The 72089-nt window shown below is 35.3% G+C and overlaps 3 protein-coding genes and 3 long non-coding RNA genes across 9 annotated transcripts; 4 read left to right on the top strand and 2 right to left on the bottom strand.

The window, feature by feature from the left end:
* Positions 1 to 22453: 22453 nt before the first annotated feature.
* Positions 22454 to 25324, top strand: LOC144559117 (B-box zinc finger protein 22-like). 2 transcript variants are annotated; one of them, XM_078308068.1, is made up of 4 exons: positions 22454 to 22861; positions 23143 to 23709; positions 24218 to 24520; positions 25088 to 25324. In XM_078308068.1, the coding sequence occupies exons 1-3, from the start codon at positions 22649 to 22651 to the stop codon at positions 24473 to 24475; spliced, it is 1038 nt and encodes a 345-aa protein (XP_078164194.1). In that variant the 5' UTR covers positions 22454 to 22648; the 3' UTR covers positions 24476 to 24520; positions 25088 to 25324. The 2 variants fall into 2 exon arrangements, with proteins under 2 accessions (XP_078164194.1, XP_078164193.1); XM_078308067.1 differs by having other exon boundaries at positions 22515 to 22861; positions 24218 to 25324.
* A 16456-nt stretch (positions 25325 to 41780) lies between these two features.
* Positions 41781 to 44718, bottom strand: LOC144559782 (nuclear pore complex protein NUP35-like). Its single transcript, XM_078308903.1, has 3 exons — positions 44125 to 44718; positions 43530 to 43641; positions 41781 to 42414 (listed from the first exon to the last, which is right to left on the bottom strand). The coding sequence occupies exons 1-3, from the start codon at positions 44634 to 44636 to the stop codon at positions 42091 to 42093; spliced, it is 948 nt and encodes a 315-aa protein (XP_078165029.1). The 5' UTR covers positions 44637 to 44718; the 3' UTR covers positions 41781 to 42090.
* Positions 44719 to 51861: 7143 nt separating this feature from the next.
* Positions 51862 to 53845, top strand: LOC144559888 (uncharacterized). Its single transcript, XR_013513282.1, has 2 exons — positions 51862 to 52008; positions 52387 to 53845. It is a non-coding gene; the product is annotated as an uncharacterized LOC144559888 (long non-coding RNA).
* A 2543-nt stretch (positions 53846 to 56388) lies between these two features.
* On the top strand, positions 56389 to 58085 carry LOC144559773 (uncharacterized). Its single transcript, XR_013513241.1, has 3 exons — positions 56389 to 56538; positions 56834 to 57396; positions 57808 to 58085. It is a non-coding gene; the product is annotated as an uncharacterized LOC144559773 (long non-coding RNA).
* A 1502-nt stretch (positions 58086 to 59587) lies between these two features.
* On the top strand, positions 59588 to 64368 carry LOC144559517 (Thioredoxin superfamily protein). Of its 3 annotated transcripts, none has more exons than XR_013513161.1 (11): positions 59588 to 59840; positions 59916 to 59960; positions 60535 to 60591; positions 61022 to 61091; positions 61363 to 61404; positions 61608 to 61681; positions 61798 to 61868; positions 62510 to 62595; positions 63032 to 63130; positions 63580 to 63638; positions 64004 to 64368. XR_013513161.1 is itself a non-coding variant. In XM_078308567.1 (11 exons), coding segments are annotated over exons 1-11 (786 nt in total). In that variant the 5' UTR covers positions 59588 to 59663; the 3' UTR covers positions 64005 to 64368. The 3 variants fall into 3 exon arrangements, 2 of the variants coding, with proteins under 2 accessions (XP_078164693.1, XP_078164694.1); XM_078308567.1 differs by having other exon boundaries at positions 63027 to 63130; XM_078308568.1 differs by lacking the exon at positions 61363 to 61404 and having other exon boundaries at positions 63027 to 63130.
* Positions 64369 to 65899: 1531 nt separating this feature from the next.
* Positions 65900 to 67331, bottom strand: LOC144559734 (uncharacterized). The gene is made up of 3 exons (XR_013513219.1): positions 66807 to 67331; positions 66447 to 66556; positions 65900 to 66257 (listed from the first exon to the last, which is right to left on the bottom strand). It is a non-coding gene; the product is annotated as an uncharacterized LOC144559734 (long non-coding RNA).
* Between the last annotated feature and the right edge of the window lie 4758 nt (positions 67332 to 72089).

The following is a 72089-nucleotide window of genomic DNA, read 5'->3' as shown; positions in this document are numbered from 1 at the left end:
AATATGTCATTAAGGGTCACTTTCGTGAATTAATAACGTGTCTAAGTAATTCGGACTTCACGGTTAGGTCCTTCACCCTAGCTACTTAGACCATAAGCTCTTGTTAGTCTCTCCTCTCCTCAAATATTGATACTTCACGATTAAGTCCTTCATACCAATACCCGATTCGATTTGAGATGTCCTAATTAAGGTTTGCCTTCACGGTTAGGTTCTTCACCAAATTCCTAACCTTAATTTCTATAGTTCTGGTTTAGATCACAAATTGGTTACAATCCTAATCTAAACCTAGGGTATTTGCATTCATAAATGGTACTCTCCTATCGTCCTAACTTCTTTGGATCCTTTGACAAAGAGATACCAAAGCGGGACTACAGCGATTTCAAGTACTAATTATGTAATTAACACAAATGATAAATCACAGAAATTAACATCAAATCCCAATAAAACAATCATAACAAAGACAAATAACCGAATAAGATACAATTAAACAAGTTCATGCATTGACCTAAACCCCTAGAGAGAGGACTACTCCCTCATGGAGAGATCCATTACAAAAATTGGCAAAGTAAGAAGAAATGAAATAAAGGAAGTAATTACACCCTTTGACAAATTAAAAACCTCTATCTTGCCGACTTCTTGCTTAGGAAACCCTTCTTCTCCTTGCTTGAAAGCTTTCCTTTTCTCCAGAATTTATCGCTAAGTATTGTGTATAGAGAGAGAATGAAAGAGATAGGGATGTCCTCTATGGAGAGAATGAACCCCCTCTTTTATAGCCAAGGATCATGCCCAATTAAGAGCCTAGAAAGTGGAGTTAGTGGGTGCTATATCTGGATTGTTTCCCAGGATGCCTTGTCCTCATTTGGCTGTAAAACGCGTCCATGAAGTGCCAAAAATAGAAACCGTGTTGAAATCATTTAGATTTGGCTTTTCTGCGGCTCCAGTGCGGATGGCCGATCCGCACTGCGGGTGGTCTCACCCGCATTGGCTCCAAGTTTCCTTATTTAATTTCTGCGAATTAGTTGAATGCGGATGGCAGTGCGGATGGTTGACCCGCACTGCGGGTGGATTCTGCTTCTTTGAAGGTCCTGAAAATCGGCTAAGTATTGAGTGCGGCTGAGCTCATCCGCACTGCGGATGGAAGTTCATCCGCACTAGGCTCGGACTTTTTCCTGCGCTGCGCTTGGATGTTGGAAATGCGGCTAAGTACTCAGTGCGGCTGCTCTGATCCGCACTGCGGGTGACTTGGTCCGCACTGGAGGGTATTTTCGCCATTTTTCATCATTTCCTGCAACGAAAAGCCAAACAACCGCAGTAACTTGATTCTAGGTGTATTTAAATCATTTTATATTAAAAATACAAGATATTTGAGGTTGTTTTACGATAAAATCTAGATCAAATGTGTATATAATTTATGCTTATCAAAATCCCCCAAGCTTGAACTTTGCTTGTCCTCAAGCAATACTTGGAACACAATTCAATCTTTAATTTAACCCTCATATCAAATATACATTTCTTCCAAAAAAATTCTAAGAAAAATTTGTATGATCTTGACAAAAGTTAGAAACCCTAACGTAAATCTTTACAAATCTAAAATTCAACCCTTGGTTAATCATAAAATACCCCACAATTTGCTTACTCTAACTTTTATTTCCTTAAAGACTTAGAATTTGTAAACCTAGAACATCTAAACTCATTATGAAAACTTCATACTTATTTTGCGAAAATTCTTTAAAAAATCCCCCAAGCTTGGAACAAGCTTAGGCTAGAAATTCGAGGACTTTGTGTGTTGAAATTTGCAAAATTCCTATCTTCTTTTGTTGCTTTTTATCCTATGACACTATAATTCTTTATCCTTAGAACAAAACCGGTTAGTTATAAGTGGTTAACCATACCCAACCGTTTTAATTCAAAAGTGCATTTTGCATTGCTCTTGGTTTAACCCTTTCATGACACGAACTCACATGTTTAGTGCGAACCCGGTCACTTTATCGGGCAAACTAGTGGAGCAAAGTGTCAATGATTCATTGCTACAAGTACGTCATGTCGCCGTAACATAAGCAAGCGAAATCTCTTTTCTAAAAATTTTAAATTTTGAACAACTTTTCAATATTTTTGCAAAATATCATGAATACACACATCCTTAGGCATTAAATCATACCTATGGATATCCCGATCTTTCTAAATTCATTTTTTTCACAAACAAGTTGTATTTTCAAAAACAAATTTAAATCCCTAAGTTTTCATTTTCGTAAACCTTTATTTCCATAAAGTTTTTCGCCGAAGTATGAGGTTATTTCTAAGCATTCCAAGGGTATTCCTAAAAATTCATAAAAATTCGCACTAAAATTTCTAATATTTTGTCAATCACTCAAACTTATCAAAGAAATTTCTTTTTTTTTTCCAATTTTTAACACAGAAATTAAACATGATTTTATACTTTATGCATTTTCAAACAATTAAGTCCAATTATGCAAGACTCTATTTTTCATAACTACATAAAACATCTTGACAAATTTGTAATCTCAAGCAATTAAGTTCAATTTCACAAATTCTACTCAAGGTCAAGTAAAAATATAGTTATGAATCCTAAAATTCTGAAAATAAACACACAAAAATTAAACATGCATGCAGATAAGTTATTCCCATCCCCCAAGCTTAAATTAAGCATTGTCCCTAATGCATAAAAATAAACAAAAGTAAATGGGAAGAAATATGATAAACGGCCCGGGATAAAGGTGGTGGTGTGTGCGATCAATCCTCCGCATCCATGTCATCTGCGGGCTCCTCCTCCTCATCATCTTGATCCGCTTGAGCTGCCTCTTCCTCAGCCCGTTGTCTTGCCAATTCGGCCTCCATTCGTCTAGCAGCCCTTCTTTGGTATGGCGGTGTCGGTGGATCTTCTTCATAGTTAGGATTGGTGCTCATGAATCCCTTACGGGCGTAGTGGTAAGCTGCGGCGGCATGTGTCTCCACCTCATCCATACGGTGATCAAAGGCATCCATGCGGTTGTTGATGTTAAGGTTGAGGTTGGTGATGGATGTTTGCATGGATTGCATCAACTCCCACATTTGCTGCATTGTTACACCTCCTTGTGCAGCTGCATCGGGTTGGACTTGTGGTTGGGCATGGGGAATAGCCGGTGGCGCTGGTGGTAGTGGCTGTTGTGGCTCAAGGGGAGGGTCGACTATCTTCCATGTGGCATAGTCCAACGGGTCGAGGTTGGTTTGGAGAGGCAAGCGGTGCAAGATTCTTTGCACTCCCAGATTTATCCATGCCTCTTGTTCATTATCATACCGGAGAAGCCGTGCTCTTACCAACCCCTCAAGGTCCACAACTGTGTAACCCGGTACCACATCATCGCCCGTTGGTATTTGAAGTGCCCGAGCAATTTTTGTAATAATTCCCCCAATCCTTACGACACCGCCCGGTTGAATGTTGTTAGCCACTGTTTTGAAGTGTTTTGCCAAGTTGTAGGTGATGTGTGGCATATACATCATCTCTCCATTATTGCGCCTAAGCATGCTGCAAATATAGGTCATATCTCCCTCGTTGAAGACCGAAGCGGTCTCCCCTCGGGCAAAAAGAGTATGAGAAAGTACCCTTTGGAGATAACGAATCGCTGGGTGGGAGATGTTCTTAACCCGCTGATCATTGAGGACATCATGCATGGTCAGGAGGCGGAATTGGTGCTCATTCATATCGGGGAAGAACCCGAGAGTAGTTCGCATCTGATCCACATTTGCTCGGCTTAAATTAAACATCTCCAGCAACTCGGTGGTGTGTACGGAGACATAGTAACCTCCAAGGTTGAAGCTCATGGTTCTGGAGGCCCGATCGAACTCATAGGAAGAGAGGAACTCGATTGTGATGGCTCGGTATGTGTCAACCTCTTCACATAGGAAGTCCCACAATCCAAGGCGGTCGGTGAGCATGTGAACCGTGTCAGTCAGCCCCAACTGTTCAAGAGCAAACGGGCAGATCCATCGGGATGGTTCGAGAGTCCGATGGGACTCAAGCGCCATCTTCCGGAGTTGTTGGTTAGAGTTCAACTCCATGGCGGGTGGATATGAAGGGGTTGGGTTGCTTGGTTGTCCTTTGCCCTTGCCGGACCTTAAACGCTTGGATGCCCTGGTTGCCATCTTACCTGTAATATACAAATGAGAAAAGTTAAAAATTACGAAGAATTTGATGTAATTTGACGAAATTTGGGGCCAGTGCGGGTCATTTACATCCGCACTGCGGGTCATCTCACCCGCACTGGGTCTAAATTGGCAAAGTTATGGTTTTCCCGAGCCTGGTGTGGATGAAAACCCATCCGCACTGCGGGTGGTTGATCCGCATCGGGTACTTGGTCAATTTCTAGGGTTTTACATGGTTGGTGCGGGTCATTTCATCCGCACTGCGGGTGGCTGATCCGCATCGGGGTTGATTTTCACCGATTTTACCAATTTTGGACGATTTCTTTGATTTTTGGTACCATTTCACAGATCTAACTACAAATAAATGAAATTAAGGGTAAGGAGAGATCAAACCTCGTTGTAGATCACGAAAATTGCAAGTAAACCCGAAGAAATCCGAGTTTTCACGAAGAACGTCTTGAGAAAAGTGAAACTTCGGTTTGGGAGAAGAAAAAGGGAGAAGGGAGAGTGAAAAAGAGTAGAGAAGGGAGAGGAGAAGAAGAAATAGGTAGAGGGAGGAAGTTTTAGGGTTTAGAAGAGAGAAAATCTGGTTTATAGATGGAAATACGAAAGGGCGCGAAGAAAACGGGGTGGTTAAGTTTAAAGAGACGCACTGGTGCGGATGGGCCCATCCGCACTGCGGGTCCCCCATCCGCACTGACAAAATTTTTGAATTTTTCGCAAAAAGAAGAAAACTTACCTCGAGTGCGGCTCATCCCATCCGCAGTGCGGGTGCTCCATCCGCACTGGGGAAAATTTTCGCAGTTTTTCGTTGGCATGACCCTCCAATGTTAGTGAATTGCAAATTTGTAAAATTGGTAAGTAAATTAAGTAAAAAAAATAAATTGCAGAAAGTAAAGAACCTTGGGTTGCCTCCCAAGAAGCGCTCAATTTTACGTCGTGAGCTCGACATGATTCGTGCTCACTATTGAGTGTGTAGGTCGACCAAGCGAATCCTTTCTTTTTCGCCTATTGGACTTGCATGATTGAAATGTTTGAGGCGCTGTCCATTAACCTTGAATGGTCCACTTTTATCGCTCAAAATCTCAATTGCGCCATGGTTGAACACCTTTATTACCTTGTATGGTCCGGTCCATCTTGATCTCAACTTTCCCGGAAAGAGTCGGAGTCTTGAATTGTACAATAAAACAGTATCTCCCTCCTTGAATTCTCGCCTTATTATGCGTTTGTCATGCCACCTCTTCGTCTTCTCCTTATATAGCTTGGCATTTTCGTACGCATTGAGGCGTAATTCCTCCAATTCGTGTAGATTGAGGATCCTTTTCTCACCGGCGGCCCTTATGTCGAAGTTTAGGGTTTTTATCGCCCAATAAGCTTTATGCTCAAGCTCAACCGGCAAATGGCATGCTTTTCCATACACAAGTTTGAAAGGAGTCATACCTATAGGTGTTTTGAAAGCGGTCCGGTATGCCCACAGCGATTCGTCCAATTTGAGTGACCAATCCTTCCTTGATGTATTCACCACCTTTTGGAGGATGCTCTTTATCTCCCGGTTGGATACCTCCACTTGCCCGCTTGTTTGTGGATGGTACGGCGTGGCCACCTTGTGCTTGACTCCATACTTGAGTAGTAGAGCGTCAAATTGGCGGTTGATGAAATGAGATCCGCCATCACTTATCACCACTCGGGGTACTCCAAACCTAGGAAAAATAATCTTTTTAAAGAGTTTTCTTACCACGGCGGAGTCGGCGGTTGGGCTAGCTACGGCTTCTACCCATTTTGATACGTAATCCACTGCTACAAGTATGTACTTGTTGTTGCAAGAACTTGGAAAGGGACCCATAAAGTCGATCCCCCAAACATCAAATAATTCGACTTCTAGTATGGAGTTTAAGGGCATCTCATGTCTTCTAGATATGTTCCCGGTTCTTTGACATTTGTCGCACCTAAGCACATACTCCCTTGCGTCATGGAAAAGTGTGGGCCAAAAGAACCCGGCTTGAAGGACTTTGGCGGCGGTTTTGTCGGTTGAAGCATGTCCTCCATAGGCGGATGAGTGGCAACAATGAAGAATTTGTTCGGTTTCTTCTTGAGGTACGCACCTTCTATGGATACCATCCACTCCTAACTTAAACAACAACGGTTCGTCCCAAAAGTAATATTTCGCATCCGACAAGAATTTTTTTCGTTGTTGAAAAGTTAGACAGGGAGGTATTATATCACATGTAAGGTAGTTGACAAAATCCGTGTACCATGGTGCCTCGAGATTGTTGACTGCATAGAGTTGTTCATCTAGGAATGAATCGTCGATGGGCATGTCTTCCTCCTTAGATTCAATGGTGAGGCGTGATAGATGGTCTGCCACCAAATTTTCAGTCCCCTTCTTATCCTTTATTTCTAGGTCGAACTCTTGGAGTAGGAGAATCCATCGGATTAGGCGTGGTTTGGCATCCTTTTTGTTTAGAAGGTATCGGATTGCCGCATTATCGGTGTACACAACCACCTTGGATCCCACCAAATAGGGCCGGAATTTGTTAATAGCGAATATGACGGCTAAGAACTCTTTTTCCGTGGTTGTGTAGTTCATTTGTGCCTCATCTAGGACCTTGCTCGCATAATAGATCACATGTGGCTTGTTGTCGATCCTTTGCCCTAGCACGGCCCCAACGGCGAAATCGCTTGCATCACACATAATCTCGAATTGCACCTCCCAATTTGGTGGTCGAAGAATGGGGGCTGAGATTAGCGCCTTCTTGATCCTATCAAAAGCATCTACACAAGGCTTATCAAAATTAAATTCTGCATCTTTCATGGTTAGATTGGTAAGAGGTTTACAAATTTTAGAGAAATCCTTGATAAACCGTCGATAGAACCCGGCATGCCCTAGGAAACTTCTCACATCCTTCACACAAGTCGGATATGGCAGCTTCTCTATCACTTCAACCTTTGCTTTGTCGACCTCCAAGCCTTTGGAAGACACCACGTGCCCTAGAACAACCCCCGTTTGCACCATGAAGTGGCATTTCTCCCAGTTTAGTACTAGATTAACCTGTTCACAACGTTCTAAAACTTTGATTAGGTTAGATAAGCAATCATTAAAAGAGGTACCAAAAACTGAAAAGTCATCCATGAAAACCTCCACGGAATTTTCTAATAAATCCGAAAAAATAGCCATCATGGCTCTTTGGAAGGTTGCTGGGGCATTGCATAGACCGAACGGCATCCTTCGGTACGCGAACGTGCCATAGGGGCAGGTAAAAGTCATCTTCTCTTGGTCTTCGGGGTGTATGGGGATTTGGAAGAATCCGCTGTACCCATCGAGGTAGCAAAAGTGTGTGTGATTGGCTAGCCGTTCGAGCATTTGATCCACGAATGGTAGAGGGAAGTGATCTTTTCGTGTTGCATTGTTGAGTTTTCGGTAATCGATGCACATCCTCCACCCGGTAACCACCCTTGTGGAGATCATTTTGTCATTGTCGCCTTTTACCACTGTTGTGCCTCCCTTCTTTGGAACTACATGCACCGGGCTTACCCATTTGGAGTCGGAGATCGGGTAGATGATCCCGGCGTCAAGTAGTTTGAGGATTTCCTTCTTTACCACCTCCTTAAGATTCGGATTGAGCCTTCGTTGAGCTTCAATGGTGGGCTTGTGGTCATCCTCCATTAGGATCCTATGCATGCAAAGGGATGGACTTACCCCGGTTAAGTCATCGATTGTGTATCCGATCGCCTTCCGATGAAGCCTTAGTTCGCGTAGAAGCTTCTCGGTTTGTTCTTTGTTGAGCTCGGAATTGACAATCACCGGGTAGGTTTCGTCTTCCCCCAAGTATTCATAGAGAAGGGTAGGTGGTAGTGGCTTGAGTTCGACCTTCGGTGCACCGGAATTGGTCGAAACTTCACAAATCTGAGCTGAAATGGCTGAGTGCGGGTGGCTGATCCGCACTGGATGGTCAGTGCGGACGCACTGGGCTATGGAAGTTGGTTTTGCAGCTTCAGGGAGCTCAGTGCGGATCACTTCATCCGCAGTGCGGGTGCTCCATCCGCACTGGGAAGTATTTTCACCATTTTCGTCGTTTTGAGACCCGGTTTCTTCTAGATCTGGGTCGAGTTGTTCCTTCACCATCTCTTCCTCCTCATGAGTAGCTAAAATGGAATCTAAAACATCCAATCTACAAATAGAATCATTGTCATTTGAAGGGAATTTAATGGCATCAAACATGTGAAAATTTACCTTTTCGCCTCCAATGTCAAAGGATATTTTGCCTTCTTTGACATTTATGTTTGCATCGGCTGTGGTTAGGAAATCCCGTCCCAATAGGAGAGGAGTATGGGTATCCTCCTCCATTTCAACTACTACAAAGTCTACCGGGACGAAGAACTTACCAATCATAACAATCACATCTTCCGCAATCCCCTCGGGGTAGCGTACCGTCTTATCGGCTAGTTGTAGAGACATTCTTGTGGGTTTCAAGTCAGCAAGTTTTAGCCTTTGATAGACGGTCTTTGGCATAAGGCTCACACTTGCACCCAAATCACATAGGCACCTTTCGAATTTGGTATCACCAATTATACATGGAATTGCAAAACTCCCGGGGTCCTTCAATTAAGAGGTAACTTGTTTAAGAAAAGAGCGCTACACTCCTCATTAAGAGACACCGTACCTACTTCCTCAATTGATCTCTTGTTGGATAGTATGTCTTTCAAGAATTTTGCATAAGCGGGCATGTGAGTAATTGCCTCGGTAAAAGGGATGGTGATATTCAATTTCTTGAGGTGTTCTACGAATTTGGCATATTGTTGGTCAAGTTTGTGCTTTACTAACATTTGAGGGAAGGGTATAAACCTATGTGGTGGAATATACTTAGGAGTTTCAGTAGGTTTTACCTTGGCCGGGTTGGAATTACCCGGCTCTTGAGATTCTTTTGATGCCGGTGTTTCCGCATTGAGAGGAGCTGGGGGTGGTTGTGCTTCCTTTGGTGGTTGCTGCTGCTCTTCAATGATGGGCATCTTGGGTCCTTCGTACTCCGTGCCACTCCTCAAGGTTATCGCTTTTGCGTGCTCCCTAGGATTGATGTCGAGCTTGCCTGGTAGTGTGCCTTGTTGTCGAAAGGATGAAGATGCTTGTTGTGCTATTTGTGTTTCTAGCATTGAGGTCTTGGTATCCAAGAGCTCAAACTTCGTCTTCAATTCTCTCAAGGAATCCGAAAAATCCGTGTTGGTGTTCCTTTGATATGCTATGAAGTCACTTTGTTGGGTCATCAAGCCTTGTATCATCTTTTCTAGGTTGTTATTTTGGGAGGCTCCTTGATACGAGTTTTGGTTGGATCTGTTTTGGTATTGATTGGAGTTGTCGTTTTTGGGCCTCCACTTGAAGTTCGGATGGTTCCACCTATTGTTAGGGTTGTAAGAGTTTGAATTGAAATTGTCATTTTGTCTAACCTTATTATAGATCGGGTCATTCCTCTTATCGCCTTGGTTATAGAACATGACATTCGCTTGTTCTACCTCGTCACCTTCAATAAGGACTTGGCACTCGGCAGTGATATGAGTTGCCTCTCCACATATGCCACATGGAGCCTTTTTCGTCACGGATTTGGCATTTTGCACTTGTGCCATTTGGTGTTGTAAGGCCTCCACTTGTGCTCTCAAGGCGGTAACCTCGTCGACTTTCAGGATGCCCGGTGTGGTTTGGGCTCGTCCCCCTCGCTCGGCCGTTCATTCCCTTTGGTTGATTGCCATATCTTCAATCATTGCCATAGCTTGTGCCGGATCCATTCGTGACATGTTACCCCCTGCAGCTGAATTTAAATGAGTTTTAGTAGCTATTGTGCAACCCCCATAAAAGAATTGAAAGAGCAACCACATGTCAAGGCCATGGTTAGGGCATAAGCGTTGGAGCTCCGCCCATCGGTCCCATGCCTCGGTTAAAGACTCCCCCTCGGCTTGCTTGAACGTCGTGATCTTTGTCCGAAAATGTTGGGTTTTGGATGGAGGAAAGTATTTTCCTAAGAATAACTTTTCCATGTCGTCCCATGTCTCGATATGGTCCCGGTTGACGGTTCGTAGCCATGTTCTTGCATTGTCTCGGAGGGACAAGTGGAAGCATTTGAGTTTTAGGTTGTCTAGATCATCTCCTTCTCGCGCAAAAGTGCCGCAATGCTCTTCGAAGACCGCCAAATGAGCATGCGGATCTTCATTTTGGGCTCCTCCAAATTGATTTTGGCTAAGTAGGTGGATGAGAGAGGGCTTGATGTCGCGTGGATCTTGGTTGTGAGGGATGAAGCCGAAGCGGTGTCCTTGTTGACGGTTACGGCCATTTCCGTTTCCATTGTTGTTGTTATTGTAGTCGTGGTTCCTGTTAGGAGATAGTGTTACTCCTCGTACACGGGAACTTGCGTCATGAACGGATAGATCATCACGGTTGTCTTGTTCGAAAACCGGATTCTCTACGTGGTTATCGAAGTTGATGGGTAGAGATCGGGTGGCCATGCTTGAGTAAACTTCTTCTTCGTAATGGAGCGTTCCTAAAGGGGTTCTCCCAAAGCTCATAGAAAGCTGAAAAAGAAGTAAGGTTAGCTCTCAAACAAAAAATAAAATCTGAAATAAATTTGTAAAGTAAAAACTTAGAATTTAAACTATACTCCCCGGCAACGGCGCCAAAAACTTGATGTGTCCAAATGGTATGGTAAAAAGCTTCAGTACAACGATGTACTTTTTAAACCTTTAATACGTGTTTGAGTTGAATTACAAGTGCACAATTCTATCAAAGTAGTATTTGGGGTGTCGAACCACAGGGAGTACGATAAAAACTTAGTTTAAACTTTAGTAATAAATTTCAGAAAATAAAAGGAAAGTAAAGTGCAACAAAAGTAAATTGGGGGGGGGGGGTTTGTTCTAACAATTCTTAAATTTGGGTTCAATACCCGAATAGAGAGTTTTTAAAACAATAAGAGTAAATGAATGAAAGAAAGATTAGATTGCTTTCTAGATGAGAAGATCTAGGGGTCTTTGGTCTACATTCCCTTGCTAACTATATCTATTCGGTATTTGTTTAAGTTCATGTATGATTTGATGAGATTTCTAACCTAATATGTCATTAAGGGTCACTTTCGTGAATTAATAACGTGTCTAAGTAATTCGGACTTCACGGTTAGGTCCTTCACCCTAGCTACTTAGACCATAAGCTCTTGTTAGTCTCTCCTCTCCTCAAATATTGATACTTCACGATTAAGTCCTTCATACCAATACCCGATTCGATTTGAGATGTCCTAATTAGGGTTTGCCTTCACGGTTAGGTTCTTCACCAAATTCCTAACCTTAATTTCTATAGTTCTGGTTTAGATCACAAATTGGTTACAATCCTAATCTAAACCTAGGGTATTTGCATTCATAAATGGTACTCTCCTATCGTCCTAACTTCTTTGGATCCTTTGACAAAGAGATACCAAAGCGGGACTACAGCGATTTCAAGTACTAATTATGTAATTAACACAAATGATAAATCACAGAAATTAACATCAAATCCCAATAAAACAATCATAACAAAGACAAATAACCGAATAAGATACAATTAAACAAGTTCATGCATTGACCTAAACCCCTAGAGAGAGGACTACTCCCTCATGGAGAGATCCATTACAAAAATTGGCAAAGTAAGAAGAAATGAAATAAAGGAAGTAATTACACCCTTTGACAAATTAAAAACCTCTATCTTGCCGACTTCTTGCTTAGGAAACCCTTCTTCTCCTTGCTTGAAAGCTTTCCTTTTCTCCAGAATTTATCGCTAAGTATTGTGTATAGAGAGAGAATGAAAGAGATAGGGATGTCCTCTATGGAGAGAATGAACCCCCTCTTTTATAGCCAAGGATCATGCCCAATTAAGAGCCTAGAAAGTGGAGTTAGTGGGTGCTATATCTGGATTGTTTCCCAGGATGCCTTGTCCTCATTTGGCTGTAAAACGCGTCCATGAAGTGCCAAAAATAGAAACCGTGTTGAAATCATTTAGATTTGGCTTTTCTGCGGCTCCAGTGCGGATGGCCGATCCGCACTGCGGGTGGTCTCACCCGCATTGGCTCCAAGTTTCCTTATTTAATTTCTGCGAATTAGTTGAATGCGGATGGCAGTGCGGATGGCTGACCCGCACTGCGGGTGGATTCTGCTTCTCTGAAGGTCCTGAAAATCGGCTAAGTATTGAGTGCGGCTGGGCTCATCCGCACTGCGGATGGAAGTTCATCCGCACTAGGCTCGGACTTTTTCCTGCGCTGCGCTTGGATGTTGGAAATGCGGCTAAGTACTCAGTGCGGCTGCTCTGATCCGCACTGCGGGTGACTTGGTCCGCACTGGAGGGTATTTTCGCCATTTTTCATCATTTCCTGCAACGAAAAGCCAAACAACCGCAGTAACTTGATTCTAGGTGTATTTAAATCATTTTATATTAAAAATACAAGATATTTGAGGTTGTTTTACGATAAAATCTAGATCAAATGTGTATATAATTTATGCTTATCAGTTGTCTCCTTCCTCCTCTCTTTCCTCTTCTTCTTTCCTTCCTCTTTCTCCTCTCTGAGTGGTGACTGTCCCGGTCCGGTTGATTCAGTTCCCGATCCGGTTTGATTCAGTGCCTTTTTTAGCTGAGTAGTGTCTGTCTCGGTCTGGTTTGATTCAGTCCCCTCTTCTTCTTCCTCTCTGAGTGGTGACTGTCCCGGTCCGATTTGATTCAGTGCCTCCCGGCTGCACATTTCTCTGGGTAGCGTCGATTTTGGAAAGAAGAAGACGTTCCGTCCTTAAGGAAGGGTTACATATCACATGCAACTCAAAAATTACTCCTGTGTCTACATTCCCAGAGAAGAAAATCGGAAGGCCCACCTACTTGCTAATCAGACGCAAATAGACTAATTCGCATTCTCTAGCTTTACGTATTTGTTATTTTCTGACATAGCAAATTAGATGATTTTACAAGTAGCTTAATGTATAGGTTTCATGCTTTTTAATTTAAACAACAAGCTTATGTAATAGCTATCTTGTAAATCGTTCGATCAATGCAATCGTCTTTCAAAAAAAAAAAAAAAAAACATTTGCAAGGACCATAAGAGGCCATGCTGTATGCATTTGATTTCATTCTGAAAGGGTTTTTTTTTCTGGTAAGATAAAAAGATCTTTTTTGGGGGAATGATACGATATTTCGTAAACAACGGAAAAAAATAATAATAAGAAACTATAATATTTCCATGATATTTTAGTTTATATCACAAATTGGACGCACTATAGAAAATTTAAAATGAATAAGAAACTATAAGATTTCACGGTTATTTATTAAGTTTTGGCATTAAGGATTGATTTCTTTAATAATTTTCTATTGATTTCTTTAATAATTTTCTATTGCTTTATTTGATATATATATATATTAGATAAGGAACCTATTTTTCTTTTGATATTTTGATCTGTAGATTGTAGATATTAGATGCACCGTCAAAAAATTAACATCCAATAAATAAATAAATGTGATGGAGGGGCATTTATCAAACAAATAAAGAATGGCCATCAATCTTAGCTGTCAACTACTTTTCTCTGATTGCTATTTTTCTCTGCTTGGTCAAAGGAGCCACAGAAATTAAGCACTGCTGTTGAATTGAACGAATTTTTTTTATAAACCATAATTGAAAAAAAAAAATTATGAAACCAACTTGATTATTTTTTTTTTACAAAAATTATAAAAATTGAATGTCATTTTAATCCGTTAGTTTTTTTTTTTCTGAGACTGAAATGGAAATTCGGTTCATATTGGATTGTCCGGACCGAAATGCATTTTGGTCCGAACAAACTTTTCTGAGTTTGCTTATAAGGCTGTCTTGGATGAGAACAGGACTGAAATGTCATTTCAGTCTAGAGACATTTATGGATTTTCTATGGTTGCTGGCATGAAAAGCTACGAAACCAATACGAACCGAATTGCCATTTCGGTCCCGACAAAAAAAAAACTGGCGGACCAAAATGACATTTAAGTTCTTATGATTTTTGTAAAAAAAAAATAATCATATTAGTTTCATAAAATTATTATTTTTAATTATGGTTTATAAAAAAAAACTCGAATTGAACGCTACAATACGACAATCGATTTCTATTGAATTTTCATAATAATAAAATTCCAGCAGTTTGTATGGAATTACTTCTGACAAAACACTATAAAATTTATAATTAGAATTCGGGGATATAATGGCAGCAAATTGAGATGCCAATTGTCATCCAAGTAATCAACTATAAAATTAGGTGTAATTTCACGTATACCCCTCAAAAACTTCAAAATTACATATTTCCCTCTAAATTTTAAAATTACATATTTTCCCCTCTAAACTTAAAAAACTTACATATTTACTCATTTTATTGTTTTTAATATTAAAACACATTCTAAATTCATAAAATATCAATTTTAACCTTTTATTAAAAAGAATATAAAATGTCCAACTAACTCCAATTTGAATTTGAAAGATTTCTCTACCGTCCGAATTGCTTTAAGATATGTGCATGCTAGGTCAGCAGGTATCTTGAAGCGAACATGCGCACATATTGAAGCATAATGCACATATTTTAATGCAATGCATACAGATCAAAATTGCTTTAAGATCAGCACGAATCTTGAAGTGAACACACACTGGGTAAATATGTGAATTTTTATTATATTCAATTTTTAAATTCAGAAATGGATAAAAGTAAAGCCCAAATATCATGCATAAAATATTTTCTCTCTAGACTCGTCTACTTGCCTATTTGCTTATTGAAAATTCAGTAAAATAATAATAATAAATGTTGAATTGGTGAGCTTGGGGAAGAAGCTTGAGGAAATTGTGTTAGGGCAAATGCCACGTGGAAGGAACAGATGACATGGAATCCTGATTGCCTTCCTATTTAAAAAATTGTGTGAGGGCAAATGCCACGTCGAAGGAACAGATGACATGGAATCCTGATTGCCTTCCTATTTAAAAAATTGACAATTGATAACGTGTTTCAAAATAAGCGACAGATCCGAGTAACCTTGCATTGCATTGCATTGCTGGAAAAAGATCCTCGGATACCATCATCAAAATTCTCAATCAAAATCGATCAGTAATTTCTAGAATTCTTCAATTTTCTTTTACAAATTAAAAATCAAACTTTTTTTTTAAAGGTAAGTAGCTTTAAATACCTACAAATAATTTCATTGATAAAAAAATAGACTTATAACAAGTCAAATGACCCTTCTTCTTAAATCTAAACTCATTTATTTTTATGAAATCTCGTAAATTACTATAATCACCTAATCCTACATATCTACTCTTAAACATCCTATTACATCTTTCTTTATCTCTTTTCACAATCGGATCCGCTTTCGTCCGGCCACCGTGCTACGACGGCCGGATTTGTTCACCGCTGTGCTCTGATCGAGATGAAAGTAGTAAAGGCTCTACGCTTCGAAGCTCGACGATACCGCGCTCTAGGCTCTGGTCAGCTCCGCCTCAACTCCATCCCCCTCTCTCATTCTTCTCTCCGTTCAAGGAAATGAAAATAAGAGAGGGAAAGATATTGCTATATCGGAGGTGAAAATTAGAAGAGGTGAGAGACAAAATGAAGAGTGAGAAGGAGCGGTGACGACTATAACATTTTTCTCTCTTTTTTTACTTGGGAGAAAAGAGCAAAGTGACTAGGGTTTTTTGATAAGGGAGCCAGTCGGATAATTTTCTCTCTATATAAAAAAAAAACTTTATTCTTCTAAAATAAAAACATATAGATAGATCTGTATTATAGTTCTACTAATTACCACAGATTGATGGAACGTTTGAAAGATGTATATTAAAACGGCATTAGTGTTGTTCCTTCTATTTTTAAAGAAAAAAAAATTATTTCGTTTTTCAAAGAAAAAAAATTATTTTCGGAAAAAAGAATAAGTATTTGGGATGAAATGATTGGAAAATTACACCCAACATAAATATACTCTGGTCATTACAAAATTACAGATTGCATTAAACAGTTAGAATTACCAGTCAAATTAATAGCCTCAGTTTCCCTTTGTATTCTATGCAATTCAGGGTGGGTTTAGAATTTTCGTCATAAAATGTAAAAAATATCAAATTGAATTTAAACCCATAACTAATTAAATACTCGATAAAAAACCAATACTTTAACTTATATTTTCAATTAAATATCCTGACTTGTAATTTCTAATTCTCTAACATATAATTCTAATTATCAATTATATCAATTATAATTCAAGAAATTTATTTTAATTGTAATCATAAATTTAACCCGAATTACAAATCAAACATTCAAAAATAAGCCAAAAAATAAAATTCAGAGAAAACAAAATCAATCATAACATCCTGATCTCTACTAGAACACAAAATCTATGAGGAACAACTGGCCTCCCGGAACCATGTAGGTCCGCTACTTACAAAGAGCACCGATTTTATTGAAAAAAAAAAAATAGCAAAAATCCCAAATTTTGTATTTTTTTTTTGTTTTTTCAGATTTCAATTATATGTGGTACCTATAGTGTTAGTGCCTACGCAAGAGAAGCGTCACAAGTGATGTCTTCTTTGTTTACAATTTGCAAATGGGATCTTTTTAGCGCCATTTGCATTCACAAGGTAAGAAGGTAACCAAACCTTATTCGGATTCTGGCTTGCATGAAAATGACTTGTTCTTCCAAAAACTTCCAGAACAAGGTTGATATATTTAATTCTTTGAAAGCGCCAACATGAACATGATATATATGTCCATGTAGATCGGAGCCATACTCAAGAGGTACCAAATTCGTACCCTTTTTCAATAATTGTGTGAGAGTAATTGGAGGACCCGGTCAGAACATCTGGACCATTACTTTAGATTGTACGGTCATGATCCTCATTTGACCCTCCAAAAGTTAACTTTTTAAGCTGTGACTCGTAGCTTCCTATTAGGCATCTCATACCCCAAAATTTTTACCAAATTCAAAGCAAAAAACTATGTTTTTTTTGGGTGGGTGGGGGGGGGGGGGGGATTTCGAAATATACTACGACCGTTAAGCTAATCTGTAGCCCTAATTTTCGAGGCTGCAGATTAACTTGGCGGCCTTCCAAAAATTTAAAAATACACTGTAATATTAAATATATTTAGATTTTTGAGGAACCTCCAAAATCAATTCGTGGCATTCCAATAATAAAGTCACATATTAGTTTGAAGACCCTGATATTTTTGAAATCTCCATAATTGTATTTTGGTTTTTTTTTTAATATGGTATAAATAAAAATTTCGATCTCATACCTGACCGAAACTCCAGCTGACTATTTAATTACATGGAATATAGATCACCGCGCCAAAAAAATTTGATACTAAAAAATTGGTTCTCACCTCCTAAAATTTTAAATCAAATTGGTGTGTCTTCTGATCAAAGCAAATATTCATTGCAACTTCAACTTGTATTTAAAAATTAATCAATCTAGTGACAAAAATAATGTCTTTAGTATAAAAGGTTATATGTTCGAAATCCGAAATTGAAATTATCAGTGCATATTAATAAAAAGTGGAATAATTTGACTTTCTACTTTACTAATATAAAACAAACAACATGCATTTTGGGTGGATTTAAAATCACATGGCGATACTTATGGAGTAAATGTTTATTTTTGTTCAAGTAAATATTCATTTTAACTAAAATAAGCATTAATTTTGGGAGGGTTCGTATATTAAGTTTAGAAGTTTAATGTAGCTAGTGACAATTGTTATATGTTATTTTGACTTGGGCCAAAGTGCATGATAGCTATCTATAATTATTTTAAACTATAAATAATTAATTGATTGTTAGTTTTGATTCAAATAAATGTACTATTTTTCATAGTCAAGTTTATATTTTTGACTTAAGTGTGTGTTGAGATTCTCGGAAAACCTTGTGCTTAATTGAAGATTTTTTTGGTGAATATTTAATATTATGAAGTTTAATCACCATTTTTTTTATTTAAAATTCTCTGGACCTTCAATTGATGAAACAATTACATCACACAAAGGCAAGCAATAATGCATAGTTTGCCATAATAATTATATAGCCACAAACAACTCTACTGCAGTGTCAATGATTGGATGAGTGTTAAAGCAAGTGCATGCACAGCCTCCATCCAAAACAAGAGGAAAAACAAATTTAAACCTCACAACAAATCATTTTGTAACAGCGTGTACCTCTATAATCAAAACGCGTTTGCCAATCTCTGTCCTCTGATTATGCTTCTGGTAATAGTTAGCCTATAATTGGTGGTATTAACTACCGTATTTATTTCTTGGTCCAAGGACAAAATTTCATTTTCTTTTAAACTACTTTAGGAAAGTGTGCGGTTACCTAATATGAAAGATCCCAGTAATATTTGCCGACCTGATTTTTATCAGATAGTTTTCAAAAAAAAAAAAAAATTTTATCAGACAATATTTTATAAATTTTTTGATACTTGAGCTGTTCATGAGCCGATTTGAGAACAATTTAAATTTAACTTGTAAATTTATGAGGTGAGTTGAGTCTGAGTTACTAATTCAGTTTTGAGTTAGCAATTCTAATTAGGAATCAACTCACGAGCAGCTCGAGTTGAGAAGAGTCGACTTGTGACTCATAATATAGTACATAGTGAGACAATTTAATTTAATTCTAACAAAAAATAAATTACATCGTTCATCAAAATAATACATAATTAAAGATAGCACATAATGCGACAATAGCCAATAGATAATTAAAAATTATGAAAATACTAAAATAATACATAATTAAAAATTACCAAACAGATAACGTTTAGTCGTGTGAGAAGCGGCGATTTTTTTTTTAGTTTTAAGGAGCAATACAGTAGATTATGGGAAACATGTATAAGGGTTGAAGGTGCAAAAATTAGGAATATATGGATTAGAGTTTTGTGTGTGTCCAACTAAGTTGATTCCGAACCGAGTTGGAAGTAACTTGGATTAGACTCATAAATCAACTGAGTCAGTAAACTCGAGTCAGTTTTAACTCGAGTTAATAGCGAGTTGAATCTGAATTGACTCCAAACTGAGTTTCGAGTCATGAGCTTTTTGTACATTCCTATTTGATACGCTCGTAAAAAAATGAATAATTATAATTATCTCCACACTCCTGTCCCCCCTGTATCCCCCAACAACATTTAAGAAAAATTGTACTATGGTTCCCATTAGTTATATGTCCCCTCTTTTTCAGTTGCCACACTCATTATGCTTTAAAATATAATAAATTAATCATTGCAAAATAAGATACTAATACTTGCAAGCGTAACTTGATATGATCACTCCTTTTCCATCTCTCAATGATTCTCGCGTCAACTTTCATCAAATGACATTTGTTTTTGTGGTATCTAAAACAGTTATAAAAAAATTAGGTGCAAGAATAAATGAGGAATAGAGGTGCTGAAATAATTATCAGAATTATAATAATAACTTTTGGTTGGAAAAACCAATTGCCAGTAATATTGTTAGCATGTGGTCGATTTTTTTTTTTTTCCTTGAAGGTCAGCGGCGAAGTAGCACGTGGTTGATTTACGATTACTAATACGGGTAGAGTGGTAGAGCTCATTTTCCATGGTTGAATTCGAAAATAAGAACCTACCTTCTCAATGTCCCTTATCCGATTTTTTTTTTTTATATTAAAAAATATATATAAATTTAAAAAATTAATCAAACCTCTAGTCAATTTCGAAAACTATTCAAACTGGAAATTTTTTTTCCGATAAATGAATATTAAAACCGGAATAATTTTTTCCGGTTTTAGGATTTTTTTTTTTAGGAAATTTTTTTTTTCGGATTTTTTTTTTATTTTTAATAATTTATTTATTTTTTGTATTGAAGTATTACAAAAGACTCATTTTATATATATATGTATATATATGTATATATAATATAATATATATGTTAAAATGTGCTTGCATATCAAATTTTATATTTTTTTGATTTTTTTTATTATTTATTAAGTATTTAACAAAATCGCTATATTCAGACCATTGAATTTTTGTACCCATCTTAATAAATAGTAAAAAAAATTAGAAAAATGTAAAATTTGATCTGCAAGTACATTTTAAAATATTCATCATGTTGAACGGTTAAAAAACAGTGATTTGTACCTATCTTAAAAAATAGCAAAAAAATTCCAAAAAATATAAAATTTCATCTCCATGCATATTTAGTATAAATATTTTGTTGAACGATTCGGATCGACAATTTGAACTTTGAAAACGAAAATATAAAATATGAGGTATGAAAAAAATGAGGCATTGGAACCCTCCTCTATGTATATATAATATAATATATGTATATATATATGTGTATATATAATATAAAATATGTATATATATAGAGGAGGGTTCAAATGCCTCCATGTTTTTATGCCTCCATCTCTCTCTATCATTTTCAAAATTCAAACAGTCGATCCGAACCGCTCAATCTAACCTCCATACTAAAATATGTTTGGAGACCAAATTTTATATTTTTAGGAATTTCTTTACTATTTTTTTAGATAGGTACAAAATCAGTAAATCTGAACCATCTAAAAACAATATTTTTGTACCTATCTAAAAAAATAGTAAAAAAATTCCTAAAAATATAAAATTTGGTCTCCAAATATATTTTAGTATGGAAGTTAGATTGAGCGGTTCGGATCGACTGTTTGAACTTTGAAAATGATGGAGAAAGATGGAGGCGTGATGGAGGCACAAAAACATGGAGGCATTTGAACCCTCCTCATATATATATATATATGTATATATAATATATGTATCATATGGAGTAGAACTAGGGTGTTCTTAAGCTCACCAAAGTGTTTGGTGAGCTTAACTCCAAAACCCATTAAATCGGTTTCAAATGACGAATCCGAACTGTTGGAACCCGCTTATTTTAAATGTGATGCGTCTACATGTGAAATTTGTAAACATTCGAATTAGTTTAGTATAAAGTCAATCGGTCAAAATTAGAAGGTTAATAAATTAATTTTAGTGCATTCATTTTTTGAACGTTTTTTTACCGCTTGACTTTATACTTAATTAATTTGAATGTTTAAAATTTTCACATGAAGACTCATCACTCGTAAGGTATGCGGGTTTCAACGGTTCAGATTCATCATTTGAAACAGATTTGATGAGTTTTGGAGTTAAGCTTACCAAACACTTTGGTGAGCTTAAGAACACCCTAGTTCTACTCGTATCATATGTGTATATATATCAAATTTGATCTCTGCTGGTAAATCAGCAAATTTGGACTGATACAAGGATCAAACTGCAAAAGTGATTACACCAGCATGTAGATCATTCAAAATTACAAAAGGGTTGATTTGCAAAGAAGCCCTAACCATGTACCGGTACGCATTCAACAATCGGTATTTTTAAATTATTTTCAAATCCGGCATGAAAAATGTTGATCCATATTATTTGTAGTAGTCTTTCGAATAAATCAAATTATATAGTATTCCATCTATTTTTTTTAAATATATTAAATATTTGTAATACTTCAATACAAAAAATAAATAAATTATAAAAAATGAAAAAAAAATAATCCAAAAAAAAAAATTCCTAAAAAAAAAATTTCCTAAAAAAAATAAATAATCCTAAAACCGGAAAAAATTATTTCGGTTTTAATATCCATTTACCGGAAATTTTTTTTCCGAAAATTGGTGTTGAAACTAGAAATTTTTTTCCCGGTTTGGGTAGTTTTCAAAATTGACGCGAGATTTGATTAGTTTTTTAAATTTATATTATTTTTTGGATATAAATAAAAAAATCGGTCCCTTATCCTTTGCTATACAATTAAACGATAAACTTTAATAATATATTATATAGTGAAACTGAAAATAAAAATCACGTAACTCTTATTTATATTTATACTTAATAAATTAATAAATTGTTTTTTTGATCCGTACGCTTATGAAAATACTATACGAATAAAAAATGTTGCAGTTGTTTGTGGGACAGTGGGACCCACTTCTGTTTGACGCTAGTCCCACGATTTTGGGCCTTCAACTATTCCAGAAGAAGATATTTCTCATAGTCAAGTCAAGGTGCTCTTAACCTATCGCCTTACCGATACACTCACCTCAACCGCCCCACACTGTAAGCGGTGACAGATCGATAACCGCACATGCAAAAACCGACACGTGTCGTTGAAACGGTCAATTCCCGCGTTGGTACCGCACCACACGGAAATGTATCCCATTTGCTTTGAGAGTCGGGCTAGTGAAGGAGGCAGCATTATTTAACTTTGAGATTCGCGCCAAGTGAAAATCAACGGTCCAGATCTACTATTTCTAAAAGATTCTCTATTAGGTCCCGGAGAGGTCTGAATGCGCACCACACTCCCGAATAATAATATCTCCACTCCAGCCCGGGACCCGTCTAGTTGCCATGTTTTTAACCTGCTATTTAGGCATAGACACAAACACCTACCGGATAAAGCTGCGGGACCTTTATTAAGTGGAACAGACTACAGAGTATAGAGGGTAGAGACGAGAGAGAGAGAGGTAGAGGTAGAGATGAAAGTGTTATGTAACGCGTGTGAGGCTGCTGAGGCGGTGGTGATGTGCTGTGCTGACGAGGCGGCGCTGTGCTTGGCTTGTGATCAGCAAGTTCATGCGGCCAATAAGCTCGCCGGGAAGCACCAAAGAATCTCCTTGATCACTTCTTCAGGTAGTACTGCCAGTGCTACTGGAGCCTCTTGTTCAGCTCCGAAGTGCGACATCTGTCAGGTAGCTCTCTCTCTCTCTCTCTCTGCGTGTGTGTAGGAGTGTGTGTTATTAATCGTTAATTTTAGGAAATATTCCTTCAATTGGGAAATATTCCTTTGTTGGGGTAACCAATTTGAAAATAAGATGAGAAATACAACAAAAAGAAGTGCTTTCCAGGCCAATTGATTTTAATTGGAAGGAAATTTGATCTTTATATGAGATTTGAATTTGGGTTACACATTGACAGATTCATTAAATTGTTTAATTTGTCCAATTGATCTCTTATGTATCTTTTGATTCAGGAGGGTTCTGGATATTTCTTCTGCCTCGAAGATCGTGCGCTTCTTTGCCGAAATTGTGACATTTCCATACACTCAGCAAACCCGTATGTCTCGTCTCATCAGAGATTTCTGCTAACAGGAGTTCAAGTTGGACTTGAGGCATCTGACAATGCAGCCCCATCCACCACCGCAAGTCAGCCAAACGGGAATTCTAATACCACACCCAATAAACCCGTAGAAAGACCACTAGCTGTACCACCTCCAACTAAATCATTTGAGAGAAGCACTTCTATGGCGGGTAAGGTAACCTGGGATGGGAGCTTGGCTACCATGACTGGAATGGCAGCTAGAACTAGTTCTTTGCCTGAGTGGCCTGTGTTTGATGAGCAACAATTCAGCAATAAAAGGAGTGGTAATGTAGGGGTTAATTCGAATCAAGTCGGTAAAGATGGGACTAGTATGGCATCTAAGACTGCAACATCTGGCAGCATCTATACTGGTACCTTGCCAGATTGGCCGCTGGATGAATTTTTTGGATTCAGTGAATTCAATGGAGCATGGGAGTTTCCTGAACATGGTTCCTCAAAGGTTTGTGCTTTTCTGGACCTTGGCATTTCCATATTTGCCAACCAGTAGTCTGTATTTTTTCCATGTATGACCCATGCATTTATTCTTTTCATTTTTGTTAAGACATTCGGTTTTGGTGATTATTAGTTTGGGTCAGACTTTGGGGTTTTGAATGATGCTGGTCTTTGGTTTCATTCCTGGGACGATTTGAATTCTGATTCAGTTCATTTGCTATCTCTTTCCTTATGGGAAAGACTAGCTCGCATAACTCTGAAACTTTTAAACTTTACCTTCATTTGGAGTTTTTGTGCTTGCAAGTTGTGTTACTACATTCAGTCAAGATCGGATCTCTGAGTATAGAGCTAATTCAGGTCTAGGTTGACTATAAATGGGTACTACCCGGTCCTCCTTGGATCTGATTGCAGCCTGCTCAGGTTTGGGGATTTAGCATTTTAGCACGTATATCTACATGACTGCATAATGAACTAACATCTCAAATGTTCCTCTCTTTTGTTTGAATTTTCTACAGGCTGATAGTGGGAAATTAGGAAGCTCAGAGAGCTCATCCCTCTACCGATCAAATGATGAGGAAATGGAAGCAATGGGGAGTCTAGGACAAGTTCCGGAGATATCATCATGGACAGTTCCAGAGATGCCATCCCCACCTACTGCCTCTGGGCTCCACTGGCTGGGAAATCTACATCATGTTCCTGATATCTTATCTGATTCACCTCAAAATCATTTCACCACCTCTGCTAGATTGAAGAGCCGCAGGAGACATCACTGAGGCAATATCCCACATACTCAAGTGGATGACATGTCTCTCTTTTTGGTATGTTCTTATGCAGGATACACCCCAACTTTTCTGATTTTGCAAATCATGTTGTAAGAAGCCTTCATAAGTTTTGTTGACAATTTTGAGTAGATCTAATTTGGTTTGAAAGTTATTTTTAGGTTGCTCTCCTGCACTTGACAAGACCAATATTTTTATCTTGCACATTATATTGGTAACACTGGTATAAATGTTCTTTAGTTGAGCTGATAGGGGGGAATAAAAATTGTGAGGCAGGGGCAATCTAGTCAAGTTTTCTATAATGGACCTTGGTATCGTACATGTTAGTTGTTGTTTGGTGCAAGTTTTTTAGTATGTGAGCTGTTGATAATAACCCAAACGGCAACAGCAAAAGTTATAGGAAATAATTAACTAGTAACTACCCTTGTATACTTTGATTTCTTAGTTGTGCAGCAATATGCAATGAGACATTGTTATTCTTGGTGTGCTGTAGTCGGTTATTGTGTACCATTCTTAAAATAGTTGTATCGAATATTGCTGATTAGACCACGAAGGCACGAGTTATATAGATAGATAATATTATTGTAATAATTGTTGTTATTTCAGGCTTATAAAGAGATTTGCAGGCTTCCACTTGTTGAAATTTTCAGTTTAAAAATCTGTATAGACTGCTGAGTGGATGATAATATAAATGCAAATGTGGAGTAGAGATAGAGAGAGAAAAATGAGTACTGGGGATGGCAATAGGAATCTACAGCTGAACATTTTGTTGTTGCTGTTTAATTAGTTTTTTTTTTATTATTCTTTTTTTGAATGTGTTTTCTAGCACGATCGTTTGTATTATCAGCTTCCCAAAGATGTAATAGTTGGGTACCAATGCGTTATCAGTTTTTTATGATAATAATAATTTAGTCGCTACTGCTTCAAGGTGTTCATCAGGTTGAGAATGGTGTTTTAGATGGTCAAAATCAGTGTTGTAAATAACGGTATGCGGTCGTCGGCCGATTAAGGTACTGTTAAGCGATTGATAGAAAATAATTGGGAATAATTGATCATATTTGGAAATAATCGTCTAATTAGTTGGAAAAATTTATGATGGTTTAGTTACCGATAATGACTAATTGGACGACCGATTAAGGTACTGTTAAGCGATTGATAGAAAATAATTGGGAATAATTGATCATATTTGGAAATAATCGTCTAATTAGTTGAAAAAATTTATGATGGTTTAGTTATCGATAATGACTAATCGGCTGATTAATCGATTGATTAATTGGCATAAATGGACATTTTTTACAACACTGGTCAAAATTACGAGAAAAATTTGGATCAGACGTCCTCATGGATTTTCATTCTGTACTATTCATTTTAAGATTCGTACGTATTAAATCTGCACAAAAAAGCCGACGTGTAAAAATATTGAATCAGTGTGCACGGATCTTAAAATGGATCAGACGAATTGGGCACTCATTGGATTCAAATTTAAATTTGTGTCTATATCCAAATTGTTTCCCAAAATTACTTTCATATGCGAGAGGAATTTGGAAGTATCTTCCCTCGTGCTATTATTTGGAAATCGACAATATGGTGTCCCACTTTGAAGGCCTGTTTAGATTAATTGGCAAAATGTTCCAAAGTCCCAATCGATCCAATATTGCCCCAAACTGCCTCGATGTAACTGAGGGAGTTGTCGCATTTATGGGACAGTGGGAGGTACATCTAAATTAAGTTGCACCATCTATTTCATTAAGGAAAAGTAAACTTTCCATGTTTATATAGTCGGTGAGTTGAATTAATTATGTAGATATTGGGACGGAAAGATAGGGGTAGGGGGACAGTTTTGAAACAGAACGTTCTATATTTTAATGGAATGCAGTATATAACTTTTTTTATTTTAAAATAAAATAAATGAACTTTTAATGTTTATATAGTCAGTAAATTGAGTTATCTAGATATTGGGAGGGATAATAGGGTAGACTACTTTAAGTTTTTTTTTTTATATAAATAGAATCAATTTTATTTATTTGAATAAACAAGCTCTATTGATTTTTTATTTATTTTTTATGAAAGTCAGCTCCACTGATTTTGGTGGAGGGAGAATTTAAATTTTGTTCTACGAAATCTACATTGTTTATTTCTACCTATTCTTCCCTTGACTTTTTTTTTTATAAAACCAACTCAATGGTACTTGTTCAGTTAAAATAATTAAAATTGATTCTATTTAAAAAAAAAAAAAATCCTAGTTTAAAAGAGAACGCGTTGTATATAGGTTTTACAGATCATGCTTTACAGATCCTATAGGAGGCTGGATTAAGGTTGAAAGTGGTTGTCAGGAGTTGGGCCGCAGATATGGGCCGTGTATGAAATCAACGGTTGACGTTATTCCATTTTCAATTTCTCCTTCAAATTTCTTTTTCTTCTTTGTAGCAAGCAAATGCAATAATACGAAAATGGAATTCATATAAATTCCTATTGCCACGATGGACATGTTGCATGCTTCGGTCCATAATTAACTGCGCCTCTCGTCGTGATCTGGGACCAGCAAGGCAAACTTGATTTCTCTTCGATTGTGTATAGAAAATTAATTTAACTGTGTTCTTTTAGTTACTTTATTATTATTATTTTGAAGTTATTTTGTTTCTTCTTTTTTTATAGAAACGCAATTATGTTTATCCCGTCGTGCTATACGTGCATCTTACATTGGTGTAACCATGAAAAGCTCGCAAAACCTGATAAGATGCTACACAATTCCACATATAATATAGAGTTAGGCTACTATGACATTGGTGTTATTTGAAATTAAATAACACCAACTTTTAAACTCTTAGATCTGTCTTGAGATTCGTAATATCCGCTTTTACTGTTCAAGCACTTTATTTTGTACGAATCTCAAGGCAGATCTAAGGGTTTAAAAGTTGGTGTTATTTAATTTCAAATAACACCAATGTCATAGTAGCCTAGCCCTATAATATATAACGAAATAGAAATAGAGACAGAGAAGGAAATGAATCAATCATTGTAATCTTTGTTATCTCAGTTACATGTACACTGTACTGGTATATATATAGAGAATTATATTACAGCTTACCATCTTCTCTTCTACGCTAACTAACAGAATAACAGATTATTGTTTTGCTAACTAATCTTGTAACCAATTGTACAATTCTTATCAATCTTGGCTTGTGTTTTGCTGTCCAGTAGAGTTTAGACAGGACATCTCCAGTGTAGTTCTATTACATTAGCATGAAGTTTGCCAATTTGATTTTCAAGAGAGAACCGAATTTCATGAAATAATTCTTCCGTTTCTTTGACATGCATTTCTGTAAAAATTATTCTTTTCAATTAGCCAAAGATTTTGTGCAACCAAGTATATGACAGAGTCAAGAATGGCAACCAATTAAGTCCACATAAATATGTAGAAACTTTTACTAATAACGTGGAATTTATCATTGACATGCAAAAAACATTTGCAAATATTGATGAACAAAAGGATAATGTGTGTTCCAATGTATGTAGTTACAAATTCTTGATTAAGATGTTATCAGAAATGTTGCATATGTTATCAGCCTTATATTGTAACAAATAATGTCAATATAGTAATAAAAACCAATGCTAGTTTATAATATATGTTTTTATCTCAAAAACATTAAAGAAGTTCACAATAGATGTCATTAATAATCAACACTAAACAGGAACACAATTGGGGGTTTACAAACTATCATTGTTATTTTAGAATGAAAAATCCTCTCTCGCCAGCGCGCCTTGCTACTTCCCAAACTCGCCGCTCTGTGCATCACGTAGCACTTCTAAAGCCAACTTCTGTCCATCAAATATAAATTATCAGTGTGCTAATGTGTGTTCGAAAAATTCAAAGGAATATCTGTTGGGAAAGAGGAAGAAAGGTCCATCTTATTTTTAATACAAGTAAAACCTTCAGTATTTCAAAGCAAGAATGTACAGTTTGCAAGTACAAATTTGTTTTTTTACCGCAGAAGGGAGTGTTTTTACCAACTTAAACTAAAAGTAATCCTGAGTTATATCATATATGTTTAATTAAATAATTTGTGAACTGAAATATATAAACCAACTAGGACTCTATCCCTATTTCAATGCATGCATGCCCTCTTTTCTCTTTCGCTCTTTCTATATATTAATTTGTCATCGTATGTTCGAGATTCAAATATTACATGCATGGGTTTTTTCGAGTGAAAACTCTGAAAGCATACTTGTGTCGGTATTTATCACCATTGAATGATTCATAGAAGTAATTACCTTCATTACGTACCTTGGTGCGGCTTGCATTGTTGGACTTGAAGACCTCTTTAGAAATTGAATGCCGCAGCTTCTCTGTCACTTGAACGGGTGGGCTGCGCTCAATAGCTTTCAACACTGCATTCCTTATCGGGCCCCCTGAATTTGTTTTCATCTTGTAGATGTTCTCAAGAGGCTTAGCCCATTCCGGCAATCCGTTTGCAGTACCTGAGTTGGAGGAAGTTGATGCCTCTCTGTGGGGCTTCACTTGATGCTGATTAATTTCATAACATATTTATGTAGAAAACAAAGTGAGAATATATTGAAAGGTAGGTACATTGGGAGGTGATACATTTTAGGGACAACATTTTTAACAATATACTTTCAAAATACTTCAGAAAAGGACTTTTGCGATTTATAATAGCCGATCGATACTTATATTCAACTTTATCAAATTGTTTTGTTAATTTGTATTTCTTTCTTTCTTTTGAAGACAGCACTGATTTCATTAATGATTTCTTATATACTAATTAGACACTTTTGAAAGGAATAAAGACACCCTAAACCCTAAACCCTAAACAATTCATATGTGATGAAGATAAGTGGTTGTCCATACCAATGCCTTAGATGAGATACGAGACACGGATGCTTGTACTGTTCCAGCGTCTTGAGTAGCGGTGCTATCGTCTACGTTGTTTTCTTGTTTACCAGAGACAGATGCTTGTACTGTAACACCATCTAGATGCAGATGTAGACTAGTATTGACAATTGCAGAAGGCTCCTTTCTATCTGGAAGAGAAGGTGATGAATGTATATTATTATGGACAACTACTTAATTTATTTTTGTTCATATCGAAACCAAACTTTTAATCTTTTATGAGTTCTAAATTCTCATTTAGTTTTCATTGGATCATCAGTCCAAAAGCAGAAGGAATTGATCCTTTTTTTAAACTGGGACACAATTTCCTTCACAAAAGAGGGACCAATTTCCATTTCAATCAAAACAAGCACAAATTTAACTAGTGTTCATACAATTTAGTACTAAATTGTAGAGGAGCAGCAATCTGACAACCCTTCTTGCATATATAGTTATAGGCTTAACCGTTTAATTAAGACCAAGAGTTTGCTCTCTGTAATGTGGTATATTTGCAAATGTACAGTTGATTATTAAGGAAGACTATCTATAAATAAATTAGTCTGACAAGTGAAAATTAAGGATGTTAATCAGTCAATGATGATGCAAATTTAGTTGTTATAATCATGCATTTTTACACCAACATTATTTTCAAACAATTGATACCTATGGAAACAATCAAAATTTTCTTTTTTTCCCATAAAATATCCAAAATGCATATAGCAGATGCTTCATAAAACTTATTATGTATCTAGTAAATGTGTCTTATAAAATAAAAACCCAGAATCATTATAGCAAAATATCATCTCAAACAAACTTGACATTAATTACAATGCCTATATCAGAACATTTAATATTAATAAAAAGTTATTATTTAACCTGTTGAACATGAAGCCTCATTTGTTCTTTTCTTAGGCAAGGAATGCTTGAGATGGGGAGCTGGTGCTGATAATAACACACCAGATTGAATTCTTAGAATTTCATACTCAAGCCTGCAAAAGATGTGGATTGTTTAGTTAGAATTATATTCTAGTGTCTTTACAAAAACTATTTTTAAAAAAAGTCAATTAGTACTTAAATAGAAATAAATTAAAAACTTTGTCATTAGCTAAATCTGTGGACTACAAAATTTTGCATCGCTTGAATTAATAATATTCTTTTGAATCTCACATATAAAAAAATTGCTACACAAAACAAGACTTCTGAATAATCAAAACAAGTATGTATGTATGGAACTATGGATGCTAGAACCATTGATTATATATACTGGAAGATAATTAGGAGTAATCACTTGACAATTCTATATTTTGACATTAATCTTAACAATATTTGAAAACAAAGTTTAAATTAATAATCCAATATTATAGACATGATACATATTAGTCACATATCATGTTGGTAAAATATAATAAGATTTAATGTATATTTTACCGTACATCAAAGGATTATCTCCATGTTGCATCATCAAACAATACTTAAATTATGTGAAATTTTATTGTTAGACTATCTCCATGTATGATTAATGTATATACAGTATTACTTTAATTGTACAAGCTCGCTTTCATTGTTTGTGACATAACATTAATACCATAACCATTGCGGTTGTGATCCCTTCCTCATATAATGTATATACAATATTACTTTAATTGTACAAGCTCGCTTTCATTGTTTGCGACATAACATTAATACCATAACCATTGCGGTTGTGATCCCTTCCTCATATAATGTATATACAATATAACTTTAATTGTGCAAGCTCGCTTTCATTGTTTGCGACATAACATTAACATCTTATTGGTTATATAATAAGATGTTAATATTATGTCGCAAACAATGAAAGCGAGTTTGTACAATTAAAGTTATATTGTGTATACACTATATGAGCAGAGATCACAACCGCAATGGTTATTTTTTTCTACAACCGCAATTGTTGAAAAAACAATTAAGTTATTTTTTCATGTCTTTTCCTCCCTTAGAGAAAGGGAGGAAAAGATATGAAAAACTAACTTCAATTTTTTTGTTCTTTTTAATTTGAAGTTATTTTTTGTTCGATAACATAATTATAAATTTACTTTTTAATTTTTAATTTTAATTATTTTTTAAATCTATTATTAAGATTGTCAAAATAACTATTGTGGTTGTGACCCCACCTCAAATGTATACAAAATATTATAATTTCCATTATACAAGCTAATGAAATTTCATTGTTTGTGACATAACATTAGTATCTTATTGGACAGAGAGTAGAGAAAGGGAGAAAATATAGGGAAAGGTAACCATAAAAAATATTCTTATTTTGTTGGATTTAATAAGAGGGTGTGTGTTTTATTAAAGGACTCCAATACATTCTAATATATTCCGGTATCTTCTAGATGTCATTCTCGGGAATCAAACACGTATCTCTTCGTAGAGAGACAGGACTAGCACCATTATGCTAAGCTCATAGTATATAGAAAGATGTATTAATGAAGAATTTTTTTTTCTTCTTAGCTTTGTGTAACCTCCTGAAGTCATATTCAGTTACTCCATTTTATTGGAATAATGTAACATGAGGAAAATAAGACCAACTAAGAGAATAAAAAAAAAATGATAATCTTCCTTCTATTCCATTCAATCTCATCTTATGCTTCGCCTCTATGACTCAAATAGAATGTAAATGTGTTCTACAATTAATAGAGCTATTAATTACATTTTAATTGATTAAGATATACTTATATAATATGTAGCACTTTGGAACTTTAATTAATTATGTTAAATATTAATCATTTTTTAATTTTTTTTTTATAAAAGTGGTATATACCACCGATTTTATTAAGAAACAAAACCTACAAAGTTTAATCAGATGTGGTACTAAACCTCTAGTACTTGGCTGTCAGATCTCAAAACATAACAACCAATACATCAAATGCAATCACATATCCTACTACAATATAAAACTAAAAAAGGTAAACAATTTGCAACATAAAACACTTTTTAAATGATTAAGATATACTTTTTAATTTTCAAAATTGTTTATCATTACATAACAAATAATCGTTCAAGATATGACATTGCATGCATGCGAATTTGAAAGCAAAGGATTTGAATTTATAGCATTTTGAAATATAGCTAGACTTGTTAGTGATCAAATCACCATTTCTGTTAGTAATCTCTACAAGGTTATATTCATTAAAAATTAAAGTTCTCAAATAGATAATAGACCAAAATTTCAAATTGCTAAATAAATATTGAGAAATACCAATTGAATCTTGAGGGGGTCATCTTCTCCTTGGTTTTCCTGATCCCTAGGCTCCACCCTCCAACTCTATGATTATCTCTCTTCTATCTCTGGTTTCTTTTTTTCTTTTTCTTTTTGTGAAATATGTCTCTTCTCTCTCTCTCTCTCCACTTTCTCACTGTAACCTTTTCTTTTTTTTCTCTCTATGAATCTCCGTCTTACTCTACAAATAAGAATTTATCGACAACAAAGGGTACTATAATATATGAAAAGAGCAATTTCATATTTACCATTCAAAAACTATAAAATTACGTATTATGTCTCTCAAAATAAAAAATTACATATTTATCCTCCTAAATTATAATAACTCGCATATTTATCTAATTATCATCTTCTATATTTATTTTCAGTCCATCACATTTATAACTTCATAATTCCCATTTTATCCTTATAAGAAAAAAAAAACAATAATGCACTTGTCCATTACATATCATAATACTGAGACTGGAAAAAAGGGGAAAGAACAAATTTCGTATATATATTATGTATTTAATTATAGCTTTTAGCATATTGAAAATGATTAATCTGAGTTTTTATATATTTGATATATATTAAAATTATATGGGTAAATATGTCAGTTATTGCAATTTAGAAGGATAAAGATGTTATTGTAAATTTTAGAAAGAATAACATATAATTTTGTTGTTTATAAAGGATATATCCAAAATCCTGCTTTGTAGATCGAAACGGTAATTAATTTTGAAACGCATGCACAACGATCGATTAGTTGTTGTCCTATATATTATCTCAAATCGGAATGAGATAAACTCTATCTTTTTAGCAAGTTTATCAACAAAGATTTTTGAATTCATTTTAATGTTTTATAGGGGATGTTTGAATACCAAGTTCATGCACCATTTGGTCTCCATTAATTAGTATAGAATGGTAAATTTGGAATTTCGCTTCTCTTGGTCCATAAGTTGTAATTTTGCACCTGGTGTATCTAACTTTTTTTACTAGGAAAAAGGGTTTTTTTTTTTTTTTTATCCAACGAACCCTCACATGAAGGGATTTTTTTTTAAATAGAATTAAATTTAAATATTTCAACGAAACAAGCATGATAAATTTGTTTTTCATGAAAAATAGCTTCACCGATCCACAGGAATACATTTTTACTTTATAATGCTTACTACTTGTATAGAAAACTGCCTCCACTAATTCACATGAACAGTGGAGCTGTTTTTTATGAATTTTAATTCAGTATACTCATTTCATTGAAATATTTAAATTTAGTGCTATTTATCATTTCATTGAAATATTTAAATTTAGTGCTATTTAAAAAAAAAAATCCACGTGAAGTAGAATATTTAGTCTTCTCCATTTTATTTTAAAGGACACGTCCATTTGGTTCTTACAGTAATCCTAATAAGTGCGGTACGTTGATTTAGTGCCTTCTAATCCCTTCCAATTGAGATGACGAGATGAGATTTCAGTTGCTTTCCTAAAAAGAAAATGATTTAATTAAAGAGCATATCTTTTTTCTAATCTACTTTTATATATATATAATTCTTTTTCATTTATTGTAAATCTGAAATCGATATGCTCTAAGAGTGAATTTTTTATTTATTTGCTTTGGATTTTGTGGCAATTTTGATTCAACTATATACCACGACAAACAAATTTCAGACTCAAAAGGTCAAATTTTCAAATTATGTAGTTAATTTGGAAATTTAGAACTGAATATCAAAACAAACAGACATAAACACTTAATGTATAGGATTAGAGATTGATATCAGTGAAGGAAACCGCTGTAGAGAGGATACGGGAGCCTTCTGAGAGAACCAAGGCAGAGGGGAGTCGCCACCAGTCGGACCGCCAGATCTGAGCGCCGTTGGAGCTCCCACTACCCCAGTAGGGTTGCCTGACCTCGCTGGGCACAACCCCGAGCTCCGATCAGTCATCGGACCTCCGCACCGCCATCTCTGAGCTCCGCCCCTCCTCAGATCTGAGATGGTCTAGGCCGAGCTCCGCCCAGATCTGAGCTCCGTCTCCGCCCAGGTTGCTCCGCCCCTCCTTCTCCTCACTGCTGAGCCGATCAGCACCACTAGCCGCCGCTTAGCTCCGTCCACCGCCGGCTCAGCCTAGCAATAGTCACCTCTTTTGGCCGAGACAAAAGAAGAGAAAGGAGACCCAGTCCGCCAGTGCCGTCACCTGAGCTCTGCCCCCCTCTAGCCAGGTTTCCCTACCTCTAAACCAGTTACTTCAAAACCCTAAGCCAGGTTGGGGGAGGCATGCGACTGCGGCCTCCCCCACTCACCACTCTCAAAAAAATAATAATAAGAAAAAAAAAAATTGTCATAGATGCCCCATCTTTTATGTTATTGGCCAATTGGTGCAACGGAGAGCAAAAATGTGAGAGAAGAGATTGGCGATCACTTGAAGTCGGTTTGCTAAAAGTTGTGATGTTAGATGTCGTATTGTGTTGTTAGATGTTTTAGATGATGTGTTGTTAGATGTTGATGTGGTGTGGTGTTGATGTATTGTTTAGACTTCAATGGGACGATGTTGTGGTAGAGAATTGATGTTCGGGTTTGATCAAGAATCTGGGATGATCAATGAGGAGAGCAGCAGGGTTTTATTTTCGGTTATTTTAGGTTTTTAATGTTTTTACAGCTTACTGTGTTGTGTTGTAAACCTGCTTTTATTTTATAATACAATCATCTGGCAGCCACTGCCCGAATATTTTCAAAAAAGGAAAAATATTATGTTATGTTAGATGATCAACAAAAAAAAATTATAAGGTGTGAATATAATGGTATAGGACAATCACGTTATTTGAATCATGTCATGAATGGTCTCATTAATTACGTGACTAGTGAATTATAAACATGTTGTGTCGTTCTCCATTGTGTTCGGAGGTAGTGTCGTGTTGTGTTGTGTTTGTTAGTTTGTAATAATCTAGAAGTCAATAATACGATAATTTATCATAAAGCTTTGTTCATGAATTGGATGATTAATATCATTTTGTTGCCTTGAGTATTATTGAATTTATGGATCATTTCGAGTTCATGACTGAAATTGTGAAACTCCATAATATAGATGATATATACTCTTAATCTTAAAAGGTCACTAACCAAGGTAATTAGCAGGAACACTAATTACCGCTATAAGGTTAGTATGTGGATTAAAAGATGGTTAAGTTTTACAAACCACCTGACACGAGATGTCATTTTAATCACATAGATACATGTTCTAGAAACATGGTATTTGACAGACCCCGAATGAAACATTAAATAGAATTGTGTTCGTGTCATTTATGTTTTCATTCAGTGTCACGTTCTAAAGTATGAGGTATTCATCTTTCCCACTAAGAAATGTATATGTGTGATTGTTATCAAACGCTGTCGGTAAAATGCAGTTATAACGGTAGCTCTTCGGTATACATAGCTTAGCTGAGGTAGTGATGGTTTACCAAGAATACTATTTGTCCCTCGTATCTCTATACGAGCTATAGCATCACTGGGCCCCTTGATAGAGTAAGATTATCAGCGCGCGGTATGATTACAAGAGTAATCATATTTGATAATCTGCTCAAGATCAAGAAAAGATTCAATTAGCAAGGATGACACACATCTACCTTGAAACTGATCTGATAGCTATGAGACAGAAGAACAGACACAAGTAAATTGTTTACTGGATCGTGATATTGTACAGTACAGCATCATCTGTGTAATTGGATGGTCATGATGTGTTGCCAGATGCCGCTCATGATTATAGAAGTTAAAATAGTTTTAACTCTATTTACCAACATAACACAGATCCTATTGGGTCACACCATATAGGAGTTAATCGGAGAATCTTATTTTGATTGATTATAAATTGGTTATGATCAATGATAAGATGGTTATAATTAATTATACGTGTTATAATTAAATTATAAATGTTATGTAAAAATAACAAGCAAAAACATTGGTTAATTTATAAACGTGTTAGACACGTTGTATAAAAGTTAACCGGTTAATTTATAAATGTGCAGGACACATTGTATAAATTGCCGAAACAACAACCGCAAGAAAAATATATATAATTATTCAGAATAATTATACGAATATTATTTGTATTCGGGCCGAGGGCATTCGAGTCTTTTCAGATTCATCCTTATCCGCATGACATGTCATCGATCCTATCCAGATGACACGTCATCGATACCGAAACAAATAACCGAAAGAAAAATATATATATAATTGTTCAGAATAATTATACGAATATTATTTGTGTTCGGGCCGAGGGCATTCGGGTCTTTTCAGATTCGTGCTTATCCGCATGACACGTCATTGATCCTATCCAGATGACATGTCATCAATCCTATCCACAAGGGCAAAATGGTCATTTCACACCTATGTCACCTTGCATGTGTAGAAGCATGGAGAAGAATGTGGAAGGGTGTGGAAGGGGTATTTTGGTCATTTCACATATAAAAAGGATGAGGTGTCAATGGCATATCTTGTAAATAGGCCGAACTTGGAGGGCATTTTGGTCTTTTGCAACCGAATCTAAACACTATAAATAAGGGTGGAGGGGTAGAGAGAGAAATATATATTCACGTATATATATATGCACATTCACATGTATCTTTTCGTGCAGAAACGAATCGGTATTTTCTCTCTTTCTCGGTTTCTCTCCCAAATAGTGTTTCGGTTGAGAAAAGAAAGTTATACGTAGTTGACGTATAATCTTGCGGGTTGTTGTGGAGAATATTTACGGGATTGATGAATAGTGCTTTACCGAATTTCGCGGTATGTCAGTTTTGCATATTGATGAAACTGAGCAACCGAAAATTCGTGTTTACGGGTTTTCGTCTTATTCCTGTGAATAGTGTTTTTGCAGAATTCCGCAGTTTACGGTATTTCTGGCAGAAGAAATAAACCGCTCTCCGGTTAGTCCTGGTGGATAACCGATAGAGGTATCACACGTGTGATACTCCGAGTCGATTCCTTCCCTGGTGAGGCTCTACTCGCTCGGTCTGCATTCCAACTGTGATTTGGAAACAAGGTATAAACATGTTATATTAATCTATTTAATTTGTAAGTAGATTAAAGTTTTAGAAATCAATCATGGAGTAAATCTGTAAAAATGATTAAAATGGTCCTTGCAATGAAAGACTTCAGAAGGAACTCTGCTTTGGTCTTTCCGGCATATCCCTTTTAATTCACGGCTTGAGTTAGAAGTAAAAATTTTTGTTTTACGTTCTTTCCGCAGCTTAAGCCTAAACGGATTTTGGTTACCGCGAAACCCCAAAAGTGGTATCCGAAAACCCTACAGTGTTCACTAGACAGGTAGTTGTGCCTTGCTAGAAAAACACAATAACTGCGCACAACATGCCAATAGACACGTCAAGTCTAAGTATGTTGTGCCGGAACTATTACACTAACGTAACTAATCATGATTATAATAAAGAAACAATGTTGAAAAAATTGGTCACATAACATGTCACGTGACCGAGTTAGTTTGCATAATGTATTGTCACATGTCATTTTTTTTAATCAAAGAGAGACATGTCATGCAGCACGCAAGTCATGTAATGTGATCATCATACGTGACATAACTTCCCAGGATTAAACCGATAACAGAGTGACTAGTTTTCTTCATTGATTGATATCATGCAGTATAAACTCATCTATAATTTATTAGTTTGTGAGAAATTAGATCTCAAATCTTTAATTTTAACGCTTACCCCTAAATTATATAATCAATTAGTATCCACATGGTTGACACAATATTCAAAAGATGTGCGAATATTAAGTTAGTGCATTAAAAGTTTCTGGTAGGTAAAAGCCGAAAGGAGGCACCATATATAGTACGTGGGAGCAATAACTTTGTTCATTAAAATTTGGAGTCCGTAAAAGCCAACAAAAGACTCGATTTAATGCGCTTATTTTCTCTTTCCCTCTCCCTCTCATTTTGTTATAAAACGAAAATTCAAAATTTGACGATAAACTCTACGTAATTCATGAAATGTTCATTAAGCCTAATCACTTGCATAATCATGTACCTACAAATTATAAATTTTGAGTTATGTTTTTTTTGCCATCTTTTATAAATCATAAAAAATAGTATTTTTTTTTTTTTTGAAATCAGTACAAATTAGTATTCTACAAGTATATTATATAACAAATTTACTGAACTACTTAAATCGAAGTTTGGACTTTATATGATAGACTTTTGAGACTGTAGCACGGAAGACCTTATGCTATTCATAACGCCTAAGACTAGCTTACTCATGTTTTTTTGTCCCTCCCATTCAGCCCTGATTAGATATGTAAATAATGGATATGTCACTTAATTAAATAATTAGGTTATATTATTAACATTCAACTAGCAACAACTATTGAAATCAAAATAAATGTTTATTTGGTTTGTATAAACATGATATTTTAGTCATCATTATTAAGTCACTGGTCAGGTCAGGTCAGGTCAAATTAGATTAGTTTGATTTGGAAGAATTGTCAGGTCATGAGTCCAATAGAGAATCTAAATGGTGAATGGAATTAATTTACCTCCATTTAGTTTGTAAAATTTATATGTTTATACATATTTTTTTATATAGGAGTAAAATGTTATGGGTTTCGTAAAATTGACTTTTGTATCTAACATGAAAATTTCATATCATTGACTTTCAATGTGTATTTGACCCCATAGATTAAAACCATGGTTCTGCCCCTACATAATTCAGATCAGGTCATGATGGGATATTAGAGTGTAATCGGATATTATCCGTATCCAGATCCGTATTTGAATTTTTACAAATTCGGATATTCAGATAAGGATACAGTGTCAATTTAAGCAGATGCAGGTACAAATATGAAGAATTATTTGTATTTTTATTTTTTTTTCGAATATACTTTAGTGATGGATATGAATACAAATACGAATAATTATCCATATCCAATTATAAGCATCCATAATTTTTAAAATTTTCAAATATCCGTTTATGGATTCAGATATGGATAATTCTCCATATTGTATTTCTTAATTCATTTTTCTAATTATATATGTTTAGAGAGGATTTTTTTTTTGGTATTTTTTTTATTATAAATACATTTATATTGGTAATTAATTTTTGCTAACGGTATATATATTTTGCAATAAAATAACATGTTTAACATGAAAAAAAATATTTGTTGACCAGAATTATTAAATATCCAAATTATATCTGTATATTATGTTATTTTTATTTTTTTAATAAAAAAAATTATTGAATAATATTTTTATTTTGTTACAATATTTAATTTAGGTATTTGAATTATATATGCATATGTATTTGTATTTGTTTAATATCTATTCCGTATTTGTATCTGAAAAATAAAAACAAATACAAATATGATTATACCCACAATCCAATCCGTTTTCACCCCTACTTTAAATTTTGACCCAAATTTTTTTGAAAAGGTTGATAACTTTATCATTGATCCTACAAACTTTCGTATTTAATGTTATTCGTCATAATTACTCCTTAACCACGTAGAAGAATTTATAAAATTTTGAATAAATATATTAAAATAGGAGACGAAGTATTTGAAGGATAGATGATGGTAAGTTCGCTGCACATTGTTGTCCGAACTCAAAAAAGGAAAGAAAAGGGATTGTTGATTTGTTGGTTTCTCTTTTAGATGAAGGGTAAATAGGCCATTTTTCTTTCTAATGTAAGCTAGTATATCAAATACTAAAATGGTATAAAAAAATGATGCTTAGTTAAATGGGAAATAGGATGTTTTTTATTTCTTTTTTTTTAAATGGGAGAGGATCGAAAATTTTTATATCTTATATAATGGATAAATATGATACTTTGATGTTTTGATGAAAATTTTGGAAGTTTTGATAGGTATTGAAACTTGAGGATGGTTCAAATGCACTCAAATTTTTGTGCACCCAAATGCACCCTATTTTTCAAATTCTTTTTCTCCGTTTTCAAAGTCCGAATAGTCAATCCGAACCGTTAGATGCGATCTATATATTAAGATGTGCTTGGAGACCAAATTTTACATTTTTTGGAATTTTTTTACTATTTATTAAGCCACTTTGAAAATCACTGATTTTACATTTTCTGGACCATTGGATCAGCGATTTTCAAAGTGGTTTAATAAATAGTAAAAAAATTCCAAAAAATGTAAAATTTGATCTCCAAGCACATCTTAATATATAGATCGCATCTAACGGTTCGGATTGACTATTTGGACTTTGAAAACGGAGAAAAATGATTTGAAAGATAGGGTACATTTGGGTACACAAAAATTTGGGTGCATTTGAACCCTCCTCTTGAAACTTTTAGTCCTTAGTTTTTATTGGGTTGAAACTTGAAAGGAATGGAGAGGAAAGGGAGGAAAGGAAATTATTAAATTATTGGTTTATTATATATGTATTTGTATTTGCCTGAGCTATTCTTATGCTATGACCACTATCCCTGAAATTGAAACCGAGGAATTTCATATTCAAGGCGAACTAAACCTAAAATTGATATACCATTGACAAGAAATTTCATAATTTCCTTTGGAGTCATCAGTCAGAACTCAGGAAGTAATGCTCATGTCTTACTTTTCCTTTTATGTAACTCAATTATGACCAAGTTGCAAACAATCTTAAATAAACTTTAACAAGCATTACTTTGGATTCAAATGCCTCATGTCCTTCATGGTTCTCATCTTTATCTCTGTTTTCAAAGTTCAAACAGTTGATATAGGCATAAAATATGCTTGGAGATCAAATTTTATATTTATGCTTGGAGATCAAATTTTAGATAGGTATAAAACAGTTGATCTGAATCTCTCAACATGATCTCCATATTAAAATATACTTGGAGATCAAATTTTATATTTATTAGACATTTTTACTATTTTTTATATAGGTATAAAATCATTGTTTTTGGATGGTCCACAAACACTGATGTTGTACCTATCTAAAAATTTCCAAAAAATATATAATTTGGTCTAAAAAAACATTTTAATATGAAGATCATATTGAGCGGTTCCGATCAACTGTTTGAACTTTGAAAACAGAGATAAAAGATGTGAAAGGATGTGAGGCACAATGAGGCATTTTAACCCTCATCTCGTATACATTCTAAAATGAGATAGTTGGATGACCTTTTGAAAAGTCCAAAAATTGTATTTTACTGCACCAAATACTGAGAAACTCGGATTCCAGAAGGAAAAATGAGAGATCACTAAAATTTTATAAATTCAATTAAGAACCAAGCCAATTAAATGGAGCATGATTAATAAAACCAGATACAAGTTGACTGGACTAGAAAGACAACATTCCAATCAAAAAAGAAAAAAAATTAACAAGAAATATATTGGGCCTGTTACCTTTTAACTGATCTCACAGTGATGAACTTCACCTCGAAACCCTACGGCAAAAACACCATCTCGAAGACCTATTCCTTAAAAATACTAAAAGCTGGAGTGCTTTGGCACAATTCATATACCAAACATAAGGTCAAAGCACAATTCATATACCAAACATAAGGTCAAGTACCCTCGAGACAACTGATTTTGTGGGAGAAGCAATGGTTCCAGAAGCATTTCTTGTTGTATCAGTAGCAACATTGTTTTGCAAACTGAAAGAAATTTGGGGCAACGGAGAGACACTCTGCATACTTTTAGCAGATACAGGGCTGACAGTAGTAAGAGGTAACGGTGATGGTGCGCTCTCAGAAAAATTGTCATTCAGGCAACGACACTGAAATGGATCAACCTGCTTGACACCTAATATGAGAAGGTTGTTCAGTTGCTGACCATGCTTTGCCAGTGCTTTCTGTGCATCATATCGACTCTGCAATGGAGAGAGAGAAAGCAAGAGAACAAAAAAATTAGCAATAAAAATATTTACATTTGAAGTCAGCTAACCAAATTAAATATATAAACTCTAATTCGGCTCAGTTAAGCCCATGCTTGACCATTTAATTGGAATCAAGTACATATTAACGCTGCCATTAAGCACCCAGTAGTTGTTAACTGAATCCTTAATCTGTTAACATCAAAATTGTGTTGATAAATGTAATCTATAACAAAAAACAAAGAAAAAAGAAACTTGTTGTCAGGCATCAATTCTATATAAAAACATTGTGGATATAACAGTTAGTATTAATATCTGGGACTGTGATCCTTCCTAACAAGCTGTAATAACACAGTTTAAAAAGAGCAAAATGATCAGATAATATATTTTGGGGGAATTACATGTATCCCCCTCAAAAATCTTGAAATTACATATTTCCCCCTCTAAAATTCATAATATCATATTTACCCTTCCAAAGTTCAAGAACTCACAAATTTACCCAACTTATTGATTTTTCTAATAAAACTCATTTTAAATTTATAAATTACCCATTTTGCCCTTTCTCCATCATTTCTTCTTCTCCTTTCTCTGTCCCAGAGATCCTCTCAAAATAATTTTGATGAATTGTCAACATATATAAACAAAAGTATACTTGATATATATACAACCTGTACGTGGCTTTTCAGAAGAAGAGGAAATAAAGGAAGATAAGAAGAGCATATGGCCACCTCGCAAGGTTGTATACATTGTCCTTTGCTTGTTTCTTGTACTTTTTGGTGCTGCCATGGATGCATTCCTTGTGCCATCCCCAAGAGTTACCACGGATTCATTCCTTCTTCTCATTTTTTTTTTAAAATTAAGGGCTTTTGGAATATACAACATGTGTTTAGTTCCAATCATCCTAGATTGTTTAAATTTTCTTGGTTACTTCTGGTTAGTGCACATAACATGTTTGATGAAAAGCCTGAGTGAAACTTTTGTTGGGCTTATCAACTCAAACAGCATCGAGTTAGCCAGGAGCAGAAAAGGAGTTAAATAAATAATCGTTATCCCGCACCATGATTGCTATACTAGAAAAGGCAATAATAAAAAAAACAATAAAGGAAGATCACCTGATACAATATATGCATCCAGTTTGCCTCTTTGGGACCCGGAACCCACTTCAAAATTCCACCGCATTTCTCAAACTCTCTTAACACCAGGTTTGTATCACTAGGAGTAAATCTGACATAAAATAAGAAATCTTGAAAACAAATGATAGACACTTGAATAACCCATATATCATTGTTAATAACATATGCTTATATGGTACCATATTGTGAAACATATGTACCAATCACTTAAGGGGCAGCACAAAGCCCATACAAATCCTGATGTTTGATTTACATAGGGTCTTCTGCCAATCAATGCCAAATTGGTTGGTTTTGTTCTTATTTCTGCTGCATATTTCAGATTTAGGTGTAACCAATAACCAAAAATACCAGTACTGGTACAATTCTAAGAGTAGAGATTCAAGAGATTCACTGTTGGCGTAAACTGGCAAACAAGTGACACAACTGCAAAACATAGCAGTCATGATATAAAAGTAAGCCCCTAAATACTTATCCATTAATTTTTTTCCTTTCACAATCAGTAATAATGCTATCTTCCTATATAAAAATACAGGAAAACAAACAAAAGAAAATCAAAATGACTGAGAATGCATACCCATAAACAGTAACCCAGACCTCTTCATCAAGCTCCCAGACAGGGGAAGAAGAATTCTTTGGTATCTCTGGCCGCACCACTTCTCTCGGTGGAGGCAACGTGATCAACGCCCTGTGACTCGCACTAGGATGCACTACCCCCTCCACAGGAGATCCAGATCCCAATCCCGTCCCCCTGTCAACCCCATTTGCCTCCGGAGAAAACCTCGAGAGGATCTCCGGCTGGGACTTGGCGGGAGGTGGGGTGGCGGAGAGGAAAGGGAGAGGTGAATCAGGGGAGGGAGAAGGGAGATCATCAAGGGAGAGGAGGGGAGGAGGGGGAGGGGAGGGAGTGTGGCGGTGGAGAGCGGAGATGGGGTGAGGAGAGGGGGAGGGAGTGGAGAAGAAGCGGTGAGGTGTGGCGCCGGAGGAAGGGAAGGGAGAGGAGAGATCCCGGTATAAGAGGGGTTGGCGGTGGTGGTGGTCGGAAGATTTGTTGGGAGTTCTGTACGGCGTCGAGGTGGAGGCGGCCATGTAGGCGGTTCTCTGTTCTTGCGACAAAACCCTAACTTGCGAGGGCCGAGAGAGGTGAACACTGGGTAAGATTTTGGGAAATAAATCTTCTGTTATTCGTTGGAATAACAGGACTCTGTTATTTTCCATCCAGCCGTTTAAATTCGTTGAGAGTCGTGTATGATGAGTTATATTTGTTGAATTGGTGCATGAAAAAGGTTGATGGCTTGATGAGGAATAACAGGGTCCTGTTATTTTAAGGTAATAACAGCATATTTGATTTGACCAGTCAACAGATTGAATTTGAGCGGGACGCCGGGACCTGTCATTATTCCCGACGAATTCACATTCTCTGCGATACCTCAAAATTTGAGTGTATTTACGGAAACTTTCAACCGTTTAAATAAGATCTGCACGACTCTTAAAGCACAAATAATACTGGACCCCCGGCTTTACCCGAATAGGATTCTTACACGTCGGTCCCGCAGAAGTTGAGATGTCTCAGAGGATTTCGCACTCATTCCCAACGGCCATATGATTTTATTTTTCCGCTTCGACTCGATCTAAAGATGTATAAAGATACATTTTTAATGTAGTTATAAGGAAAGATCATCAAATAGCACGATTCGAATCGATAAAATACGATCCTACAATCCGAACTAGAAATAACAAAGAAAAAGAAGAGAGCTCTTCTAGTTACCTCGCCACATAAAACCTGAGTTTCGATACCACCAATCGAATTTTTTTAGCATTAAAGAGTAAATTAAATAATTCATATCACTTTGAGGTAGCATTCGGTAGCATATGAGTCGATATGTATACGGTTCAAATTTGAAATTTCAAAATCTAAAAAGTTGATCTGAACCGTTCATCTTGTTCTTCATATTAATATGTGCTTGGAGATCAAATTTTGCATTTTTCTGAATTTTTTTACTATGTATTAAGCCACTTTGAAAATTGTTAATCCAACGGTGGCTTAACAAAACAGTAAAATCAGCAGCCACCATTGGATCAGCAATTTTCAGTAAAAAAATTCAGAAAAATGTAAAATTTGGTCTCCAAGCACATATTAATATGGAGAACAAGATGAACAGTTCAGATCGACTTTTTGGATTTTGAAATTTCAAATTTGAACCGTATGCATATTGGCCCATATGCTACCGAATGCATATTAGTCTATATATATAGAGAGAGAGAGAGAGAGAGATGGGCTATGGTGCATTGCAATGCATAGGCATCCTTGTGCATTGAACCATAAATCACTGATTTAAAGTCTAAACGACCGATCCAAGCCGTTCATCATGTTCTCCATATTAATATGTACATGGAGACAAAATTTTACATTTTTTGGAATTTTTTTACTATTATTAAGCCATTTTGAAAATCGTCGATCCGGTGGTCCAGAAATTTTTACTGTTTTTTATTGTTCACCCAGATTTTCAGATTTTCAAAGTGGCTTAATAAATAGTAAAAAAATTCCAAAAAATATAAAATTTGGTCTCCAAGTACATATTAATATAGAGAACAAGTTGAATGGTTTGGATCGGTCATTTGAACTTTGAATCGGTGATTTATGGTCCAATGCACAAGGATGACTACGCATTGCAATGCACCATAGCCCATCTATATATATATACTAGTATCATACCCGTGCATTGCAACGGAGACATATTATAAGAAACAAATATATCAATGAAAATAATAATTATCTAAAAATTAAAACACATGTTAATAGAAAATTTATATGATTATGTATTTTTAATTAACTTTAATCGTGATCTCTGATAACAATTTGATGATGTGATGATTCTTTATTTTTAAGTACCAATGATATCAAATAATAGCTCGATTCGAATCTAATATCAAATATCATACAACAATTCAATATCAACATATAATATGATATCAAATAATAGCTCGATTCGAATATAATATCAAATATCATACAACAATTCAATATCAACATATAATATGATATCAAAAAACATAAATAAAAAGTGTTATCGTTTGTATGTGTAGGATATATACGTACATACACACATATTATAAGAAAAATATATATTCACACACATGTTCCAATTTATATTCTTCTTTGTTTCCAATTTATAATACACACACACACACACATACACACATTGATATATTATATATTGGAAATATATTCTAAATTGGCCACACCAATATGTATAGAAACAAAAAAAGAAAAATAAGGAAATTAAAAAAAAATGATTTCCATTGTGATTCGTATAGAAACGAAGAAGTAAGGAAACAATAAATAAGAAAATGGAAGGTGGAGTCTTCTTAATTGAAGAGGAAAAAAAATATGGAAATAAAGGAATAAGGAAACAAATAAATATATATCTATATTTCAGAATTTGTTCATTTTAAATTGTAACGTATCGTGTGGCAGCACATGTGGTGGGTATGTTTTTAACTAAATTTAGACTTCTATACATAAAAAGAGATGCATTTAATCAAAAGAAGACAAATTATGTAATTGGAGAGCTGAGATCAAATCCGAAGTTTCATCTCTCAATCTTAGCCGTTGGCGGATCGGACACCCAACGTGCATAATAATAGAATGGAGATATATATATATATATATATATATATATATATATATATATCTCTCTTTCCTCCTTATTAAGGAGCTTAATGTCTAGATCCTGCAAGGGTCCTGATTTACTGATTTTTTTTGGAGGATGCTCAGCCGTTGAATTTCCAGATCGCACATAGACGAATTTTCCAAATTATGCGCTTCAATACTTAAGCATGCACTGGTCACGCCGCATATGATCCCAGCGCGCCGCACCCGTGGACAGCGCCTCTGAACAACGCACAGTGCCTGCGGACTGAGCCTATGCACCGCGCACCCTTTTTTCTGCTGAAGGCGGGATTCGAACCCAGTTGGGTTCTGTTGGTGCCAAAATTATTACCACTACACTAGAGTTCACATGTGTTATCTTGTAGATAAATATAGTATTTGACTATTTTTCTCTACAAATTTGATTTAAATTATAATTATATAAATATCATATATAAAATAATAAAAATATATATGTTAATAGCCATATGCCGCACCCGTGGACCGCGCCTCTGAACAACGCACGGCGCTTGCGGACCGAGCATGTGCACCAAGCACCCTTTTTTCTGTTAAAGGCGGGATTCAAACCCAGTTGGGTTCTGTTGGTGACAAAATTTTTACCACTACACTAGAGTTCACATGTGTTATCTTGTAGATAAATATAGTATTTAACTATTTTTCTCTACATATTTCATTTAAATTATAATTATATAAATATCATATATAAAATAATAAAAAATATATATATATATATTAATAGCCGTATCGTATCCTTCATTTTTGAAAATTGCCGTATCGCCGTATCTGTATCGTATCGTATCAGTATTATTATTGCTTTGAGATTTGTGCAGCACGTATTTGAACGGTTGATTTTCAAAAAGGTCACGCAAATAATGAAATAATGAAATGCTTGATCTTCTTCATTTTATAATATTTTATAATAAAATAATATGTTTCCGTTGCAACGCACGGGTACGATGCTAGTATATATATATATATATATATATATATATATATATATATATATATATATATATATATATAGAGGTAGGCTAATATACAATCGATTGTTCCTGAGGTCCCGTACAACCAAGTCATTTTCTGATTTTTAAAGTCCAAATGATCGATCCAAACCGTTCATCTTGTTCTCCATATTAATATGTGTTTGGAGACCAAATTTTACATTTTTCTGAATTTTTTTAGTATTTATTAAGCCACTTTGAAAACCGATGATCCAACGGTGGCTTAACAAAACAGTAAAACCAGAAGCTACCGTTGGATCAACGATTTTCAAAGTGGCTTAATAAATAGTAAAAAAAATTAAAAAAATGTAAAATTTGGTCTCCAAGCACATATTAATATGGAGAACAAGATGAACGGTTTGGATCGATCATTTGAACTTTAAAAATTGGAAAATGACTTGGTTGTACGGGACCTCAGGAACAATCGATTGTATATTAGCCTACCTCTATATATATATATATATATATATAGAGGAGGGTTCCACTGCACCCTTTTTTCCTGCTCCTAATCTGGTCCTAAATCTGCACCCTCCAATCCACATAAAAAGTTGTGCAAATCAGAGTGTTGATTATAGCAAAAAGTCACCATCCAGTACTGGACGCCTCCTGTGCCTTCTTTCTCTCTCAACGATTAGAGATCTCCAGCGTGAAAGAAAAACTCTCCTTCGCGTTCTCCTCTCTCAAACGCTCTCTATCAATCTCGCACACAACTCTTACTCTCACCCTCTTGATCTCGTACAACTGATTTACTGCTCTCCTCAAACGCTCTCTATCGATGATGGTTCTAAAATCAGAGACAGCTTGTAATTAATTTCATTATTTTTTAAATCAAAGCAAGCTGACTGATACTAAACTAACAAAAATTTATAGAGAATCTCTAAAAGTATTGCACACCATCTTATGAGTACTTCAGAGTTGAATTTCATTATTACTCTATGTAAATTTGAAGAAATTTAATATTAATTTAGAAAGTAGATTATGTCAGAGAATAGAGAATGATGATGGTGGCAATGAGGGTTCGACGGAGCTTGGAGCCATGGCCGGTGATGAAATTTGGGTGGGTTCACTGGAAGGCCAGGCAGAGGGAGCAACCATGCCGTCTTCTCTTTCTTCATTGCGTGAAGGAGAAAAACTACAGCGGGAAGGAAAACTGGAATTACGGGAAGGAGAAAGTGCATCGCAAGGAGGAGGAGACGCATCGCGGGAAGGAGACAATGCTCTGATTATCCAAAATCAGATGGCGATTTCAATCACTGGAGAGAAACACTAATATTTGGTCACTTGAGAGGAAAAGGAGAGCTTGAGGAGTACTTTTTTGGAAATGAAACGTCCTGATGAAAAACAATCTAATCCATTGATCAAAATAAGATGGTCGGCTCAGATTTAGGATCAGGTTAGGAGCATGAAAAGAAGGTGCAGTGGAACCCTCCTCATATATATATATATAGAGGAGGGTTCCGCTGCTCCATTAATTTGTGATCCAAAAATAAGCCAAAATATCAAACGCACATCTCATTTAGATCACCCATTCAGATTGAATCTATCTCCGACGTTTCATTTCCAAATTAACTCGCCTCAATCGTCTCCAGTAAACAAAATTAGTTCTCCTAGTGATTCCCGACGTTTCATTTCCAAAGAAAATTGTTGCCATGGCTTCCCACCGTGATGCTCTTCCTCCTTCCAACGATGCCCTCTCTTCATCCTGCGATGTCATTTCTTCTTCCTGCTTTACCGTTTCTCTTTCCCGTGATGAAGAAAGCAAACACAGGGTGGCTCTTGCCACTCCTCCCTCTGCCTTGCTCTCTAGCGAACAAGCCCAACCTTCATCACCGGCCATAGCTCCAAGCTTCGTCGAACCTGCTTCTCCGCCAACTTTATTCCCTGATTCTGATGTAATCTATTTTTTAAAAATTTATGTCAATTTTCTTTAATTTTGCAAAGAGAACTGAAATAAGTATATCGTGTTAAATTTCTCTAAAAATCATGAATAGATATGCGTGGAGAAGTATAGACCTAATATTACCTTCTTTATTCATTTTAGAGATGAAGACCTGCTACCAAACATTTTGAATAATAAAAAAAAATTCCTTTCATTTTTTTTCTAAAGCTTGCTCTAGGAAGAATTAATCAGAATAACTTGAGACATTGTTCTTTATTTAAGATAAACCTAAGAATTCAATACATCTTTCAATTTTTTTTTAAATTTGGTACTCGTTTTGTTAAATATGTTAGTTTCTTTAAATATGCAAAAATAATGAAAAAATTTCAACATTATGACGGTTCTGTTGATCAAACAAGCCTTCTTTTGAATACCCATATTTTAGATTATTGGTACAATTCAGTTTACAATATTTTCATTATAGCCTTCTTTTATACAAACTTATGTGATGCAAGTTTTCACTAAATATTTGTTTGTTTTAGGACAATGCTTCTATCCATGATGAGATGGAGACATATATTTCTCATGAAGATAATACAGATAAGAATGATTCTAAATCCAAGAAGAGTGGTAATAACTTTGTCCCAAAGGAAGGCATGACATTTGTGTCGCTTGAAGAGTTTGAAAGTTTATATTACAGCTTTGCAGTATCGGAGGGATATACGGTACGGATAAGGAGGACCACTAAATTTGCTCATACAGATAGAATTCGATACCGTCAATATGTATGCTCTTGTGCTGGATTTTGTGAAGAGAAAAAAAAACAAATTATGGGCTTGATGTAGATCAAGAAAAGATTAGTAGAAGAACCTTAACTCGTAGAACTGGTTGTTTGGTAAACATAAGTATCTCGTATAAGAATGGTGTATGGAAGGTAGGAAAGATTAACAAGGAGCACAATCATCTTTTGGTTAGTCCCAATAGTCGGATCCACTTAAAACATCCGGGGGGAATGCCGCCAGTGGCAAAGTATAGTGGAAAAGTTTAGTGAAGTAGACCTTCCTATTGGTAGAGTGGTAGATGTTGTTAATTGCGATGCAAATATAAATGTTTCACAAAGAGATTGTTGGAATCATAAAAGAGATCTTAGGAGAAAAAATTTGGATAGCGGAGATGCAAATGTTGTTTTGCAATATTGTATTGCGAAGAAATCACAAGATCCAAATTTTTTTTTCGATATCCAAACTGATGATGAGGATAGATTGGTAAATTTTTTTTGGATAGATTCGACCGCTCGTCAGTATTAGGAGCGGTTTGGTGATGTATTGGTCTTTGATACAACTTACAAAACCAATAAGTATGGTTTGTCTTTGGAAAATTTTGTTGGTGTTAATAACCATACCCAATCCATCATGTTTGGTTTCGCTTTATTGCAAAATGAGTAGGAAGAAACATTTGTTTGGTTGTTTGAGACTTGGCTATATGCGGTGGATGGTAAGTTACCGGTGTCAATCCTCACGGATCAAGACCGTGCAATTGAAAATGCCATTAGAAAGGATTTCCCGACCGTTTCCCATAGATTATGCATTTGGCATATCACAAACAAATTTCCAAAAAAATTTGGTTCTCTTTACAAGTAAAATTCACCATTTGGTCGAGATATGAAGAAGTGTCTGTATAATTCAGTCACTATCGAGCAATTTGATAATGCATGGAATGAGATTATGGAGGATTACAAGCTTACGGAGAATGAGTGGTTGGGACATATGAGTGAGCGTGGCATGGTAGTGTTGAGCAAGACAGGCCTTCGATGTGGTCAGAGTACCGGCAAGGTGGAGTTTTGCAAGGACTGCATCTTCGGCAAGCAAAAGAGGTTCAGTTTCAGTACAACCATCCACAACACAAAAGGTACATTGAATTACATTCATTCAGATTTGTGGGGTCCTTCTCGTGTTCCCTCAAAAGGTAACGGTTCTCGTTACATGCTTTTATTTGTTGATGATTTCTCGAGAAAGATTTGGGTGTTTTTCTTGAAGAAAAATAATTAAGTGTTTGTCATATTCAAGCAATGGAAGACACTTGTTGAGAACCAAACCGGGAAGAAAATTAAGAAGTTGAGAACCGACAATGGTTTAGAATTTTGCAATGAGGAGTTTAATATCTTTTGCAAGAATGAAGGAATAGCTCAGCATTGTACAATTGTTGCTACTCCACAACAAAATGGAGTGGAAGAGCGCATGAATAGAACCCTACTCGAGAAGGCTTGATGTATGCTTTCTAATGCAGGTTTGGGCAAGGAGTTTTGGGCGAAAGCTATTAACACTGCTTACTGGTTGGTGAATCGCTCACCAAATACTACGATTGAGTGCAAGACTCCCAAGGAGGTGTGGTCGGGTAAACTGGCAGATTACTCGGGATTGCGGTTATTTGGATGCCAGGCCTATGCACATGTTAGTGAGGGGAAACTCGAGCCAAGGGCCAAGAAGTGTATCTTTCTCGGGTATGATTCAGGTGTTAAAGGATACTGTTTATGGTGTCCAGATTCAAAAGGTAAGTTTTTTTATCTCAAAAGATGTGAAATTCGATAAGTCGGCTATGTTGCGGGTAAAAGAGCAAATACCCGAGCCGTTAAGGAGGTCGAGAGAGCTACAAAGGAGGTGGAGTTGGAGACTCCAAACTCACAGATTAGTGCGACTCAACCTCATTTGGTGCATGTTGATGTTCCTCATTTTGTTAGTGAATCAGATGAGTCTAATGAAGAGAACCAAGAGGAGCAACCCTATGCGTTGGCAAGGGATCGAGCAAGGAGGGAAATCAAGCCACCTACGAGGTATGCTTATTCAAACTTTGCATATTGTTTGGTTGTGGCCAAAAATGTGGAATTTTGTGATCCCTCAAATTACAATGAAGCGATGTCTTCTTGTGATGCGGCAAATTGGACAACCGCTGTGGAAAAGGAAATTAACTCTCTTCAAAAGAATCAAACTTGGACACTAGTTGAGGCACCTAAAGGGAAGAAAGTTGTGGGTTGCAAATAGGTGTTCAAGAAGAAGGATTACACTGCTGGGGTTAGGTACAAAGCAAGATTGGTGGCTAAAGGGTATAGTCAAGTTGAAGGCGTTGATTTCAATTAGGTCTTCTCACCGGTGGTAAAGCACACCTCTATTCGAGTGTTGCTTTCTTTGGTCACTATGGGAAATTTGGAGTTAGAGCAGTTAGATGTGAAAACTTCTTTCTTACATGGTGACATTGAAGAGACAATTTACATGCAACAACCAGAAGGTTACATAGTTGCGGGTAAAGATATTCACGTGTGCTTGTTAAAGAAATCTTTGTATGACCTAAAACAATCACCAAGGCAGTGGTATAAGAGGTTTGATGCTTTCATGTTGAGCATCAGATTTTGTAAATCTGAATTTGATAGTTATGTCTACTTCAAGAGGTTGCCGGACAAGAGCTTCATGTATCTACTTCTCTATGTAGATGACATGTTAGTTGCGGCCTCGAACAAAGAGGAGATTAAGAAGGTGAAAGAACGATTAAGCTCAAAATTTGAGATGAAGGATCTCGGGGCTGCCAAGAGGATTCTAGGCATGGAGATCACAAGAAATAGGTTAAACGAAAAATTATATCTTTCACAACGGGGTTTTGTTGAAAAGGTGTTGCATCGTTTCAACATGAAGGATGTAAAACCCGTATCTACTCCTCTTGCGACTAAGTTCAAGTTGTCTAGGCAATTAAGTCCCATATTCTAGTGCTATTGGAAGTATCATGTATTTAATGGTGTGCATAGACCCGATATAGCATACGCAGTTAGTGTGGTGAGTCGTTATTTGTCATGTCCCGGTAGGATGCATTGGGAGGCGATCAAGTGGATACTCCGCTATTTGAAAGGTACCACAAATGCACGTTTAGAATTTGAGAGAAACGATAAAAGGCTAACAGGTTACGTAGATTCAAATTTTATGGGAGATCTTGATAAGAGGCGGTCTTTGACCGGTTATGTTTTTACTTTAGGTGGATGTGCACTTAGTTGGAAAGCTACTTTGCAATACACCATTGCCTTATCAACCATAGAAGCTGAGTACATGGCTGTTATTGAAAGCGTTAAGGAGGCAATATGGCTTAAGGGCTTGCTTGAAGAAATTTCAGCACATGGTGGTCCTGCTACCATCTTTTGTGATAGTCAAAGTGCCATTCACTTGGCGAAGAACCATGTGTATCACGAAAGAAGCAAGCACATTGATGTCAGGTATCATTTTGTTCGGCAGGTTATCTCAAAGGGTATAGTAGAGATAAAGAAGATTGGCACCGCCGACAATCCAGCCGATATGCTCACCAAGCCTATTCCGATCATGAAGTTCAAATATTATTCAAATTTAATTTCTGTTGCTTGCTAGTCTTGTTGTTCATTTTGTTTTTCTCTTTTAGGTGAGATTTCGATCCAAGGTGGAGATTGTTGTAAATGTCTCTTATCTCACCATTTTGTTATTACCTATATCTATATGGTTATATTTGTAAGTTTTCTTTTACATATTTGTACACACAACTTTAGATGAAATTAAGTGAGAGAAAATTGCCCCAAATTTGTGTCTTTTTGTTGGCTACTCAAATCTCCTTGAAAAACCCTAGATTTATAACACATGGTGTTTAAGTTCTTGCGATTTAATAATGCATATCGCTTGATTGGAGAATGGAGCTGGTTTTTACGTGAGAATGATGGTGCAATAAGAGCTGGAGATGTCATCGAGATACGGGGTTTCTGCATACAAAGAGCGGAAGGTCGAACAGAGATAGGCATGACTCTATGTCACACCCCGCGGCCACGGGTCGCGATAGTGCCCCGCCGTAAGCATACAATGTCGTGTATGCTTACAAGGCAATTAACATTTCCATTCAGACAATCAAGACAATAATTAATATAAAACAAGTTTATAGATATAAATCAGAGTACACGGTCCGGTCAGGATATCATACATCAAAAGTATCTCATCCGGATACCAACCACGAGGCCTAACCTAGAACTATACAACAAAATATATATCTAGGGTCATAAAAGGGTGTACTACCAAAGGCCTACTACTTGCGTGCCTCCCCGGAATCAGTCGCACCAGAACCTGTAAAGTAACCCAAAGGGTGGGGGTGAGAATAAATTCTCAGTGCGAATTTGCCACAGTTAGATTATTGGACTTGCCACAGTTAGATTCCGTGTGATTGCATTTTTGTCAAGTTGACCTGTATAGGTGACTTGTAACCAGACCTTAGGAAATGGTTAAGCCAAACAGCGACAGTATTTTTGTAATTAAATTAAATAATTTTTGAATTACAAAAATATTATCCTAACTTTAAAATATAGATCATTATATATTGAATTACATGAGTAGAACTAGGGTGCTCTTAAGTTCACCAAGACTATTTGTGAATTTAACTTTAAAATATATTGAATTGGTTTCAAATGATTAATCCGAACCGTTGAAACTTATCTACCTTACAAGTGATGTATCCATATGCGAAAATAAACTTTCGATTTAATTTAGTATAAATTTAAGTGATCAAAATTAGAAAGTTTATAAAATTTTTTAATACATTCATTTTTTGAACATTTTTTTACGATTTGACTCTATACAAAATTAATTCGAAAATTTAAAATTTCCGCATGTAGCTGTATCACTCATAAGATAGATGAGTTTCAATAGTTCAGATTTATCATTTGAAGGCAATCTAATAAGTCTTAGAGTTGAATTCAATTTTTTTTTTTTGATGAACTTAAATTCTACTTAAATTACATAGCATGATAATAACATACTTATTACAATTGCATGCATATATATTTGAAATAAAATTGGATTCTACTTACAATTACAATTGCATGCATACTTATTTGAATTAAAATAATATACTTGTCAATTTTATTTTAAACAAATGTTATTGGCAGACTGTGAGTCTGTCACACATGCATTATGACCAAAAGTCAAAATACATTAGGGGGGCGTTTGGTTTGTGCTATTGAAAGGTAATTCCCAGGCATTGTGATTCCCGGTAAAGTGATTACCGCGTTTGGTAAAATTACAAAGGGAATGAGTGCGGTAATCTTTCATTCCCTGTCATTCCGATTCCCTCGTTTATGGCTATCGCGATAGCCTAAAAAAATGTGGAATTTTTTCATTCCCGACCGACGGGAATCAGACAAACCGAGCGACTTTTTATTTTTTCATTCCGTCTCTTTTTTTCTCCCTGTTCGCACTACCCATCGCTAATTCATTTTCTTCTCTCCATTTTTCTGCCTTTCCTCCCCAATCCCTCTCCAGTCCCTATCACCTCCTTCGCACCGGTGATTGCTTTCCAGGCGATGTATAGGGGAGTGCTCAAATTAGAGGCGCAAGCCGTTGCTAAGCAAACTGGAGGCGGGAGTATGGATTACTCACAGAAGGGGATAAGGTAAAATTGTCTTCTTGATTCCAGAAAAATAAGTTGAAATTGTTTAGCCTCTTTAACTTTATTTCAATTTTGATCTCATGAGAAATTTGTTTTCTTGATTCTAGAAAAATAAGGTGAAATTGTTTACCTTTGTGTCTCTTTAACTTTATTTTAATTTGATCTCATGAGAAATCAAAATCTGTCTCTGTACATAGGACTCTGATTGCACTCATGAAGCCTCCTCTTTATCAAATAAGAAACAGGTAATTAAGTAAAAAATCCCCAATTTAAACCATATCATTTCTTGTTATTGCAGGAGCAACCAAGGTGCCAGATGTTCTTTTCTTTTTTAATTGCTTGTTGTCAACTCCTCCTTCCTGCAAAAATATAAACTACAGAGTATAACAAAAAGGTTGGTTCTGGTACAAGACTGGCCAATACAGGGTACTAATTTAGTTGTTTTTGTAACATGCAGAAAGATTTTGGTTCAGCTAGTCATCCTAGAATAGCAGAGATAAAGTATGGGTCTAACTTTCCTACCAGATCCTTCTCGTGTCTTGTAAATGTAGAGGTTACTTTTGAATTACTTCATTATTAGTTTAGAGAATGCTTTCTACATTGCTCTTTGCTGGAGTTATTATTAAATAATGTTTTCTAAAGTATTCTTTGTTGGGGTAAAATGGCAAAGGATAATAAAAAATTGGCTTCTTTTAATTATAGGTCTATGACATGCCGAAAGCCAGTTGAAATTAAACGAAGTGGTAGAGTTCATATATATTTATACTTTTGAGCATGAGTTTATTGCAAGAAACAATAAGGAGGATGTTGATGATGTTTGACTTTATGAATGATGTAACAACTCATCTACCACCTAGCAAGGTATGTAGCTATATTCTAATAATTTGTCGTTTTTATGGATAGGATCACTCGACAATCTCAAATATTACTTCTAAACATACAAGTTATAATCTTCCTTAGTGAGTGCTTAGAAACCTGAGTTGGTTACTTCTGGATTTGTTGATTTATTTAATTTTTGTCACCTTGTGTAACCCTTGACCTGATTTCTCAAATTTGTGAGTTGGTTGCTATTGCCTTGCTTCTTCCTTCAACTCAAAATTCGGAGTTCTTCTTATTACCTCTATAATTTGTATACTGGTAATTTATCCTTGTAATTTGCATACTCGAAATTCAGAGTTCTTCCTACCATGCAAATCAGGTAATTCCATAATTTCAGGTTTCAAGCTCAGCTTCAGCGAAATCTTCTTTTTTTGCCTGCCCTGGCTGATGCAGTTCTGGAGGGGCCTAGCTGCAATCATGTGCTCTAGGACGCCGATTACGTTACTGGAAGCAATCAGCATGCAATTCAACTGGGTGCAGGTACAAAGGCTCTGGGACACGCTTTGAGCAGCGAGAATTTGGGCATTATGAAATGAGCGTAACAGGAGAATTTTCAGAGATGAATGCCAATCAGGAGGTTTTAGGAATTAGGGGTACAAACTATGTAAAAAGGTTGAGCTGTTGCAGCTACTGATACTTTTAAAGATATAATTAGAATACCAGGGTGAGGAGTTGTGTAGAGTATTGTACATATTAGAATCTTTTATAGTATATTTCTTTATATAATAAAAAATGAAAATTTTATATTTATGTATATTGTGGAAATTTTCAATGTCATTGCAAAAAATGCAAAGCAACCTAAGATATGCAAGAGTGCCTTCTAGTCCGTAATTTTTATTTTGAATTCAAATATAATTTACAACATTTCTAAATTGTAACTAAAGAAAAGTTAGCACTAATTATATGACTTTCTGCTAACATGTTTGACGAATTTGTATAATGAGCAAAAAAGTCATGCATATGGCACATTGTCTGGAATGCCAAAAGCGATAGCTATGCGCAAACCAAACATGGGAATGACTCATTCCAGAGAATGTTGAAGCAATAGTCATGCGCGAACCAAACATAGTAATAACACATGCCTTGGAATGACATTCCCTGGCATTACATTTCCAGGAATCCTTATATTCCTTGGAATGACCTATAGTGCGAACCAAACGCCCCCTAGTTGTCAATTAATATTTTGAACTTGATTTATTATATGAATACCTCCGGAATAAACACTCCGTTCAACTTGATGATTCAGAATTGAGGATAACTGATAATATTCGTATTTTATAGAGTTGTAGACAGAGTTGAACAAAGCGCTGGACATAGCGTCTACATTCTAAAAGACCCAATTAAGAGTTTAAACGGATCAGCTATTTCAGATCCAAATCAGAAAAATTACTCAATTATCTTATCTGTATCCGTATCTGTTTTCATATTCGAAAATTTTAACAGATAAGGATATAATTTGACGTTTAACTATCCGTATCTGTTTGTTTACATCCCTAAATCACAACAAATATACTTTCTATTTATAAATTGATTTATTAAACTGCATATACATACCGATGATTCATTAAACTGTATATACATTTACATTTTGATGAACAATATAACACTATGACATGACTAGTGATTATTATTTTAATAATATTATATATATTTTGTAACCAACAAATTTATTATGAAAAATATTAGATCTAATTTATGAATGAAAAAATTATATTTAAATATTATTCTTTATTAGAATGTACATTAGTAATTAATTTTAATTATTCGAATTATATTCATATTGTATTTGTATTTATATATCCATTTGATATCGATCCGTATCTGACCGTTTACAGATCGAATAATAGTTTGAGGGCGTCAATTGGATTTGGAGGCAGTTAGCAGGTTACTTATCGGTAATATCTTGTTAGCCATTCTACCTCAAGTCGGATTTGTCCGAATTCTGATCGGACGGTCCGAATCTAAACTCAGAATTTGGGTTTCTTCATAGGATCCCGACTCGTGTGTTTCTCCGTAGCAAAATACCCAGTCTTCCAATTCTTCCTTGCGAATTTTGTTCGAATTAAAAGAGTAGTTTTCGCTTCATGCAGCGCATAAACTATATGTAGAGCTGTTTTGATTCTCTAGTCCGTGCGCTGTATGAAGCCTAAGATACTCTGTTAAAAGCATTACCTTAGTGAGTAAACAACCGTAAACCAAAACCCATCTGCTGATCCATCGACTAGATCCCGCCGCTCAGTTCAACACAAATGGAGACGACGTCGCAAGAAACGAACCGGAAACAACCCCCGATCCCATGGCTAAACTCAATGGCGACAGAGCCCTTCTATCTACTCCACCTCCTCGCCTTCTTCTCCTACTTCGCTGCTCGCAGGGCCGCCTGTCAGGACGTCTCCACTGATTTCTCCCACCATCTCCTCCGACGGGTAATTTGATCATTTTGTTCACATGTTTTCTCTCGTTTTATGTTTTTCTAATCGGTTATTTATTTGTTCAAACAGGAGATCCAAGCGGTGCTTGCATTATCGGTGTTTCTTGCAATAAAGGTTTGTACCAGTGATAGTGTTTCTGGTTAGGCTACGGTTATGTTATATTTTCCTTATCTTTAGTTAGTACATTACCTTATGGATAGTCTTACAAAGGGCAAATTGATGTGAGATTAAGGTTGGATTCAATCTTATTTATGGCACTATTTCACTATTTGGGGTAATTTGTACAATTTTTGAGTAACTAGGGGGTGATTGCATATATGGATCTTAATTGGAAGCTTAAGCTGCATTGGTCTGTCATAGATGGGGCTAATTTAGGTAAAAGAATAAAATCGGAGGAAATCGGAGGCCTAGAGTACTGGTCAGTAAGCACAACATGAGCTCCTATATTCCAGTATCATCTGGCTGCTACCTATATAGAACTGGTATAATAGAAAGTTTTGGAAAAGCTAGATAGGTAGTCTGGCTGAAATCTAATTCATGTTATAGATTCACTCAAGCACAATGAAAGAATCGTGAATGAAGTGATATGGAAATATAGGTCTAATAGTACATTTTGAATTTTTTTTTTTCGAGCACCATCTTGTAGGAATTATTATCTGATCCTTGATAACTTCGAACTTTTGAGCAGTTTGTGAAGGAGGAAAACTGGGAAGGATTCATTGCTGATGCGTTATTTTATGCCAAGGTATGATTTTTTTCTTGGTTTAACCATTTAGGTGCTAATTTTTGTGTTAGAGTAATGCTATTGATGCAATTTCTGAGGGTATACTTGTAAGGTACTATTTCTTTATCTGGAGCTGGTTAGCCTAATATTATTGAACTTTAGAACCTCCAACATTTATTAATATTCTAAGCTTTGATGCTATTCTTTTGCAAAGTTGCAGATTACTTTAAAGCAATGGTATGGTGCAAGTCAAATAATGTTTTATGATGCAATTTTATGTGCATAACTTGGTAAAACTAATGCTAAAAACCTGACCTAGTAGGGTAACTAGCCAATACTAATTAAGATTTTCTTATGCTTTGTTTGCCTCTGTCCTCTCTGTGCTGTCTATTCTGCAATTTATGTTTTTTTCTTTTTTTTCTTTTTTGTGTATTTGTTTTTGATATATCAGGTTTTCCTGTTAGCTGTCTGTTTGGTCATGGACTATCGGCTTTCTCTGAGCTACCTATTCGCTTTTATTGGTACTCTTTAACTGGATATTTGTTTGTCCTTTTCCCTAACCAGTTGGTGCTTAACAATTTTTTTTTTGGGGGCGTGTGGGTTGGAGGGGGTAAAGGAAAAGTTTGGTTAAATTATGGAAACTAAAGAATAGTCAAGGCTTAATTGCTCAATTCATGGATTAGTTAGATTAAATGGTGCAGCATATTACAATTGGTAAACCACTATCATATTGTGCATTTGAGAGGCTTAGAGAGCTGTCCTTCACTAATTTAAATCATTTTTTTATTGCAGTTATGTTTGTTGTTACTCAGCAACCGCCTTGTGATGGCCTTGGTAAGCATAGAAAAAAACTAATCCTTGTGTCTTATTCGTAATATACGAGTAAAGTCAGACTTTATGCTAATGCTATAAAATAATCAGATCAGTTTGCAAAGAAAATTTTACAAAATGTCATTTCTTTTGCTATTTTATCTTTTTGATGTATTTTAACTGGTTCTACCATTTAACAGTGATTTTTTTTCTACCTTGTATTTTAGGCGCATGTACTGAGCTGACACCTTTTCAACTTGATAGCATATTATCAGAAGGCAACACCACTAGATATTGGCTGGTCTGTTTTTAATCCTGTTCATTGTATTATTGACCTTCCTTTTTTCTACTTAGTTAGAAATTCATAAGTATGATATTTATCTACAAAATAACCCATTTCTCTTCAGCATTTAACAGATTGAATTACGTGCTTCTACTTCATTATCTTGGGTGCGTACAAGTCGTGTTTTTGCTGAGCTCTCAACTGTGTATGTACTCCTTCCAATGCATAAGTATACCCACCTTCAATAAAACAAAAAACAAGTCATTTGCATTATTCATATATAACACCAAGCTGGTAAGACCAAGGTTTCAGTCTTAGGGTCAAAGAAGAAAGGAGCTTACTACAGGTGAGGTAGTAATGGTGATGCAGCCTTGTAAAGGTGGTGTTTTCATGATGAGTACATGGTTGCTCCTTTTTGTTAATTAGAGAAGGGGGAGAGCAGGTGCTCTGTGGAACTGGTTTTCCCATACTTTTGTAGCATATAATGCTGCATTTTGATTGTTTAAAGCAAGTATATGGTAAACGACAACTATTTATTTTCTTGTAGAAAGCAATTAGGGAAACCAGTGTCAGAATTTAACTCAATACTACCCTTTCCAAATGTTCTGTGTTATTTGTAAATATTTTTGGAAGTGTTATATCAGATTCCACACTGCACCTATTTATGGTCAGGTCTATTTCATACTTTCTACTGTTTCTGTTTTGTTGTTGTTTAGTTGTGCTTAGTTGAGATATGTGCAAGTCAAATAGCTTGCAGTTGTTAATAGTACCATTTTCTAAGCTGTACTGAACTTGCAATAAAATACTATCTTGTGCAATTCTTTTTTAAGATGCTGTTCTCTGCAGATATTCCAATAAGAACCTCTCTTTTGGGGTAATTGATCTTGGCCGCTACCCAAATGCTGCCCCCTTGTTTGGTGTATCTATACGGGGTATGTTTCTTTTGGAAAACTTTTTTTTTTTATCCTTTACAGAATTTGGAGAAGAAAGCCCAAAATAATTCAAAAACTGTAAATATACCCTTTCTTATTATTGTGAAATTACATTATATAGATGACAATGGCACATAGAATAATGTGCCTACACATCGATCAGGAATATTCCTATATTGTTGTTTGTTTCTCTAAAGTTCTACCTTATTTATTTTATATATATATCTATAATATGTAATATTAGACATACCTCTTTCTGATATGGAAGTAACCATCTCGTTTATAAGTCTGACTGTAGAGAGACAAAAATGTTGAACTTAATCTCAGATTTTATGCAAGTTTTTAGGTGGATTTTTTAGATTTTACTACTTTGCTCAAATTTGCTTGACCAGAATTGCTAGATTTATAATTTGAATTTGTATGCGATACAGATCAGATTCCAACATATATACTATTTGACAAATCGGCTGAGGCTGCGAGATTCCCTGATATAACTTTTGTACCAAAACCATTCTCATCTCCTAATATTTCTAAGGTATGCAATCTATCAATCTCTTTTTCTTGCTGCTGCACTGCCTCAATTAGTTGAGTCTTAATCTAGATAATTCTGTATACCTCAGTAAAGATCCATTTTAGCCTCATCTGGGCAATACAAATAAATTGCATTAATGAAAATTATGATTTGACAATTTCTTAGCCAAACCAGTACTTGTATTACTGATTCTTCCGTTACAACAAAATGCATATTGTGTGCCTTGGTAATAGTGTCATAGTTAGTACCTATGGTTCAATGATAACCAATAGCATTGGACCAAGTTGGTATAATACTATTGTTTACCTTAATTATCTTTTGGGATTCTTTTTGGGAACATTTCCTGTAATCTGATTGTTTGATTTTTTAGTGCTGCATTTTTTAAATACAAAACTAAGTTGCATAATAAATGAATAGTATATATAACACATTGTTTTCCTTACCTATTGTAGAGGCTACTTTGTGAACATTTCCAGCTCGACAGACACCTTGTTGAATATATATCTAAATAGTATGTCAACTTCTTGACCTTATTTTTTCTGATCAATTTTGTATAATTCCTGTACACTCTTAAAATATTCCATATACCCCTGTATAATGAGAAAATTTTGTGTTGTCTTTCCCATTGAAACTTGTGCAAGTTTTAAAAAGCCATAAAGTATAGCTTTTCTGTTACACGATTGACCACTGAGAGAGAAGTGCAGGAATTGGGGATACTGTAGGAAATTTTCGAAGAAAAAATAAGGGTTAAAGTTGGTATTACTGCTATAGTTGGGCATCCATGATATTTTGATATTGTATAGGGGAATATTAGAAAAAATTCTATAGTTCTAGTTTGCTTAAATAGTAACTTGGTTAACTTGTCCTTCTTATCAGGGGTTGCAAGAGAACTTTTGCGATTTCTTGATATTTTGGTACACATCCTGGTAAAATGTTGAAGAACATTATTCATAGTTTATATCAGGAGCACCTACTTTCTTGGTTCAATTCATACATGCAATTTTTGTGTAGGTTAGTTGGTGATGATTTGAAGTTCTTGTAAGGTAATTCAGTCGTCCCAGTTATTTTAATTTGACTGGGCCTGATCATGTACTTTTGATCATTATTAACACTTAATCTGGTATTTAAGTATTTGTGAATTTCAGAGTACCAAGCAGGCAAAGGTAGCATTTGTCTGACATTAAATGACAGCATCGCATAGTTTTCAAATATCTTTGTTGTTGCGGGACTGTTACTTTGCTTAACTTAGTCATCAACAACTTGCCCTTTTGTCATATTGTCTCGGTTGCTTTGAACAATCCCAGCTGATCCTGAGACTAACCTATTAATAGTACAAGGACCAATTGGAATGGAATCCAAATTTGTGACATTTCAGGTACCAAAATAAGCTACTCACCATATCTGATAATTAAACAATAAAAAGTAGGAGACATGGCACTCTGTGGATCTGAAGTTTTGAAGTAGTTTATGCATTTATTATTTCTGCCTTAACCAAGCATGGTAACTTTATGAAATAATTAAAAATAGATGTCAGTGAAGCAACGGCACATGGAAAACATTTGCAAAATGATAAATTGATGTCTTTATTTTAGGTTTGGTGCATACCTGCAAGCTGACTGGGATGATAAAGTAGTAAAAAATATTTTAGGCCATTTTTTGCAATCTTTCATAAATCATAAAAAATAGTAAAAAAAAAATTCAAAAATTGTAAAAATTGGTATTCTACAAGTTCAATATATAACTAGTTTATTGAGTTAGTTTGAAGTTTCGAATTCGATTTTTTGAAATTTGGATCAGTAGTAGCAAAGCAACAATGGTTAGCTTGCAGGTATGCACCAGTAAATTTGGTATTCTGCAAGTTGACTGGGATGATAAAGCAGCAAAGTAACAATCGTTGTAATTATGTTCTCAAAGATCAGACATTGCTTTTAACGACAAAATCACATTACATGACTAAATAATAAACTCATTTAGTGCTGTGTCTAAAAAAATGATAGACAGGGACATGCATAAAGACATATACAAGTTCCTCCACTGGACGATGCAAACTTGGCTACCTATTTAAAAGGAAAGCAGATACAAAATAACAATGAATGAGAAGTATACTGGAGTCTGGAAACCTTAAAGTCTTTTAACTCGTAGACCCAATAATATAAAATGTGAAGTAGAAGCTGTCCTATCTTACAAAAATTTAGGGTCTGATCGGAACCTCAACCCTTATAGAGTTCAATTGATTTCAATTCAATAGAATTCAATAGAGATGATTTTCAATTGAAATTTGTTGATCGGAAATAAAATGGAGAAGAATTGAATTCATCTCAAATTGTTGATCGGAAGGTATATATAATCAAATGGAATGATTTCATTTAAGTGAAAATGACACTTTTGTCCTTGTTATTCTTTGTGCAACAAATCAGATCTCTTTTACTGTTAAACACTTCCAAATAATGGCACTGTAGGATGACCTCCAGTACTTACATCCCCATTGGTGCCAGAATCAAACCCCACAGCTACGGTGCCCTTGATTATTTTAACACCTTTATCGGCATAGTACCCTCATAGAAAGCAGTAATTTCAGCATTGAACAATCGAGACGCTAGAATTGTACAAGTAGTGGAATCAAATTAGATATTTAAATAACAAAGGCAGCATCAACCAACATTTGATTGAAGAGAGGAACAAAAAAAAAACTAAAGGGAAACATACATACTGCACCAAGGCTCAGCAAAGACCATAGTTTAATTTTTTTTTTTTTTTTGTGAAAAACAAAGATCTGGTCTTTGTTTACTTTATTTCATTGAAGAAATGGTACAAGCAAAATTTTTAGATTTTACAATAAAATATGGTAAATAAAATTAAGTGCACACAGGAACACTAAGGTGACATATCACCTCATCGGCTCATCTCTACTAAAAAAGTGAAAATGTAGAAAAAAGAAAAGTAAGAAGAGAAACATTTTGAAGATAAAACCTGATAACCTAAAACAAAAAGGAAAAGACAGTAAGGAACTGGTAATTAGCTAATTAGTGTATAAGCCTCATTGCAATAGAAATTCTTCCACCATATCATTGTTCTTCATCCTACAACAGCGGCCCACCCTTCTTTGCTTGAATTGCGGCAACTATCTTATCTGCATCATCAAATCTCCCTTAGGTAGAGGATATTGTTTACATCAGCTCTTTGTACGCCAAAATCAGTCAATTTTATCGTATGTCATAACATGCAGTAACATATTATTATGCAAGACTTTCTTAGTCTAAATAACAGAAAAAGAATCTAAAATAAATCACTCGTGGAAATTTCAGAAATAATGTCATACCGATGAACCAGTGGCGATGATTAAGATGTCATAGTTGAAGGTTGCACTGCTAAGAGACTTTGAACCAACATCAGCCTTTACAATCTCAGTGCTCATTATCAGCTCAATTCCTGTGAAAATACAAAAATAGAGAATCAGCACCAGACAGAATTTGTTCCAAGCATGAACCGTTAATTTACAGCACCATGTAATTGTTTAAACAACTAATTTAGTTATATTTATATTTAGGATATAACAGGTTTGTACCCGATTTGGTACTGGTACGATGGTACCAGTCTTATTGGTTTCAAGTGGATACAAGGGGTCTATACCCTATTTCATTCTTAGCCAAAGATATACATGATGTCAGCTTCCTGTTACCTAGCAATTTCGCCTTCTCTTCAAGGAGAGGCTATGGCAGAGTGATGCATGAACCGTTAATTTCGCCTTCCTGTTACCTAGCCAAAGACAGGTCTCTGTTTTCAACATCTTCTTGCGAAACACTTTCGCCTTTTCTTCGGTGAACGCTCCAAATCTCCGCCCCGCCCTGCCACCGGTAGAGCGGTGCCCACCAGTTTGGGGATTGGGCGCTAGTAGCGTGATTTTCGGATTCGCCATTAGAGGCTGCTGGAGCTATGATTGAGAGAGGCGCGAGTAATGAGAAGAGGGTAGAAGAGGGTATCGCTGGAAATAAATTACCGACAGTGTTTATCAAAATGAACTCTCGCCAAATCTCTTCGTTTTTCACGGGAATTAGTTGTTGGAAAATTTTCTCACCAAATCGCGTCAAAAGAAATCATCTCCTGTTGCTTCCGCTGATCCGATCAGAGAAATTCAGAAAACTTCAATTCCATTTCTCGTTTTAAAAGGGAATTGATGGTTCCGATCAGAGTGTTAAGATTATTTTTTACTAATTTAAAGCTTCTTGTTGTTAAAGTAACTTTTTCTTGTTATGATGTATATATGTTACAACTAAAGGTTCAATGCATTATTTCACCTGCACACACACACACACACAAAATCAAACATCAACAAAAAGTAATATAATAACAAAAACTTAAATTAAAAAAAAAAAAAATCTAATTCTCTGGTTCACCACAAATAAAGATGGAGACCATCCTAATTTGCGGAAAATAACAAATAAGGTCTTTAATGCAAAGAAAAAAAAATGAATATAGCTAATAAAAAATTGGCATAAGAGCACTTTGACACTTTCAGCGAGGGGTAAGACTAAGGTGCTATGGGTTGCATAGAGGGCTACGGTGCTACGGCTCAATATTTGAGTTTTCAAAATCTAAACGGTCGATCCGAACTGTTTTTCTTGTTCTCCATATTAATATGTGTTTGGAGACCAAATTTTACATTTTTTGAAAAATTTTTACTGTTTTTTTAGATTTTTAGATATGTAGAAAATCAGTCGATCTAAAAAATTCTGCACCATTCAGATATTTGATTTTCTATCTATCTAAAAAAATAGTAAAAAATTTCCAAAAAATGTAAAATTTGGTCTCCAAACACATATTGATATGGAGAACAAGATGACTGATTCGGATCGACCATTTAGATTTTAAAAACTTAAATATTGAGTTGTAGCACCGTAGCCCTCTATGCAACCCATAGCACCTTAGCCTTACCCTTCAGCTAGTACATGCGCACTCTTTTTATACAAGCAATTGCAGTCAGAAATTCATTTCGATATGAACTAAGTTATATATATATATATATATATATATATATATAGAGGTTGGCTAAGATCAAAGTGGTAGTTCCTGAGCTTTGGTGCTACCAATTCGTTTTTCAATTTTCAAAGTTCAAAACGTCGATCCGAACCGTTCAAGTTGTTCTCCATATTAAATTGTGCTTGGAGACCAAATTTTACATTTTTTTGAATTTTTTTACTATTTATTAAGCCACTTTGAAAATCACTGATCCAACGGTGGCTTAACAAAACAGTAAAATCAGAAGCCACCGTTGGATCAGCTGTTTTCAAAGTGGCTTAATAAATAATAAAAAAATTCAGAAAAATGTAAAATTTGGTCTCCAAGCACAATTTAATATGGAGAACAACTTGAACGGTTCGGATCGACGTTTTGAACTTTAAAAATTGAAAAACAAATTGGTAGCACCAAAGCTCAGGAATTACCACTTTGATCTTAGCCAACCCTCTATATATATATATATATATATATATATATATATATATATATAGAGTTAGGCTGGGGTGCTATGGATAGCATAGTGGCCTCTATGCTACGGCTCAATATTCGAGTTTTCAAAATTCAAACGGTCGATCCGAACCGTTCATCTTATTCTCCATATTAATATCTGCTTGGAGACCAATTTTATAATTTTCTGAATTTTTTTACTATTTATTAAGCCACTTTGAAAATCGCTAATCCAACGGTTTTACTGTTTTGTGCAGCCACCGTTGGATCAATAATTTTGTAAAATACTTAATAAATAGTAAAAAAATTCAGAAAAATGTAAAATTTGGTCTCCAAGCAGATATTAATATGGAGAATAAGATGAACGGTTCGGATCGACCGTTTGGATTTTGAAAACTCAAATATTGAGCCGTAGCATAGAGGCCAGTATGCTATCCATAGCACCCCAGCCTAACTATATATATATATATATATATAGGAATATGCTAGCATGCTATGCGTAGCATACCTCCCCTCCGTGCAACGGCTCAATATTCGACTTTTCAAAATCCTAACGGTCGATCCGAACCGTTCATCCTGTTCTCCATATTAATATGTGTTTGGAGACCAAATTTTATATTTTTTGGAATTTGTTTACTATTTTTTTAGATTTATTGAAAATAGCTGTTTTCAGCAAATCTGGATCATAAAAAAACAGCGATTTTCAATAAATTTAAAAAAATAGTAAAAAAATTCAAAAAAAAAATATAAAATTTGGTCTCCAAACACATATTAATATGGAGAACAAGATGAACGGTTCAGATCGACCGTTAGGATTTTGAAAAGTCGAATATTGAGCCATTGTACGGAGGGGAGCTATGCTACACGTAGCATGCTAGCAGGTTCCTATATATATATATAGAGCCCGGCTAATTTGTTGCCGGTAACATTTCTGCCTAAGGTGTTGCCGGGCTTGTTTTTATTTTGTGATGTCCAAACAACAAATCCAAACCGTTAGATGTTTAATCTATATTAAAATATACTTGGAGACCAAATTTTACATTTTTTAGAATTTTTTTACTATTTATTAAGCTGGTTTGAAAACCGCTGTTTTCAATACTGCAGAAATTTACTGAAAACAACGGTTTTCAAACCAGCTTAATACATAGTAAAAAAAATCCAAAAAATATAAAATTTGGTCTGCAAGTAGTTTTTAATACAGATTAAACATCTAACGGTTTGGATTTGTTGTTTGGACATCACAAAATAAAATAAAGCCCGACAGCACCTTGGGCAGAAATGCTGTCGGCAGCAAATTAGCCGGGTTCTATATATATATATATAGAGAGAGAGAGATAGTTTAACGTCAAAACGATTGTTCCTGACTCATGGAGCAATCAACTTTTTAGCCATTCGATTTTCTTTAAAAACTGCGCAGATCAGAAAAATCAGAAGCCACCGTTGGATCAGTGATTTTCAAAGTGGCTTAATAAATAGTAAAAAAAAAATCAAAAAAATATAAATTTTGGTCTCCAAGCACATTTCAATATAGAGATCATATCTAATGGTTTAGATCGACTTTTTGGATTTTGAAAATGAAAAAATGACTTATATATCCTCATATACTTATGTAAGTAGAGTAGCCAACCTCTGTATATATATAACTTGTACCAGCACAACAAGAATGAGACACTTTTTGTGAGGATAAAAAAGTGACTTTTTGTGACGGACTACTCTCATTATTCAGCTTTTTTCTTTTTGCGACGGACGATCGTCGTAAAAGAGTTTTTTCCCTCGCAAAAAGTGTCTACTTTGTTGTAGTGTAGATTTGATTATTTCTTTAATTCGGTTTCATTGTTTTTAAGTTAATTTAAGCAAAGAAAATAACAAACATAATATCTCAACTTCAATTCTTATTTTGTTGTCTCCGAAGAAAAAAAATATATATTGTTGCTTGCCATGCCATCATATTGAGTACCAAGTTACCAACCCAACTAAATTAATGATTTAAGCCACTTTGAAAATCGTTGATCCAATCGTTGGGGATTACAGACTTGAATTCTCTATTTTATATTCCCAATATTTGTGTAGAGGAAGCAATTAAATAGTTAGGGATTACAGACTTGAATTCTCTATTTTATATTGTTCATCCTGGCAGTCCTAAAATTCTAAAGATGGTTGAGGAAAAACTCGGATTGGAGAAGGAAAATTTCATGATGACAAGGAAGGTTCTGACTGATGTTGGAAACTTGTCGGCTCCTATGGTGCTTTTCATCATGAATGAGATGAGAAAGAAATCGATCAAAGAAGGCAAGGCAATAGATGGCCTCGAATTTGGGATGCTTCTCGGGTTTGGACCCGGACTGTCAATTGAGGCTGTTCTTCTTCTCGTTCAGTTCCAATTTAATAGTTGGTGTCAGCAAAATGAAGGAAATAATTGATTTCAATCGTATGATATTGAGTAGAACTAGGGTGTTCTTAAGTTCACCAAGCCCGTTGGTGAACTCAAGTCTAAAACCCGTCAAATCGGCTTCAAATTATGAATCCGAACCGTTGAAACCCGCATACCTTACAAGTGATGCGTCTACATGTGAAAATTTTAAATATTCAAATTAACTTAGTATAAAGTCAAGTGGTTAAAATTAGAAGGTTAATAAATTAATTTTAATGCATTTATTTTTTGAATGTTTTTTGACCACTTGACTCTATGCAAAATTAATTTCAAAATTAATTTTTTTTACATGTAGATGCATCACTAGTAAAAGAGACAGGTTTTAACAGTTCGGATTCGTCGTTTAAAGCCGATTCGATGGGTTTTAGACTTGAGTTCACCAAGAGACTTGATGAACTTTAAGAACACCCTAGTTATATACTCGTATGATATCATTATTGAATAAGGAAAGAATACATTCTTTGAACTGTTTAATACAAAGAATGTAGCATGCTCTTTTCCCAAATTTGTTGGATCCTATTTGTTCTATTTCTTGCTTAATGGCTACTCTACTTGTTCTTTCCATGCTTCGAAAGCAATTGTGTATGCTGCCTGACATATGCTGATACATATATTACACATTGAATCATAGTCCTTATTTATTTATTTTTCTTTCCTAAAGTTCATTCAGTATTAAAAAAAAAAATCATAGGAAAAAGTTCAATATTACACGGAGGCTTTGTACCAGTATTGGTACAATAGAGGCTCTATTGTTACAATAAGTATTAAAATTATTTGTTTAGTTCAATTAGTATTAAAAGATTCTTTTCCACTTATTGGATGTTTTATGGTTTTTCAGATATATAAGGCTGAGAATATTTGTAATAAATGTAACTTATATATGGTACGTGTTACAGTTAAAAATAGAGAGATGAATGCAGAAATTTAATTTTGGTTTGGTACTAGTTCGTATGAACTTTTGTAATCATTACTGTTATAGTAAAATGTATTTGGAGAAGATATAAAATCATAAAGTTTGTATAGAAAGTTTTGAATAATTATAATCATCCCCACACCTCTACCCCCCAT

This window comes from Carex rostrata, chromosome 9, assembly GCF_964058835.1.
Source record: "Carex rostrata chromosome 9, lpCarRost1.2, whole genome shotgun sequence".
In the NCBI taxonomy this organism is placed as follows: domain Eukaryota; kingdom Viridiplantae; phylum Streptophyta; class Magnoliopsida; order Poales; family Cyperaceae; genus Carex; species Carex rostrata.
This window is presented reverse-complemented; position numbering and strand designations above follow the sequence as displayed.

Excerpts from the sequence above, each read along its gene's own strand:
- LOC144559117 (XM_078308068.1), top strand. The coding sequence starts at position 22,649 with ATGAAAGTGTTATGTAACGCGTGTGAGGCTGCTGAGGCGGTGGTGATG. Across the intron at positions 22,862-23,142 it reads CGAAGTGCGACATCTGTCAG|GAGGGTTCTGGATATTTCTT; the intron begins GTAGCTCTCTCT and ends CTTTTGATTCAG. Across the intron at positions 23,710-24,217 it reads CTGAACATGGTTCCTCAAAG|GCTGATAGTGGGAAATTAGG; the intron begins GTTTGTGCTTTT and ends AATTTTCTACAG.
- LOC144559782 (XM_078308903.1), bottom strand. The coding sequence starts at position 44,636 with ATGGCCGCCTCCACCTCGACGCCGTACAGAACTCCCAACAAATCTTCC. Across the intron at positions 43,642-44,124 it reads GTCTGGGTTACTGTTTATGG|ATTTACTCCTAGTGATACAA; the intron begins GTATGCATTCTC and ends ATTTTATGTCAG. Across the intron at positions 42,415-43,529 it reads GGATGCATATATTGTATCAG|AGTCGATATGATGCACAGAA; the intron begins GTGATCTTCCTT and ends TCTCCATTGCAG.
- LOC144559517 (XM_078308567.1), top strand. The coding sequence starts at position 59,664 with ATGGAGACGACGTCGCAAGAAACGAACCGGAAACAACCCCCGATCCCA. Across the intron at positions 59,841-59,915 it reads CCCACCATCTCCTCCGACGG|GAGATCCAAGCGGTGCTTGC; the intron begins GTAATTTGATCA and ends TTGTTCAAACAG. Across the intron at positions 61,092-61,362 it reads CTACCTATTCGCTTTTATTG|TTATGTTTGTTGTTACTCAG; the intron begins GTACTCTTTAAC and ends TTTTTATTGCAG.